The sequence below is a fragment of the Beta vulgaris genome, chromosome 7 (assembly GCF_026745355.1).
Source record: "Beta vulgaris subsp. vulgaris cultivar EL10 chromosome 7, EL10.2, whole genome shotgun sequence".
NCBI lineage: Eukaryota > Viridiplantae > Streptophyta > Magnoliopsida > Caryophyllales > Amaranthaceae > Beta > Beta vulgaris.
In genome coordinates, this window is record NC_079208.1 from 52,000,439 (window position 1) to 52,072,527 (window position 72,089).

At 33.3% G+C, this 72,089-nt stretch overlaps 4 protein-coding genes and 1 pseudogene across 4 annotated transcripts; all 5 read left to right on the top strand.

Moving 5' to 3' along the window:
• Nucleotides 1-910, top strand: part of LOC104900396 (probable sesquiterpene synthase) — a 26,765-nt pseudogene extending 25,855 nt beyond the window's left edge.
• A 9,094-nt stretch (nt 911-10,004) lies between these two features.
• LOC104900397 (GDSL esterase/lipase 1-like) lies at nt 10,005-19,750 on the top strand. Its single transcript, XM_010687813.2, has 5 exons — nt 10,005-10,233; nt 10,350-10,471; nt 10,727-10,960; nt 15,035-15,287; nt 19,518-19,750. The coding sequence occupies exons 1-5, from the start codon at nt 10,005-10,007 to the stop codon at nt 19,748-19,750; spliced, it is 1,071 nt and encodes a 356-aa protein (XP_010686115.2).
• A 6,558-nt stretch (nt 19,751-26,308) lies between these two features.
• LOC104899698 (GDSL lipase) lies at nt 26,309-31,635 on the top strand. The gene is made up of 5 exons (XM_048648298.1): nt 26,309-26,600; nt 26,716-26,837; nt 27,413-27,646; nt 28,398-28,650; nt 31,136-31,635. Exons 1-5 carry the CDS (start codon nt 26,330-26,332, stop codon nt 31,369-31,371), a joined length of 1,116 nt encoding a protein of 371 aa, XP_048504255.1. The 5' UTR covers nt 26,309-26,329; the 3' UTR covers nt 31,372-31,635.
• A 23,951-nt stretch (nt 31,636-55,586) lies between these two features.
• Nucleotides 55,587-59,259, top strand: LOC125491683 (uncharacterized). The gene is made up of 3 exons (XM_048633771.1): nt 55,587-57,199; nt 57,318-57,387; nt 58,825-59,259. The coding sequence occupies exons 1-3, from the start codon at nt 55,587-55,589 to the stop codon at nt 59,257-59,259; spliced, it is 2,118 nt and encodes a 705-aa protein (XP_048489728.1).
• A 2,517-nt stretch (nt 59,260-61,776) lies between these two features.
• LOC104899699 (GDSL lipase) lies at nt 61,777-67,187 on the top strand. The gene is made up of 5 exons (XM_010686937.4): nt 61,777-62,180; nt 62,347-62,468; nt 63,470-63,703; nt 64,868-65,120; nt 66,736-67,187. The coding sequence occupies exons 1-5, from the start codon at nt 61,919-61,921 to the stop codon at nt 66,966-66,968; spliced, it is 1,104 nt and encodes a 367-aa protein (XP_010685239.2). The 5' UTR covers nt 61,777-61,918; the 3' UTR covers nt 66,969-67,187.
• Nucleotides 67,188-72,089: the final 4,902 nt, after the last annotated feature.

Genomic DNA, 72,089 nt, shown 5'->3' on the forward strand with positions numbered 1-72,089 from the left:
AAAGCTCTTGATACCATGATAGTTTTTAGAGTAGAGAGAGATTAAATAATATATGGAGAAGTTTTGCATTAAACTTGCTCAATTAATCTCAATACAATAAGTTCTTTTATGGCTTACAATAAAAAGTAACTAACCTAAAAGTTAGCCACACTACTAAGTAGTGGAAAACATGTCCTACACCATATCCTCCATAACTATTTTTTACTAATCACATTTTAATTATAAAATAAATTACCCACTAACTTACTACTAGCCACTAATCCAAATTGTTAGGAAAATCATTTGACTACTTTTGGAGCATAATCCAACAATAATGTTGTTGTTTTACGGAACAGTTTCAGAAAAATAGAGATCATGTGGCCTCGACTGTGGATTGTTATATGTCAAGCTTTGATGTTTCGGAAGACGAGACTTATAAGGAGCTCGAGAAGGAAATGGAGGAACAATGGAAGGATATAAGATCTGAGATGTTTCGCCCAACTGTTGTCCCAATGCCTTTGCTTACACGAATTCTCAATGCATCTAGGGGAATGTACGACTTGTATGAGATTGGCGAGGATGGCTTTACGACTAGTGAATATATACAATCAAAAGTTGCAGCACTTCTTCTGGAACCTGCTATATAAAAGCATCTATTTTCATTGGAGAAAAGGTCTAGCTTGATTTATAGCTTTATCAAACTACAGCCTACAGGATGGTGTGTTTTTTTTATCAATATATAAAAGTTGATTGAAATATGAAATTTAAATAAGGTGATGCAAGATCGAACCATCTTTACTTGCTTTTTTAGGGTTGTTACATGGTTTTACTTTACTGTTAAAGTGAAGGTTTTACATGTAACTAAAAATGTCTTTTATTGTTATTGTTATTGTTATTGTTAGTCAAGTTAGTTATTTGGAGTAGCTTAATTAAATAAATAGTCCGAAAATCAACTTGTGATCCGTTTACTAAGCTCCAAATAGATAAGTTGTCATGAGTTGTAAAAAGGAAAGTAAACAGGGGAATAGCCCTAGCTTAGTCGTGTGCTTTTGTAAGGATTTATCGAAAGTGTTGTAAAGCTTTCTTAAATCAAATATCATTTTCTTAAGTTGTGCTAGATTCTAGGCTAGTTTCAAAGGGAAACTTTTCTATTAATTTGTCTTGTAATTTCAGCTATGATGATGCTTGGGGAGCAATGTTTTTATTATTATCCTGTATAGATAATACACGTCTAGCCTCATCAAAAGGTTAGAGTTGATTTTGATAATTGTGAGTGTAGCTTATTTCGGTTGCTAACCAAAACCAACACTTGCGACTTGAATTCATCTACTAATTGCAATTAGGAAGAGACCCTCTAATTCTCGTGAAAATCAAGAGCACTATCCTTTATTTTAGTTTTCATTCACAAAAATGATACAAAAATATGATCACTTAAATTCTAGAGTAAACTTTGTGAATTTTTCGGACTAAAATTCACATCATAAGGCGTATGCCTTAGCTTGTACTCCCTCCGTTTCATATTAATCTACACACTTTGACATTTTACACTATTCACAAATTGCACTTTGACCCTCGTTTGTGATTTATACGTGAATAAAAAGATAGTCATGTGGGATCTTGTTAGATTCATATTAGTATGTATTTTATTAATATGTACTTTTTATAATTTTTACAAATACAAAACTAAAGATATATGTCCTCAAAGTTTTACATTGGCATGCGTAAAAAGGGTAAGTGTGTAGATTAAAATGAAACGGAGGGAGTATGATATATGATTGTCAAATTAAATGTTGTAATCGAATTTTACATGTTTCTATGGGTTCAATAAGATTGCCTATATGTGATACTTTATTTGTACATATTCTCAGAATCTTATGCATATATTGATATAATCTTATTTTGGACTTGAAATTATTGTATCTTTGGCAAGTGAAAAGCAAAATGAAACAAATAGGAAAGGGTAAAAGCTCTCAGGGCCTGTTCTCCCCAACTTATTTTCAGTTCAGTTTAGTTCAGTTCAGTTCAATTCAGCTCCATTTTTTTATAACCATTTTGTTAAATATTATTATTATGTTGTTATAATTTATTTTACTAATTACTCTTATTATTATTATTATTATTATTATTATTATTATTATTATTATTATTATTATTATTATTATTGTTTCTATATATTATTATAGCTTTACTCATTATTATTACTATTATTATTAGGAGGAACATGGTTTAGGTCAAAACACAAATAAACCCACGTTTTTTAGCCCATAAATCAATCAAATCACGTCAAAATGGTTTATGATGCAATTTTCGCGGTCCGATCCAATCATTATTTTTATTACTAAATATGATTATATTATTAGATCTAATTATTAAAATAGTAATATTAATTTACTTCTTAGATATTATTGTTATTATATAATCATCATCAAGTATTAATATATTAATACAAATAATATAAAATAATTATCATTATTATCATTAATTATTATTATTATTAATTTATGATTATTAATATTATTTATTTATAACTATCATTTAAAAAAATATCCAAAATACTATTATTATTATTATTATTATTATTCATTATTATTACTTATCATTATAATTATTATTTAATATTCATATTATTATTGTTTAAATATTATTTATATATTTATTGCATTCAATTATATTTATTCAATTTAATTTAATTTAATTCAATTCAATTCAATTCAGTTCAGTTCAGTTCAGTTGTTTTATGCCGAAGAGAACAGGCCCTCAGTTGTATTTTCAGAGAATGTGGCATTCCCAAAGTTGCTCCTCTCATTACACCCCAGGTTGCTTATATAGGAAGCTCCTAGTACAATGACATTCACTACCACTACAAGACAAAATAGGAAATTAGTAGGAAATTGCATAGGTCTAATACCTTGACTGAAAGAAGACAAAAACAAATAGGACCACAACCTATTACCTCAGCAGGTGGATGAACTACTACATCATGTTTACTAGGAATAAAAGCCATACATTGTCATATATATTGCCATATTTCCAACACTCCTCCTCAATATGAGAGCGAAGAGTGAGGCTGAGCTCCCATCTTGGACAGTATATGTTGATGTTTAACAACTAGTAGGATCTTGGTTAGAATATCTGCCAATTGATCATGTGTGGAGACATACTCAGATTGGAAGACTTGTTGATTTACTTTGTCAAGTGACAGTCCACCTCCAAGTGATCGGTCTTCTCATGGCGTACAAGATTAATAGCAATAGACAAAGCTGCTTAGTTATCACACTTGAGAGTGATGGGATTGGTGAGCTTAATGCCAAGTTCCTTGAGCAATTGAGTGAGCCATAACTTCACATGTAGTTAGAGTCATATCTCTATATTCAGCCTCACTAGTGGATCTAGCCACCACATTTTGCTTCATAGTATTCTATGAGATAGGTGATTTTCCTAGCAAAACGCAGAAGCCAATAGTTGATTTTCTTGACAAAGGGCATCTTACCCAATCACTATCTGAATAGGCAGTGAGAACAACTGCAGATGATGAAGTTAGAAGCACTCCTTTCCCTAGACAACTTTTAAGGTACCTTAGCACACGTTTTGCAACTTGCATATGGATAGTAGATGGTTTATGCGTAATCTGGCTTAGGGTATGGACTGTAAATGGAATGTCAGGCCTGGTTATTGTTAGGTAGATTAGCTTCCCAATGAGGTGTTGGTAGGGAGTTAGATCAGGCAAGTACTCCCCTAAGTCAGCTAAGAGTTTCACATGTGGGCCCATAGGAAGTTTGATCCCTTTGGCCCTCAGCATGTGAAATTCTTTTAGTAGGTCCATGCCAAATTTTTTGAGATAAAGAACCTTGCATCACTTCTATCTACTTCTATACCTAAGAAGTATCTGATGTTATCCAAGTCCTTCATGTGAAATTGAGTGGATAGGAATTTTTTCACCTTGTTGATGTGAGCTTCATTGTCTTCTACTATAAGCAGATCATCCACATAAGCTAGCACACTCACAAAGTCATTTTCATTTTGCTTTGCAAACAATGAATAGTGAAATTTGGATTGTAGGAATCCATAGTATTTCATGGCAGTGGATAACCTGGTAAACCATTGTCTTGGTGCCTGCTTGAATCCTTACAAAGATTTCTGAACCTTGCATACTTGTTGATAAGAAGCATACTCCCACTGTTCCTTAGTGATAGGAATTCCATGACTTGTGTACCCAGGAGGTGTGTGCATGTACACATTCTTTTCTAGTGTGCCATGTAAAGAAAAAACATTTTTTACATCCATCTGGCAAACTTTCCACTCTTTCAAGGCTGCTATAGCAAATAAAGATCTCACAATTATGAGTTTGGCTACAGGAGCAAATGTTTGCTCATAACCAACACTTTTTTTCTGTCTATTTCCAAGCATAACCAATCTTGCTTTTTCTATATCTATTAAACCATCTGGATTGAACTTAGTTTTGTAAATCCATTTATAGTCTATGTCTTTCTTTCCCAGAGGTAAGTTGGTAAGGGTCCAGCTCTGATTGGTTTCTAGAGCTTTAAGGTCTTCATTCATTGCATTTACCCACTTATCTTCTTGATCGAACTGCACTTCTGAAGTTTGTGGGATCTGTGACTGATTTTACTTGGTTTGCAAATGCTGTGAATGCATTTGAAACTTCATAAACTCCCACATTATGTAGAGTAGAAGGTTCATCCACCCTAAATTATCTTCCCACCTTGGTCACATAGTCAGCTAGCTAGGTGGGTGGCTTGGACACTCTACTTGATTTTCTTGTAGGTAGAACATGTGGTATTACAACATCAAAGGTGTCAACTTCATAAGTAGGGCTTTATTTAGGTTCAGGTGGAGTGAAGTGATGTGGTTCAGGGGATGTAGGCTTATTTTGTTGTGTTTCATGTTCATTTTCAAGATCTATGTCTACTCAGAGATCACAGTCAGTGTAGGTATGAGTAGTGTTTGGGTTAGGCATGGATGTAGGTAGAGGGTTAAGGTATTGGGTGGTGTTGTGTTTGTTGTATGGGAACACACTCTCCACAAACTTTACATCTCTGGATATGAAAGTCCGATTGGTTGTGAGGTTCAATAGTTTATACCCCTTTCTATCATTTGGGTATCCTAGGAACAGGCATGAAACACCTCTAGGCGAAAGCTTGTCTTTTTCTCTAGTTGGATTGCTAGCAAAGGCTAGACATCCAAAGGTTTTGATGTGATGATAAGTAGGTTTTCTTTTGAAGAGTTTTTCATAAGGGGTTAGACTTTGTATGGCAACACTAGCACTAGTAGAAAAAGGACGATTTGCGTCTCCTTGATAAGTGACATTTTTTAGGGGTAATTTTTAGAGTATTTTTGTAGTTTATATTCATTTATTTTAACTTTTTAAACCTTCAATTCTTATTTTTCTATTTTATGGCTTCATTAGATTAATTAGTTTATTTTTACTAGTTTTTAGTTCTTATTTTATTATTTTTATATCTCGTATCTCCCCTCGTTGTTTTTGATGTTGCTTGTAGGTGAGCATTTTGAAGCTATGGTGTGAGATTTAAAATTACAATACAAGGCTTATCCTCCACCACACTATTTCATATCCTTCACCACATCTCTACCTATCCTACACCACACTAACCTTTTGCTACACCACAATACATCACCACCACCTTCCTAACCTATAACACCAACAACACCACTCAACAGCTAGCATCACTCCACCGCAGCACCGCCATCACCCACGCCAGACACCACCTCCGCAATCTGTCCAAGCCAAAGGGAGCGGGCGCTCCTCTGTTAAACGGAGCGGTCGCTCCGTTTGAATTTGTCACAAAACAGAATGGTAGGCAGAAAGTATGAGCGACCATGGAGCGATCTAGGAGCGGGCGCTCAGAAAAACGTGCTATGATATTCATTAAATAGACTAACGGTTGTGATTCATTGAAGAAAATCCTCCATTTTCAACCGAAAGAATTTAGGTGAAAAATCAAACAAAAATAAGAAAATCAGACGGTCATAATTTGTTGAATGTTGATGAATGATGTTGATGCGGTGAAGATCGACGGCCATGAAAGTTGATGGTGATGATGCGAAGAACAGCGAAGAAGAACAGGGGGAGGAGAAAAGATTGGGGTTTTATGTTTCTTTTGTTTTTCCTTTTTATAATTTATTTTCCTTTTTCTTTCTCCCTTTCTTTTCTCCACTTGTGCTGTACTTTTCGTTTTTGGGAGTTCTTTTACTTTTTCTATTTTTCTTTTCCTTTTTTCTTTCCCCCCTTTTTCTACTGTTTTGGTTTAGTTTTTAGGTTTTATTTTCTTTTTCCTTTTTCTTTTACCTCCATTTTACTTTCTATTTTTTTTCCTATTTTGTATTTTCTCTCTCTTATATTAGGGGTATAAATACCTTAAGTCATTTTTTTTAGGAGGAGAGTTTTTCTTATTAGCCTAGTTTTATTTTTTCACCACTCTTAGTTTTAGACTTTTTAGGGTTTTAAGGAGGTTTAGCCTCCATAGTTAGTTTAGGAAGAAAAGGGAGAAAACTCAAAGAAAGATGGAAGATTGTAGATTCAAGGGTGACATTTGTATCGAAACTTTCAACCATTAATCAATGAGCATTTCTTACTCTTCTCCTCTTTTATTGTTTTATTTCATTGTTTTTCTTAGATTAGTTGTTCTTGATTAGTTTAATTATTTATGATTTATTTTATTTAGTTTAATGTTAGATTAATGATTATTATCATGTTATTAAAGTTTAATTTCTCTAAAGTCCTCATTTTTGTATTTATGGAGTAGTTTGTTGGTTAGGGTTTGGGTGAAAACCCAACCATGATTGAATTGGGCATTTGAATTGGATTTAGAGATTTTGTGATTAAATTATTGCTTGTTTAGCTCTTCTAATCTATGTTGCATTCTCTTTGATCACTTGAATGTCGTATTAGATGGAGTTGATTGATTTAGGTTGGCATGAGAGTGTGACCTATTGATTTCTATTATTGACTTGGGTTACCTTGAACCTCGGGATATGTTAGTAATGGATGAGAGTCCTTATTTGATGTCTTTGAGGATTTCTCCGCCTATGAGAGTAGGATGGGAGTTGTGTGTTGGGTCAATAGCTAATTCAAGTAGTGTTCATGTATTATCTCTATGTTTGATATTCTTATGCCTATTTCATGATTAGTTGGTGTTTAATCCCATCTCCTAACTTTAGTTATCTTTGATATTTAGCTTTTTCGTAGTTCTTAGTTGGTTATTGACAATTTCCGACTTGATTCCGGCCTAGCTTATTGTTTTATCAATACATTTTGGTGTTCCTTAGTCCCTGTGGATTTCGACCCTTACTTATCACTTTACCTAGTTTAGTGATTTAGTTAGGTTTTGTTTGATTTTAGGAGGCTAGTGACGACCTAGTTTTTTCCTTTATCACTCCTCAATTGCGTCGCACAGAAACGGAAACGACGCACAGTTGAGATTTGCGTCGCATGTGGGAAGTTGTGCGACGCAAATCACAAAAGTCTCTCCAGCAGGTGCGCGGTATATGCGTCGCATCCTCCTCACATGCGACACAAATTAACAATGTGCGTCGCATGTTGCGAAGGTGCGACACATATAACGCGCACCAGCTATTTAGACTGCGATGCAGATGATTATTTAGGCCCAACAATGTGCGTCAAATGGTATTTAGAGTGCGACGCGGATGATTAGGCCCAATATAGATTATAGACACGCACGTTCCTTCTTTTCTATTTACAAACCCTACTGAATTCTCCTTCCTCTCTCAGCCGTCACTCTCTTCTTTTCCCTCTCTCTCCTCTTTATTCTTCCTCATTTCTTCTACTTCATTTTCAGTAACTTCTCTCCTTCCTTAAACTTCTCATTATATTTCTCAAACTACAGATCCGTTACATTTTTATTTTCATTTTATCATCCCACATTTTACTTCCTACGTTTTTCAAGTTGTTTTTCTTCGCCGGAAAATCTGCAAATTCTTCGTCGGATTCTTCATTTGTGTGATGGTTGTTTGTCATCAAATTCTTCTTTCGTGAACTTCAAATCTTCATCAGAAAAAAATGGCAAATCCTTCATGAACTGCAATTCGAATATGGCAAATCCTTCGTGAAATTCCTTCGTGAAATGCATTCGTTTATTTTTGGTTCTTAGCAGTACCAATTTCGAATAAGGTAACTTTCTTTTTTTTCGCCTATCTTAATTTTTCGTTATTTGTCATTTTTTCCAGATCTGTTTGAATACCTCCTCGTTTTTTGATTTTCGTCTTTGTTGATTTTCGTTTTCATTTTTTAAGATCTGTTCGAATTATAAGAACGAGAAGTTTTTTTTTTCGTCTGTCTTAATTTTTCGTTATTTTTCATTTTTTCCAGATCTAATTGAATACCTCCTCGTTTTTTGATTTTCGTCTATGTCGATTTTCGTTTTCATTTTTTCAGATCTGTTCGAATTATAAGAACGAGAAGGAAGGTCAAGATATGAAGGAAGCTCCAAAATTATAAGAATAAAGCAAGAATTAGTTATTGATAGATTTGTTTTTGTATTGTTGTATTATATATGTTCTGAAATTTGAAGTATTTCTACAAATTCTTACTTTATTCTTTATTAGTTTTATTTAATTTTCCATTTGGTTGTGGGTTGATTCGTGTAATTTGAACTGTTCATTTTGCGCTTTCTACGAATTCTTGCTTTATCTGAAATTTTGCCTATTTTTACAAGTTCATTTTTTTTTCAAGTTTCTGTTTAGTTGTGGTTGTGGGTTGATTCTATAATTTTTTTTAAAAAAAAAACCAAAATTTGCGTCGGATGATGGTTGACACGCGACGCAGATTCTATAAATTGTCATTCATAAAATTAATTTTTTTATTAAAAATAGCAATTTGCGTCGCACGTAGCTCAAGGTGCGACGCAAATCACTCATCCGCGTCGCACCCTAGGCTATGTGCGACGCACATTATCTTCTGAAACGTGTTGGGCATTCGACGCAGATCATTGATAGGTCATCTGCGTCGAGACCTGTGCCGTCGGACCCAAGTCCGACGCAAATAGGGGTCTCGGGTCCGACGCAAATCAACCTTTTTCCACTAGTGTAGGTAGTCTGTCAATCAAGTACACATATATCATCACACAATCACCCCAAAAGCTTAAGGGTAGACTTGCTTGCAATCTAAGGGCTCTAGCCATTTGAAGCTCATTTTTGTGCTTTCTTTCAACCCTCCCATTAGGTTGGGGTCTGTCAACACAGGTAGTTTGGAGCACAACTCCTTTTCAGCAAAGAATTCTCTACAAGCAAGGCCCATCATCAAATTCTACGACATTATCTGATATGATAAATTTAATTGTTTTTCCAAATTAATTTTCAGCAAAGTTACTGAAATGTTAAATCACAGGTTTATTGATGGGACTACTATTATAAAACTCCATTCAAAGTTGAAACTTAGCAATAAAAAACGATAGTTGAGACTGTTTTTGTTTGCACAATAATAATTGGGACTGATTAAATCAATTTTTCCTTCAAAAAGTAACTATGATTTATGGACCAAACAACTGATCCTTTAAGGTGGGAAAAGGAGAAGGCATAAGAAGGAAAGAAATTTACCAATGACGGAATAAATCAAAACAATTTGGATCATGGATAAATGTGAAAAGAGGAAAGCAATTTTGAGTAATGAATAGCACACATATAGTATACTTTGATTGTCTCAACTTATATTCCTATTTGTCTTTTAAGGAGTCGAAGTTGAAAATTTTCCACGGCAAAAACTATTATCGTATGAGATTTTGTTCAATATATTTCAATGTCTATTCAGAAAATATCAACTTTTAAAATTTCACTTCTACATAATTAAATTAAAACAAATTGTGTATGGGAGAACAAGAAAAAAGTAAAATGTGAAATTGTCTAATAAATAGACAGATCATATGGCAATACACTCAAATCGAAGGGAGTATTTACTAGCAACTCATCGCTCCAAAAGTTGTAAGGGAACTAAAAGAACTCAAAAGCTAGTTTCGGTTTACAAGGCAAATAGAATGAGAAACATGCTCGCTAAATTGGCACTCTACGCAACTCTTCTCTTTTGTTCTTCCGCGACCTCCAATGCACAAGACAAGACTCCATTGTTCATTTTCGGCGATTCACTCTACGACACCGGTATGTCCGCGTATGGCGGCGTTAAGGGAGTTGGAGCTAAGTATTGGCCTTATAGTCAGAAACCTGGTAAGAGATACTCTAACGGCCTCGTCATCCCTGATTTCATAGGTATTGTTTATGATATATGTCATTTGAATTTATCATCATCATAGAGCTGAACTTACGTATATTTTGATCATACTAATTTGTTCAATATTTCTTGTTTTAATGCCTTGTTTTGGCAGCTCAATTTTCGGGTTTGCCAATTTTGAAACCATATTTGTTACCAGGGAATAAGAACTACACCGAGGGCGTCAATTTTGCTTCCGCAACTGCCTGTGTTCTTCCTGAAACTTGTTCTAAGGCGGTAAAAAATATTGTTGTGCAACCATATTTTCTATGAAGTTAAAAGAAAACTTTTCAAATGGTTACATCAGATAGTCTCATTCTTATGTTGATTTTACTCATGGTTTAATTATTTGGACTCTTCATATATTGTTCATATTAAGTCAAAAATTGTGTAAGTATAATTAACTAACATCTTAACATTGGTCTTATAGCTGAATTCTGATTTGAATTGCATAATTTTGATTCTTTATTTTCTGGGTTGGGGTGTTGACAGATAAATTTGAAGATGCAATTGGACTATTTTGACCAAATGGTGCAAATATTAAAACAGCAAGTTGGAAAATCAGAGGCGAACAGGATTTTACATAAAGCAGTATACTTGTTCAACATTGGAGAAAATGATTATACTACCCTTCTCCAGGAGAACATCAGTAAACTGCCTCTCTCCCCTTCTGATAAGATCACCTACATAAAACAAGTACTTGGCAACCTTACCATCCACATCAAGGTATGAACCACTGAAAATCTGTAGCGTAATTATAGTAAATTAATTAATATCTTCGAAAGTTCACATTGAAACAAATCGACCAAGATATCCACATGATATAGTTTTTATAAGCATTAAATGCATGTCTTAAAATGAAAACAATTTATAAATTCATGACAAGATTTCACATCATTTGAGGTAATAAATGTTTGATTCAAATTCTTATTTCTATTTTAAGCTTCTTATACATAGCCCTAAAAGCTATGTATATCATTTTCCTAAATTTTATGTGATAGAAATAACATGATGGTTACTTAGGTACAATAGAAAAACCTCTTATAAGGCAGAGTTATTATGATTTGTCGTAACACCAGAATTCTTTTTTTCTATTTTATAGGGTGATTTTTTTTATTTTTTTGGAGACAATTTTAAACGTTTTATAATAAGTACGGCTATCCCAAACAATGTAGAGGTTTCATAGTCTCGATTAAAATGATATCCTTTTATCATATTATACTTCCTTTGCAACTCTAAATAATATATATAAGTGAATAAAATTATATCCTTCTATCTCAATTAAACAGTAAAATGAAAGAAACAAAAAAAAAAAAAATTATACTTCTGTTTCTTTATTTTTTTGAAATTAATACTTCTGTTTCTAAAGAAATACAATGTGTTATTCAACTTTCTTTGTATCTATACTAATATATTAAAAGGCGTGCGAAAATAAGAAAATGTGCCACGTGGTGCTCTCCATAGGGAGTTTTAGAGGGTGTTTGGTATGGAAAACGTAAACGGAATGGAAAGGATTTGGATAAGGAGGGGAAATGGAAATAATAACTGTTACCTTTAATTGTTGTTTGGTATCCTAGTGGAATGAAACAATTGAAAGGATTATGATTGAGGAAGGAAACGTGATTTGTTTCCACTAGTTTGATAAGGGTAACAAATGGGGGGATTATGTTTCCCCTTGGAAACGGTATTTGTTACTTAACACTCATACCAAACAATTAGAAATTGAAACACTTATTTGAATCCGTTTCCTACATCAAAATTTTCCATACCAAACACCCTGTTAGTTCATGTAATCCATGTACAATAAAAAAATTAAGAAATTGCATAGTATAGGATTTGATCCCAAAACCTCAAGTACATATACTAAAGTTCCACTAGGCTAAGTTGTATTTAGTGTTATTATCATAAAGTATTATATTAATAAATGAAATTTTTTCTTACCCGGAGCATAACCCGGACCTAATAACTAGTTTAAGTTCATAAAATGCATAGAGCGAAAAACAAATTGTAGTCATCCATATAAGCAGTATTACAAACAATAATTACGGTTTAAGTCGGAAAAATGAGAATCTTAAATAAAATTATGATAAAAACAAGAAACTTGATAAGATATTAGAGGAATGGAAAATGAAAGATTGCAAAAATTAGAGATGGAAATATCCAGCGGATGATCCGATCACCCGCTTCACCCGCACTATTAAACGGATGGAAAACCCGGTTTAAACGGATGAGAGGCGGGTGACGGGTTAACGGGTGACGGATTCGGGTCGGATTCGGGTGATGATTTTTCATCCATCACCCGGTCCATCACCCGGTTACCACCCGACCCATCACCCGTTTATATATATATATATATATATATATATATATATATATATACACACTACCTTCTCTCACCTAAAATGTCATTATTTCCTGGGATGCAAATTCATGTGCAGCATTTGAAGGGTAGAATGTCATTTAAGGTTTCTGACGAAAGATACACAAGAGGTAGTTGTGGGTTTTATATTGTTGGGCTACTGGATTTTTTTCTCCCTTCACCCGATAATCACCCGATCCATCCGTTTCACCCGCGGGTGATGGATGGATGGATTCGGGTGAACATTTATGCGGGTGATGGATGGATCGGGTGAAGCGGGTGGATGCGGGTGATGGATGCGGGTGACGATCCACCCGCCCCGAACCCGATCCATTTCCATCTCTAGCAAAAATTATTAAGGAAAGTTGAAGAAGGAGAGAGAGAATCAGAGAAAGAATTAAAGAGGGAAGTAATAAAGATTTGCAATCCTTAGAGAGGGAAAGAATTAAAGAGGGAAGTAATAAAGATTTGCAATCCTTAGAGAGGGAAAGAACTAAACCTTAATATTAGGCAAAACTTATGTTTTTGCCTTTTTGGTAGAGAAAAGGATAGTCAATTGATGAAAAAAAAAAAAACCTTGGCCTCAAAAATTGAGGCCCTGTGCTATACAGCTGCTTGCAGAGCCTTATATAAGTCAAGTGGGAAGCTACGATATCCCCCAATGAAATATCTTTTTTATCCTTAGCTAAATATATATACTTAATTGGATATTCAGATTTTCTATAATTATATCATTTCCTAATTTAAAGATGGGTCAAAATTTCCTATAATAAACTAAATAAGCATTAACAAAGTAACTTGACATAATGAGAAAAATAGTTACGCAATAAAAAAACTTACAATGTTAATTTGACTACAAAACTTTACATCTAAATGTTTATCTCAATTTTGAAAAATATTATAGATTACAGTAGTTTATATAACAATAATTATATATTTTGATGACATTTATTAAGAATAAACTCAAACAATTGACACACACATCACGTGCATAGAGGACTAGTAATAAGTTATTGTAAGGGTTTTTTTTTTTTTTTTGGTAAGCAAGTCAGCTCATATATTAAACGCACGGCACATTACAACCACAAAGTCAAGCAAGATCAAACCCCTAGGTTAGACCACTTGCAAGACCAACAACACTACTTACAAACATCCAAAGAAAGCTCTCTAATCCAAGTTCTATCTGCTTGAGCTCGCTTTTTAGCATAGCTACAATGAGCTCTTTCTATTACATTCAATTGCACTCTATGACTCATAACAGACGTTGCTATTACTTTCTGGTTCCAGTAAACTTCATTCCTCGTCCACCAGACATGGTATACCATAGCAGCCACACTAGTAGCATAAACTTGCTTCTTGAATCTAGAGACTCTACTACGAGCAATTTCCCTTAATAGACAAGGAACACTAGTACTTGTAGTCTCCCATTTCAGCCAGGTTTTAATTCTCTGCAAAATCTCAGCACCATAGCAGCATCTAAAGAACAGGTGCTCTTGGGTTTCTTCTTCATTATCACAAATGAGACATCTAGGGTGTTCACTGATTCCGTATGCATACAATCTTCCAGATGTTTGCATCCTATTCTGCATTACTAGCCATAGAAAAAACGATGCTTAGGTGTAACCATTCTGCACCATACCATCTTGTCCCAGTGGACTCTAGCATGTACTCCCACCATTTGCTTGTAAGTATCTTGCACTGAGTATCTGAGCATCCTAGTGAGCTGTGTTTCTTCCATAACCTCTTTGGCATAAAACAGCTGAACTGAACTGAATTGAATTGAATTATATTGAATGTAATAAATATATAAATAATATTTTAACAATAATAATATGAATATTAGATTTAATAATATAATAATATTTAGTAATAAAAATAATGATTGGGTCAGACCGCGCAAAATCGCATCATAAACCGTTTTGACGCGGTTTGATTGATTTACGGGTTAAAAACATGGGTTTATTTGTGCTTTTGATCGACCTAAATCATGTTCCTCCTATTAATAATAGTAATAATAGTAATAATAATGAGTAAAACTATAATAAACAAAACAATATATAGAAATAATAATAATAATAATAATATAAAAATAAAAAAATAATGATAATAATAATAATAATAATAATAATAATAATAATAATAATAGTAATAAGAGTAATTAGTAAAATAATTTAGACCAACATAATAATAATATTTAACAAAATGGTTATAAAAGAATGGAGGTGAACTGAATTGAAAATAAGTTGGGGAGAACATACCTAAGTCAGCCTCATATAAAACCTTTTGTTATACTATGATGACTCTTAAGTTTTGCTACTAGCTAGCTAGTCAGATACATATGATTCTCATTATCAAAGAGGATTTATTTCCAAATAAATATATATAGCTCAACTAATTACAAAATGAGTAATTTATGTGGTATATGTCTATGCTTGATTCAGTCCATCTATAATCAAGGGGGAAGAAAGTTTGCATTTCAAAATATTGGTCCTCTTGGGTGCATGCCATCGATGAAGTATATGCTAAGATATGAAGGAGCCTGTGCGCCGGAGCCACAAGAGCTAGCTATGATGCACAATGCTGAATTTGCTGCAGTAGCTAACAGGTTGCAAAGCAATTTAGCTGGGTTTAAGTACTCAATATATGACTTCTATGCCGCAGTACATAAGCGTGTCTTAGATGGCAATACATACGGTACGTTCAGATTTTAGTCATTTGGTTTAATCTGATTTTCTTCCTTTCAGAATTTCAACTCTTCTACCGAAGAAAATCGAGTTTCTGTTTCGAAAAAATTCAAGCACGCATCGCGTGCAAAAAATTCTAGTCGTGCTAGATCTCATGCACTATAGCTTGCATTTTTGTATCCCATTTAGACTGTGCACAGTAAGAAAGGTATTTAAAGTTTTATTTTAGGGAAAATTGAAAATGTGATTAAAAATAATATATCGTCCTAGCTAGGCTTATTTTTCCTCATCTTTTTAAATTTACCAATTGACGGATTTCGTCAAATAAATCATCCTCAAAAAGGTTTTAAGAACGATTATATCACCTCTCTTTTTTTCACTAGAAAGTCTACAAGGTTTAAACCCTTCTTTAAGAACAACTTGCTGGATGAAATTCATCTATTGATATGTATTTAAAGAGATTTAGGTCATATAAGGTGTTTATTTTTTTTAAAAAAATGAACTGATAAGGTGCTTATTTTGAAAATTGTGATTTTAAAGATGGTAAAAATTAAAAGATCCCAAAAATAACACATATATGATTAGCGTGTTTGGTCTAAATCACTACTATGTGCATATGGACATGGTCATTGGTAAAAGATGTCACTTGAAGATTGAAATAGCAATATAAGGCAATGTGCGTAAATGGGAATATGCACCAAGTACATATAGAGGATGGTGCAGTAGCCTCTCCTAAACAACGTAGTTTTAACATTTTAAGAGTCCATGATTTTGAGAAAAATGCTGTTATCTATCTCTATTATATAAGGGAAGGGGGGAGCAATGGTGTCCTCTTTTGAAATGCCTATTTTGCCCCCCTTCCCTTTCTAAATTATAAAAGGAATGTCAAAATCAAAATCGACACTCAAAGAAAACTACCGCCAATTAATTTACAACACTCACTCACAAATCACTTAAAAGCAAAAACTTTACAAGTCACTCATACAATTGAGAAAATCGCGTTATAAAAATCACGCAAATCACTCAAATAATCAAGAAACTTTATTAAAACTTAAAATTAACATTCAAACTAAAACTAACACTAGGGGAAAAAAAAGGAAGGGCTGCGCAGGAAGGGTTGCGCCTTTCTTAAAAGCGCAGCCCCACTAGTGAAGGGCTGCGCTTTTTTAAAAAAGCGCAGCCCTACAAAACAGAAGGGCTGCGCTTTTAAGAAAAGCGCAGCCCTTCTTACACTCAGAAGGGCTGCGCTTTTCTTAAAAGCGCAGCCCTTCACAGTGAAGGGCTGCGTTTTTTGGGGCACGCGCAGCCCTTCATGGGCTTTTTTTTTATTTTGAAAAAAACGCGTTGGGCTTAAAATAAGACAAAGTGACTAGGGTTTACTCCAACCCTCCCTCATTCTCTCAGTCTCTCGCGCGCTCATTCTCTCAACCCTCACAAAATCTCATTCTCTCTCTCCTCTCTCACAACGACGTCTCTCATTACTCTCTCTCTCTTTTCTTTGCTAAATTTATTCATCTTCTTCCACTTCTGGTTTTCTGGATTTTGATTTTTAGCTTACTTCTCATTCAAATGTTTTGCTTTGTTTCGTCTCCTCACAAAATGATTCAGATTCATCTGCTAATTTGTTTCGCAACCCAATTTGTTTGCGTTCCTTGCAATGTTTCAATCTGAATCATTTTCTTCCGTCTCTCTCGTCTCAATCTCTCTCGTCTCTCATTCCGGTGAGCATAACACAGTTCCTTTCACCCTCGTCTCTCAATCTCTGTTCACCAACATTTCAATTTGTGCTTTCCAACCCAACTGTAGCGACGAGTTTGGCGGTGATGTCTCTCGTCTCAATCTGCCGAAGTCGAAGGCGTGATGTCTCTCTCCGACGAGTTTGGCGGTGGTCTTGTTAGAGATTTCAACCTCAGATCTATTATTTTAGGTTTTTTTTCATTTTTTATCATTTTTTTGTTTATTTTCAGATTAATTTATTTTTTTAGGGTTATTTTTTTCATTTTTGTTAATTTATTTTTTTTTTTTACAATTTTTTTGTCATTTTTGGTTATTTTTTCATTTTTTGTTAATTTCTGTTCTTATTTTCGTTCCTTTTTTTTTCTATTGTTCGTTTTTTTTTCATTTCAACACTAAGATTTCTGGAGTAATTATTGTTTTGTTATATCTGTTATTTAATTTCAGTTGTATATTATTACATTATTTTGGTTATTTAATGATATTCATCACGCCTTTGGTTGCTGCTGCTTTATCAGATTATATATTATTTCAATTTTTTTTTTTTTTAGTCTAAAAGGGCTGCGCGTTTTACCTAAAAGCGCAGCCCTTCACTTGTCGAAGGGCTGCGTTTTTAGGTAAAAAGCGCAGCCCTTCACTTGTAGAAGGGCTGCGCTTTTTAGTAAAAAGCGCAGCCCTTCGTTGTGAAGGGCTGCGCTTTATGAAAAGTGAAGGGCTGCTATTGAAAGGGCTGCGCTCAAAAAGCGCAGCCCTACAGGCCATTTTCAGCGGAGCCCTTCTTCATTTTTCCACTAGTGTAATTAATAACCTAGAACGTGAATACATACAAAAACATTTACAAAAATTTACTTACAAATCACTATTCTCAAGAACCATTCACAATAAATGGTGGGGCCATGATAAAAAATAGAGGTGTATTTGTAGTGAAATAAGAATTTAGAAGTTAGACAAGAAAAAAATTTATTACTTTTCTATAGTGTTTCCTATATATAATAAAACTTTTAGCTATATTTGGACCTATCTTTTTCTATTATATAATAGCGATTAATTATCAAGGTAAAAAGGTTTATGTAAAATATCATTCAAGAATTAAAGTACAACATATATCTCTATGATATAAGGGAAGGGAGGGAGCTATGTTGTCCCCGAATGAAGAGACTATGTTACCCCCTTCCCATTCTAAATTACAAATTTACTTACAAATCAAAGGTGACTACTTACAAAATACCAAAAATATAATTATAACAATCACTCACAAACTACAACTTATGAAAAAATTGACTTGAAATCAAAGTGTCCACTTTTCTTTACACTTTATGAATTACTATACTTAATTCAAAAATCAACTAAAACATTATAATATTAGAAATCATAAATAAATTCAATAAAATGTCTATTTTGTTCATAGAATTTAACTTTGAAAAGTAAAAAAAAAAAAAAGAATGGTGAGAGACTTAAGTGACAGAAACTAAACCAATCAAATTTTACAATTAAAAACAATTATAATTCGTATGTCTAATGTTCAAATATTGACTCTTATGCTGAAGAAAATCGAGTTTCTGTTTCGAAAAAACATTCAAGCACGCATCGCGTGCAAAAATTTCTAGTACAAATATATTAAAAGGCGTGCGAAAACAAGAAACTGTGCCACGTGGCACTCTTATAGTGAGTTTTACTCCATGTAATCGACGTATAATAAAAAAATAAGAAATTGCATAGTAAGGGGTTTGATCTCGAGACCTCAAGTATATATACTTAAGTTCTAACCACTAGGCTAAGTTATATTTAGTGTTATTATCATAAAGTATTATATTAATAAATGAAATTTTTTCTTACTCGGGACATAGCCCGGGCCTAATAACTACTCCCTCCGTCCCAAAATATAGTTCTCATTTTATTTTGCACAGTCTCCAAGACATACCTTTGACCGACGATATCTTCTATTTCTTATTAGTAAAAAATATAAAAAGTTGATATTACGAATTTACACATTAAGACGAATCTAACAAGACCCCTCATGAATATGTTTTTTTGTATACATTAGTAAGGATATTTGGTCAAAGTTTTTAAAATTTGACTCCCAAAATAGAAATGGGAACTATATTTTGGGACGGAGGGAGTAGTTTCTTTCTTTAAATCTTGCAACTTGCTTAACCTTTTCAAATATGATTGATAGCAAGATTATTTTTTAAAAAAATTGAATTTTAAAAGGTAAATTCTTTTAGTTTACACTAGATATTCTTTTTATTATGACCTATTTTCTTTCGTAATTGAAGATTTACATGTTCTTAAATTTTAAATGATGTATTCTTTTACAAGAATAATATGTTGTTTTGGGTGTACAATGAGCAGATTGAGCACTATGCACTCGAATGCATAATCCACGCTTTGAATTACAATGGTCTTGTGAAATGAGATTTGCTTACAAATTTCTTCCACCAATAGCTTATATGGACACAAAAACTAGGATCTTTGATCTAATTACATGATATGAAATTGATGATAGGTTTTAAGGAAAGTGAAACAGCATGCTGTGGAAGTGGAGCCTTCAATGGTGATAACACTTGCCAGAATATGGGCCGGACCTTCTCGGTTTGCAGCCATCCCAAAGATTATTTGTGGTTTGATGCTTGGCATCCGACAGCAAGAGCTTGCCAGCAATTTGCAGAAGAATTCTGGAGTGGAAAATCCAACGTTGTAGCTCCTTGCAATTTGCGGAGTTTGTTTGCTATGGGTTGATTAAGTTCCGTCCAAGTTCTACCTGTAACTGATGGTATATGGAAGGTCCAAGGTCATAAAATTCAGATTAACGCCAATACGCCATGCAAAGGTCAATAATTGATAAATATTATCAAAGGTCCAAGGTCAATAATGCAGATAACTTCTTTTTTCATGTTGATTTTAATACCCAAGGTGATAATTCAGCCAATTAAACAAGTCAAGTTAAAAAAAAGGCACCCTATTGCCAGGGCCTATATCTATCAGATTGTTATCATATTTAATAGAGGTCAATTTGTCAAATCGGTTTAGAAAAAATAGTCACCTGAAGTTACTTTCTCCCTTTTTTTTTAATTTGTTATATTTCCATTTTAGGAAATCAAACTATCAAAATATATATATATTATATATATATATATATATATTTATATATATATATATTTATATATCGATGTATGGGACCACATGATCAGTGTAGGTTATGCATCACAACTTGTTATTTCAAGAACCTTATAAGATAATGTGTTGTGTTGAATTATTAAAATTAAGGAAAAATTAATAAGAACAATCTCAATTATGGCTCCCCTTGACAAAAACGTTCCTAACTTTAATTTAATATTGTTTAGTCTCAACTTTGAGGGGTCTTTTACAAAAGTGGTCCCAGCAAGTTGCTTACCTGCTAGAGTAGTTAATCGTGTTTTTTCTTCTTCTTCCTCTTCTTCTTTCCCTTATCCTTCATTCTTTCCATGCCCCTTTCTTTTCCACCCTCACAACCCTCCCCCCCGCCACCCCGAAACACCCTATCCCCCTCCGCTGCCACCTCGAAACACTCCTAACCCCCTCCTCTGCTACCGTCCAAATTTGTTCTCTTCTCAATTGCGTATGTCTTTTTATGACTGGAGTTAGTTATGGTGCTTACAGACAAAAAATTATTAAATTGAAGAAATGGCACAAAAATCAGAGCAAGAAAACAAATTTTAAACTCAAAGCAAGAAATCACTACTATGTATCTCAAACTCATTAACTCTTTGAAATCACTAGTGGAAAAAACCTTATCTCTCACTTGGCAACAGATTCAGTTTTTACAAAATCGTATCCGAAATCAATAAAAAATGGGAGGGAAAACTGGACGAAAAATCTGATTCTGTCCTTTAGTAAACTGGACTAGATTGTAGAAACTGCTGCGGTTTTCTAAAATCTCATCCGATTCACGTTTTAAAAAAACAAGTACAAGCAAGTGTCATTGTACATGCCCAAAATAACGCGCGTCTTTGTGCAGGCCCAACGCATTGATTAGCTCTCATTTGCCAAAAGATCCCCATACTTGATCTCTCTCCTCCCTCATTAAAAAATTAGACCATATCTCCCTCTCTCTTTCTCTCTCTCTCTCTCTCTCTCCTCTCTACTCCTCCCACACACCCGTAGATCGAACCCTAACCCGAATTCTCACTCAGCTCCCTCCTTTCTCCTCTCGCCTCTCATAAACGCACCCACCTCTTTCTCTCTCTTCTCTCTGTACTCCTCCCTCACAAAACGAAGAACGAAGAATGAAAATGAAGAGCGAAAATGAAGATCGAAAATGAAGAACGAAGAAATGAAATGAAGAACAAAGTGAAGAGCGAAACGAAGAACGAAGAATTGAAGATATGTACACAAGAAATTGGTTCGTTTGAGTTTTTATGGGATTTAGTTTTTGTATCTAGTTGTAGTTTTTTTTCATTTATTTTGGGATTTAGTTTTTAGATCTAGTTTTGGGTGTAGGTTTTTATTTCGTTTTTTTGGGCTCTCATTTTCGTTTCGTTTTTTTAGGCTTCCATTTTCGTTTGATTTTTTGTTCGAACTCTTAATTTTCGTTTTATCTGGGTAGTGTTTTTTAGTTTCTTCGTTTTATAATTTTCGTTTTTTTTGTATATGTTGGAATTTTCGTATACTTAGTGACTGGATGCTTCTCAATTTTGTTTGCATTAACCATTGCAATTTTTCATATTCATTAGTCTGGATTTACTTCTAAGATGTGGTTTGCAACATAAATGTTATATGTTGCTGGTGTTGACTGAGATGTGGATTTAGTCTCAATTTTTGTTTGCATAACCATTGCAATGTTGTATGTTAACTGGATGTGGTTTGCAATTTTCGTATACGTTGCTTCTGAGATGTGGTTTGCGACATATAATCTTTACAATCTAATTTTCGTTTTCTTTTTCGTATATATTGTATAAGTGGTAAATTTCATATATTGTAATTTTCTGTTTATATGTTAAATTGTTGTTTTTGTGTATTTGTGTAATTTTATCTATTTATATTAAAATATTGTTTCTATGTATTTATGTTTAGTTTCATATATATGTATTTTGTATAATTTTTGTTTTTATGTATAATGTATTATTTTTGTGTATATATATTTTGTTATATTTTTGGACTTTGAGTACTCTAATCCAAATACACGGTGAAACTATGAGAGTGAGATGTGAAATGTGCAGACTTGCAGCCTGCAGGTCTGCACTTTTTTTTATATGCATTTCAATAATCAGCTGCGATTTTGAGGTAAAAACTGCATCAGTTAATATGATTAACTGATCCGGTTTTCTTTCAAAACCGCATCAGTAAATAATTACTGATTCGGTTTTGGACCGGATCAGTAAATATGTTAGATCTATTGCGAGCCCATCCAATACGGACCAAAATCGATTCAGTAAGTCCAATTTTGACCGCATCAGATAGGCTTTTTTTCACTAGTGAATATTTCGGAAGTGGTACCACAAATTAACACGAAATTAAATATAGATCATCAAAATTGAAGAAAACCCAACAAAATTGAAGTAAGAAAAACAGATGGGTTGAGGTTTATACCGGGTTTGAAATGTTGAATATCTCTATTACATAAGGGAAGGGGGGAGCAACGGTGTCCTTTTTTGAACTGACTATTTTGGCCCCCTTTCCTTTCTAAATTACAAAATACTTGCTTGATTAGCTTCTACTTAATTAGCTTATATGAGGAAAATTAAAGTTTCCTCTTATTATAACTTTATAGAAATAAAATACCTGCTTGATTAGCTTCTACTTTCACTGATCAACAAATATGTTTCATGTTATTATTATTGACGACTACACATACATAGCTTTTTATGCACGCGATGCGTGCGATGACATTTTTAGGCCTAATTATTTCTAAGTAGTAAACAAAAAGAAAATGCAAGTTAGTATTTAAGTTCACCTCCATTTTGTAGAAATAAGATTCTTTGAACTACAATCAAATATTATTTAAAAACACTTTAATAAATAAGTATAAATAATGAACAAATAACGGTATTTTATTTCTATAAAATGCTTTGCAAAAATCATTTCATGCGAAATCAGATTGTGTATGAAAAATTTGAAATTTCATTTCACCTATAATTGAAAATCAAAGTGTTCAAATTTAGAAAAGGAGAAAAATTAAAAACGACCATTTCATGCAAAATCAGATTGTGTATGAAAAACTTAAATTTCCTTTCAAATATAATTGAAACTCAAAGTGTGAACATTTAGAAAAGGAGAAAAAATTAAAATGATGAAAATTCTTAAATATCCTGTGAAATCAGAATTTAGAAGTTAGACAAGGAAAAAAAAACTAAAATTGTATTATACTTTTCGGTTACAATTTTGGGATCATAGAGAAATTACTGAAATCCATATAAAAAACTATTATAAATTACAAAAATGAATAAAACCAAAAAAAAAACGTGACGATATATAGTAAAGAACATCATACTGATTATAAAAGAACATACGCATATAAGACTTGAGAAACAAAAAACTATTCAAAATCACAAAAATGAATGACAACAGAAAAAGAACATGGAAGAATCTTATTCACAAAATAGAGGTGAACTTACATACTAACTTGCATTTTCAGTTTGTTTACTACTTAGTATTAGGCCTAAAAATATCATCGCATGCATCGCGTGCACAAAAGGCTAGTATGGTTTAAACCAAGAAAAATCTCGAAATTTGAAGGAGAGAGAAAAAAAAAAGACATAGAAACAAACTTGATTTTCATGCGAGAAAGACAATCAGTAATAGAAGTATCAATCTGCATCTTATTTTCTTTAATGGAGTCAAAGAAGTAGCTAGCATAATAATGGGTATATCTTAACAATCGGGCATGAGTTCATCATTTTGTATCCCCTCCTTCAAGCTAGAGACAATATTATCTCCTTCCAACAATGGTGTTTTTTCTCTCACAATTTGCAGACAAAATTCAGAGGCAAATCATCGTCCTCCACATAACCTTATGAACATATACTTGTGGAGACCCTTTTTTGTGTTTCCTCTTTCTCAGTTTTGGTTGCCATAAAATTACTTCTTCCTCCTTTTGTTGTTCAATTTCACTAGTAGAATAATTGCTTATTATTACGGTTTTAGCTATATGCAGCAATAAATCACGTCAAAAGAAAAGAAAATTTGAAAATTAACCTATTGTTGCGGTTCTGGGTGGGAACCACAACAATAGATGTCGACGGGAAATTTTCAAAATTGTTTGACTAGTTTGACCAGATCTATTGCTGCTATTGCCATCAAAAACCGCAGTAATAGATTAAAATATTAATATTTTGATCAACACTAGATTATCATTTTAATCTATTGTTGTAGTTTTCTTTAAAAACCGCAGCAATAAAAGCCTCAATATTATATAATAATATTTGAGTCGCACACTCGGACAAACCTAGATCACTAAACCCCTCACTTCTCAGTTCTCCCTCTCTCTCATGGCAGATCTATTTCTCCCTCTCAATCCTCTCACCCTCTCTCATTCCCATCTCTCATGGCGCCTCCCTCGCTAACTTTCGCTCCTTTCTTTGTCTCTTACTTTCGCTGCTCCTCCTTTCTTCGTCTCTCACTTTCGCTGCTCCTTCGTGCTCACCACCGGCGTCGCATATAGAAAATAGGGGGAAGTGAAGGTTCGAAGGTTCGCCGCCAACGAAACAGTTGTTGCGGTTTGAAGTGAAGCAACGGTTCGAAGTGAAGCAATGATTTGAAGTGAAGGAGGATATTTTCAATTCTCACAACGCCGTCTGCAAGTTCGATTGTTTTCTGAATTTTGGTCGATTTTGAATTATTTTTTTTCAATTTTTGTATGTTTATTTTGTTGGGTTGGATTAGATCTAGTCTGTGTAACGGTGGCTCCAATAATATTTTTTGGATCCTATGTTTTTTTTACCGCCGCTGTTGCCGTGCCTACGATAATATTTGTTTAATTATTTTTATTTTTGTTGTTATTTTTTGGATTTCGTGATTATTTATTTTAGATATCATCTGTATATATTTTTTAGATCTTATTTGTATTTTCTGATTTCAATATAAAACTTATAATGTCAAGTGTAAATGTTGTAGTTATGGGCTTTGTTAATTCATTTGATGTTTGAATGAATTCCGAAAATTCTGGTTGTGTGGTATTCTTTGTGAAAATGTTGCACGGGTGAAGTATATGACATTAGAAATGTATGATTTTTTTTTATATATAAAAAAAAGCAACCTATTGCTATTGTTGTTGGTAAAATCAACAGCAATAGACTCACCTATTGTTGCTCTTATTACCAAACAACAACAGCAATAGGTTGATTTTAATTTTTTTATATTATTGACACTATTTATTTCAACGGTTTTGGGTAGGAATCTTGTTGCGCCCTTAATTGTTGCGTTTTCGTCATAGTAGGTCCATTTAATGACCGTCGCAATTAGCTTTTATTCTACTAGTGTTTGCTGTTGTTGTTCAATTTGTTGTTGGCGTTCGATGAGAATCTCTCGAGAATATTGTTATTGTTTTTTCTTTCTTTTCTCATTCTCTCTCTTTCTATTTTGCTGGGTTTCTGGGATGTGGGTGAGTTAAAATGGGGTGGCAGGTGGAGGGTGTGGCAGGGGATAGGCAGGGGACGGGAGAGGAATGAGAGGTGAGAGACAAAGAAAGAGATGATAAATGTAAAAATTCCTAAAGGAAAAGGAAAATGAGGTGTTTTTTTAACAGGCTTAGCTGGTAACTTGTGATCCTGGACCACGCGTGTAAAAGACCCCCAAAAATTAATAGTGAACAATATTAAATTAAAATCGGGACTGTTTTTGTTAGGAGCTCATAATTGATCGAGATTGTTCTTTTCAATTTTTCCTAAAATTAAAGGTTTACATGAATGGTCATCCAGGTTTGGTGAGCATTTTTACAAAGTATATGTACTATAACTTAGACTATTGAAACTGATATTAGTTTAATTAGCAAGTAAACAAGTTGTTATATCGGGATGATATTAAAAATTCCTTACTAATATAATACTAACTATATAGGCAAATTGAAAACCTTAACCCAAATACGCAAATTCTAAGTCGTATTTCGCATCGAATTGTATGTTGGATCAGTTTTTGCTCACTAGGCAATATTAAAGGATGTATACGCATAATGAATACAAAATCCCACGCGATATGCGTCCCACGTCCTTATAGAACATTGCATAAACGTGGCTCCCTTGTATCATCCAATGTTTTTCCGATATACAAATACTTCGGCCCACCAATAATCGCCAAGGAATATAAAACAAGAGGATAACCTGGTTCTCATACGAATATTTACTAATGACGTTGACTTTCTTCATGGCAAGAAGAACGAGAACCATATTGGCAACATTTGCGCTATATGCAACTCTACTCTTGCTCTCTCCTACGATCGGCAATGCCCAAGAGAAAACTCCCCTTTTCGTGTTCGGCGATTCGCTGTTCGACACTGGTATGACGTTGTACAACGAGGTCGAGGGAGCTGGAGCTGAGTTTTGGCCTTATGGTGAGACTTACTTCAGGAAGCCTTCTGGGAGGTACTCTGATGGTCGCAACATCCCAGATTTCATAGGTATTATACATTCTGACGTTACTTAAGATTAGATTTGTTTATTAATTTGTTCCATGTATTCTTTTGGTGTGACTTGTGACTTTATATGTTATGTCCGTATTTTGATTTTTGGCAGCTCTATTGGCGGGTTTGCCATTTTTGCGCCCGTATTTGTTACCGGGGCTAAACGATTTTACTCTGGGAATTAATTTTGCTTCTGCAAGTGCTTGTGTGCTCGTTGAAACTCGTCCTGGCACGGTAATTCTTCGACTTTTGTGTGGTTGGGATTGTTCGGTTGCCAGAATGCCTGTACCAAGAAAGCTGATGATCATGTTCTAACATTTATATTTAGGACAAAAGTACAATTTTTATATGTTATTGTTAATGCTGATTTCTGATCAAAATGTTAAAAGTTCTAATAAAACTTCATGTCAGAAAAACTCGTGCTAGGTGAGATAGAAGTAATGATTTTTAATATTTGGGGCTTCTGCTTGTGAGTTCTGAGTTAGGCATTGTACATATGATCACTTTTAAAATACCTTATTAGACGATTGTGATAGTCAAACTAATTTGGGCTCGTTCATGGTCAACTTTAATGTGTTGTTTCTAGATTGAACATCATGTCGTCCTCAATTTGCCCAAAAATACATGATTAATTTACATATTATATGATATGGCTTTCTTTTTCTTTGTTTATAGAGGGAGGTGAATTAGGCCAAGTTTCATTGGGCTTTTGTTGTTTTCTTTTTGTGTGTTTTAATTTTTTAATCATACTCCTATATGACTTTTAACTATTTTGCTTCTCCTAATATCTTCATTTGCTTGGTGTTCAGATAAATTTGGCAACGCAAATATACTATTTCGAACACATGGTAGAAAGATTGAAACAGCAAGTTGGAGAATCAGAAGCCAATAAGCTGTTATCCAAAGCAGTCTACTTGTTTAACATCGGAGGAAATGACTATTTTAGCCTTTTTGAGGGGAATGTCGACGAACTTCCTCTTTCCACTTATAAGAAGAGAGCCTACATGGATCTGATACTTGGTAACCTCACCACCCACTTATACGTAAGAATTACTGAACCATACTTTAATTTCTCCATCTTCTCTTATTTATTAACCCTTCAAATGTGAAAAGTGGTTGGTGTTTTTGTGGGTTTTGTTTCACGTTTCTAACTGATCTTTTCTTGGGCCGAACTGATAGATATGAATGCTAAAACTATGTACCAACAACAAGAGTCTAGTTATTGCGTTTCTAGATGAATTCCTAAAATATATATAAAAAAAAAAAAACTTTACATCAAGGGTCTGTTCGGCAAAAATAGTTGTTGCGGTAGCTGTTAGCTATTTTACTAGCTGTTAGTCGTGAGATATTAATTGTTAGAATTTGACTGTGGAAATAGCTTATATGATAATGAGTGTTTAGTAAAACTAGCTGTTAATTTAAATAAATAACAAAAATAAACTATATTCAATCTTCAAAAGCTATCTGTACCCCAAAAGCTAATATTTATATTTTTCCGAAACCATTAGTTCAAAGACCAAAAGTTATCTCAAACACTACTTCAGCAAACACAACTTTTTACCATTATTAGTGTTTTGGCTTACTTCAAACACTAAAAGCTAACTCAAAAGCTATTGACGAACACACCCTACCTAAGTGTTTGGTTGTCAAACTTTCCATTGAATTTGTCTGCTTGTTTGCCGTTGAATGTTTTAATTAATGAAAGTTAGTGTCCTTTGGGACTTCTTATTTCTAATTGAATAAAAATATAATCTAACTAACTACTTTAGCTGTGCATATGTTTGATTTATCCAGTCTATCTATAACCAAGGAGGAAGGAAGTTTGCATTTCTAAACATTGGGCCTTTTGGGTGCCTGCCATCCATGAAATTCATGCTAGGAATCCAAGAAAGTTGTGCAGAGGAGCCACAAGAGCTAATTAGGATGCATAACGCTGCATTTGTTGCCCTAGCTAACAGATTGCAGACCCAATTAAAAGGGTTCAAGTACACAATATATGACTTCTACACCTCGTTACATCTCCGTGTCTTGTATGGTCACACATATGGTAAGTTTTTTTTTTTTTTTTTGAGGTGTAAAGTTAAACACATTTTGATTATGATGAACTTGCATGAGGGTTATATTGGTGGGTTTTAGCTTATAACGTTTTGTTTTTAAAACCGCAACGGAAATTAGAAATTAAGGGCCCGTTCGTTTTTGTTTTTTGTGTTTCATTTTTTTGTTATTTTGAAAACTAAAAACTGAAAACTGAAAACCAGAAAAAATCAGTTGTCAGTTTTCAAAATCATCATATTCCCAATAAATTTGACTAATTTTTTATTCATTATAGGACATATATCGTATGACTATGAAAATAAAAAAAAAACTAAAAAACAAAAAACCACAATAATAACGAACGGGCCCTAACGTAACAGTTTTACTGCCCAAAAGAAATAGGAGGGATGATAAACATATAACAGGTAGATGTGTTAGATACAAGTTTTCGTGTAACAAATATTGTTGGTGTATATAACAAATATTTTTTGTATAAATAAATATATTGTTTAAATTGTTTTCCTCTTATTTGTTATATGAAACGCAAACAATATTCTTACATACACAAACGATATTTGTTATATACACAAACAATATTTGTTACACAAAAACTTGTGTTAGAAATTTATCAAACCTAAAACAAATAGAGTTTTAAGGTGGTGGTTTGGATTTTAAAAAATTACCAAAATTGTGTGTTTGTCTTGTAAAAGAAGACAAGTGGAACCGTTTGATTGTAATATGAGGATGTTTGGGTCGACACACATAAGCTACCCTCTGAGAGTGTTCGAGGAAACCCCCTCCTATGCCTAAGTTAGTATATTAGCAAAAAAGAATAATTTTTATAACGGAATGTGTAAGTGAGCAAGGATCAATGTAGCAGAGGCGGTTATTAGTCCATGCAATTAGCGCGAAGAAATTGGGCCTCTAAAATATTTGTTTTAATTGTTTGAAGAAAAGACAAAAGAAATTTTTTTGAATCAATAGTAAAACTGTAAGGTAAAGAACAATGAGAACATGAGTTCAATTCTTGTTATTCGCAAAATTCATTACAATTTTGCTGTTTAAACTTTTAAAAATAGTCTCCATTAATCAGGTGTAAATACAAATCTTGTATTTTTTTTTAACTACAAATAATTAGACCAATTTAAAAAAAAAAATGTACAAGATCCCGTTATTTTTTTCCGTCCCTGGATATACCTTAGTTCTCCTATATGTTGATTATCTGCATGGTCCGTTAATGGGCCGCATGCGTGAAATGTGAGTGTGCTGGTGCCATTATTGGGCCCAATAAAGCCTTGAGGTTTTGAAGTAAGAGTTTGTATTGTGTCGGACTCGTCCGACACAATATTCTCGTCGGACCACTTTACTTGAGTTTCAAATAGTCTTCATTTTTTTCAGGTAGTCTTCATTTTTTTTCAGTTAGTCTTAATTTTTTTTCAGTTAGTCCATTATTTCTTTCAGTTGGCCCATTATTTCTTTCAGTTGGTCCATTTTTTGTTTCAGTTGGTCCATTATTTGTTTCAGTTGGTATACATATTACGAAACAAAGTCCAACTGAAACAAAACAAAGTCCAACTGAAAATGGAAAATAGGAAAAGAATGAAGACTGAAATTAAGAATTTCATCAAGAAAACCCTCATACCCAATTTCACCATTAAACAATCCGACGCTTCAAACTGCAAACTCAACAGCCGGAATCTTCGCTGGAAGTTGGAAATTTCGTCGTAAGTGTCGAAATCTTTGACATGATAGTGTTGATCTTGTTCGTCGGGAAATTCGGTGAACGTGACGATGAAAGTCTCGCCATGAAGTAAGAGTTGAACATTGTACCATGCGTTGTCTTCGCCGTTCTAGAACTCAACAAATGGGCCCACCAGTGGCGAGTCTCCGGCGTCGGTGAGGGTGGGTTTTTTGCTGCGTTTTTTGAGTCCCATTTTTTTGGGTTGTTATGGAGGAGAGAGAATGTGGGAAAGTTAGGGGTTTTGAGCTTTGTGAAGGGCCAAAGGAGAGGGTGTTTTGAGGTCACTGGGTCAGCCCGTCTGACAGTAAGTATTTGGTCAGACGGTCTGACCCAATACTTTCACTTGAAGTAATTAAGTAGTTCTTGTCCCGGACGATACGCCCCGAATTATTTACCAACGTGCATTTGTAGTCTCCCAAAATAGAAATAGTATCTTGTCTTTAAATGATTTTTTCCCTCACAAAGATCGACATGAGTATTCTAGCGTAGTTTTTAGTGCATTAGCATATCAAATAAGAGGTTATGGATTCGAGTCTTGAAACAAAAATTTTATTGCTTAACGTCTCATTTGATTGTGTGAGGGAGGGGAGAGTATATGTGGCAGAATTGCATTTATTTGTCTTGGGTTATATATATATATATATATATATATATATATATATATATATATATATATATATATATATATATATATATATATATATATAGATAGATTACATTGATCTTGACATGAATTATGCATGATATTGATATATAGGTTTCAAGGAAAGTGAAACAGCATGTTGTGGAAGTGGACCCTATAATGGTGGATTTACTTGCCAGAAATACGATTACACCTTCTCAGTTTGTAGCACTCCAAGCGATCATCTGTGGTTTGATGCCGGACATCCTACCGAAAAAGCTAACTATCAATTCGCTAAAGAATTATGGACGGGAGGTCCCAACATTGTAGCTCCTTATAACTTGCAGGATTTTATGGCCTTGCCAGGATAGAATAATTGATAGATTAAGCTCAGGATATTTTTGTAGATTGAGCATAATGTAATGGCTACAAGAGCTTATATTATGTGTTAATTGTTGTATAGTTATACATGACGATGAATTCATGCAACCCGGAATTATCCGGCGAATTTAGCAATGGCTGAACATAAGTTCCATCTAATTTAATTTGAGACTTCTCTATATGTAGTACTTTCGCTGGTGGTGCTCTGGTTGTAAAATGTTGTACTTTTAAAGGAATTGCACAAATTGTGGTTTATCAACTTAGGAACTGATAACAACTCGCTACATTAAAGTAATTTTAATGCCTTTACTTTTCATAATCCTTCAAGTATGTTCAAAGGTATTATTCAAAAGAAACAAAATTAAAATTTTCGACATATTCGAAGATAAGTGACGAGATTCTATAAAAAAGGAGCATGGAGACCAATGTATTCAGCCAATTTCGAAGCCACAATGACAGGAATTAAACATTGCTCGTGAAGAGATTGATCTTAAACATTTGTGTTTGTGCAGTAATATTGGGCCTCTTAGTCCCTCTACTATCCCTCTAACTGATTTCTATTACACATTAGTATTTAATATATTGCCCCCTTTAACTAGTAGTATAAAAGATAAGTGACGAGCAAATAGTGCAATGAGGATAGGAAAGCAGATAATAAGCCCACATGGAGTCCATGACTCGTGAGGCTGCACAGTATTTGTAAAAGCAACATAAATTGGGCTAGAGTGTGTTACTACTAGTCAGTAGATCCAACGTCAAGTATTAATTGTTGTAGCACAGCCCAATAACATCATTGATGGTGCCCAAACTACCTTCAAGCAGTATAAACTTCGAGTCAGTAGTTTATGGCCGCTTCTCTACCGTGCCAGTTGTTGATTCATCAAATTTTCTTCATTAATAGGTTCGCGATTCGATTTTATTCGATCTTTGATCGTTATGGACTGGTACCAAAGCGAGCTCTAAACAAGTCCAAACTCCTCAAGTACCCTCCTGAATAAGTAGGTAGACCATAGGCCATATGGGTGTATGGCCCGATATGACAGCATGCTGTACTTTTGTAGGTTATTGATAAAGGTTGTGTCATGTTGTTAAGATTTTATTTTAATGCCGCAAGTATACGGTGTCGTAGCAGGTAGCACATATGGGTCGAACTCAAGGAGGTGCAAGATTAACCACTACTTGATTTTAGATTACAAAATAATTACACAATCTAGAAATGAGGAATAATCTATAAACTAGAGGCTAACTAATGACAAACTATATGAATATGATAGTTAAAGCACTAAGATTAAGCATCACCACTAATATGAATTGATCAAACCATAACTCGCTTCCCAATTATTCAATTATAACTTAGGTGAGAATGACATTCCCTTATGACTTAGCAATTAAAGCATAGTTGCAAATCAAAACTAAATTCAAAATCATTCATCAATACCTAAAGCTCACTTTCATGGTAGCAAAAGGCTTAATCAACATGTATGTCTCCTATTTTCATGGCTTACATACACAACTAGAAGTATTAAGAGCCAATGTCAATTAAAACTCAATTCCAATTCTCGCCTATTTTCATGGAAGAATTTAAATCAATAACAAGATGATCCGAATTAAGACTCAACTTTCATTGATGAACTCAATTGATAAAATAACAATTTAGCAAACAAACATATAATCCTAATCTCTACTCTAACTTTCCTTGATAATACAAATTAGGGCTAAAATAAGATGCGAAATTGACTACAATAACAACCTTGTCAAACCCAAAAGTATATATATAATTCAATAACATGGGAATTGGAGCAACAATTTGCATCATCAATCCATAAGGGCTTAACTTAATCTTAGATAGAAATACTACACACTAATCATGGCAATAAGAACAATAAGCATAATTGAAGACATGATTAAGAAGATCATAGAGAGAGGAAAGAGTGAAACTTATTGATAGCGCTTGAATCGTAGAAGAATCCCAAATACTTGATTAAATTAATCTTCGTACTCCAAGTTTTTTTGCATAGAAAACTGAAACTAGGGCTAGAACTATTATAATAACGTGCATGCCTGAATAGAAAATAACATTCCCTATTTATATTTTTCGGAAAATCACTAAAAAAATAAAAACGAGAAAATAACACAAAGGAAAATTGTTGTCCGCGTCCATTGCGAACTGGGCTCATCACCCCGCGTCGCGGCCTTCGCCGCACGGTGATGAGCCCGTGAGTCACGGTAAGCTCTCGGCATTCCACCGTGAGTTGTTGCCAACACTGCGACTCATGGTAGAATTGATGCCTTTTCCTTCCTTTGGACTCTTCAAATACAGCTTCCAACCCAATTGGACCTTGTAAGAAGCCCAAAAATGTCCCTCTTGGACTTAACATCATATCCATGGTGCTATTAAACTTCCAAATGAGCCATAAATGTATGCTTCTCTCATAATTTGGCATTTCTCCTCAAATCCTATCACTTGGGCACAAATCTACTAAAATCAATCCAAATCATAACATAATCTCCCTCAAAATGCGCCAAAATAAGAGTAAAAATGCGGACTCAACACATGTCGAATTTGTATTTGTGTCAAAAAAAAGTTCACATATAAAGCTAATTTGACCATTTAGTTAACTAGTCAAATTTCTCGATACTAAACTTGTTCAAGTTGAAATATCAAGATAATTCATTGTGTGTCAGACTGTCAGTCATCCTGACAAAGTTAACTTGATTAATTTAGTAGAAATGTCAAAATATTTGACAAATTTAACGTGTTTAATTTAGTTGAAATGTCAAAATATTCTATAAATTGAGCGGGCGAGTTGCAATATTTCATTTAACTTGTTATAAGATTACATGATAAAGAAGCAGGTCTATTCACATTATGTTTGTATCTAAAAGAATTGGGAACCCTTTGGTAAGAACTAGTACTTCACTGCACCAACACGGCAACACCTCTCGCAAGTCAGTCAACCCAAATACATAGGTCAACGTTTGAGAGTAGGGACATATAAAAGAATCCCTACTCCCAAGTAGGGGTGTGCACCGGTCCAGGACTGGACCGGATTGAACCAGCGGACCAGAATCTTGTATTTTTTTGGACCGGGACCGGATCGGAATTTTTTCGGTCCGGTCTGGTCTTGGACCTGTTGAACGGAAATTTATATTTTTTAAAAAAAATCTTTTTTATTTTACTTAAATATATATTTATTAACTAAAAACATTGAAAATTAATAATTTTATAAGAATAATCCTAAAGTAATAACTAATAAATAGTGACTTTTTGACTTTCTCACTTTCTACCTTTTAAAAAAAAAATTTACATATAAGTTCTTTTTACTAAAATAATAGTAACTCCAGTCCAACCGGTCCGGACCAGACCCAGAATCAGGTTTTTTGTGGACCGAGGCTTCGGTTCGGTCTAGATTCTGGTTCATTCTTCATCTTTGCACAGCTCTACTCATAAACACAAGTAAATAATGGTGTTCAAACTTGTGATCTCAAAGTCATAAGTTGAATTTCCTACCACTTCCACCAAGTAAGGCTATGTTCAATTCACCATATTTCTTCTTATTTCAGATCTAATCAGATCAAATCAAATCAGTTCAGATTAGATCATGCTTATATTAAAAAACTCATTATTACTATTAATACTATTATTTACTAGTACATTTGTTCAAAAGAATTATTATTGTTGCTGTTGTACTTATTAATTATTAATATTGGTAATTATTATTAATCTTGTTGTTATCATTATAAATGTCATTGTTATCATTACACTAGTAGAAAAAGGACGATTTGCGTCGCCCCATTTGCGTCGCATGTACGACAAAACGACGCAATAATGTAATTTGTGTTGCATGCAAAGAGGAGTACAACGCACAACTTGGGTACATAAGCACCAGATACGAGCTATATGCGTCGCACATGCCTTAGGTGCGTTGCAAAAGCCCAATTTGCATCGGATCCCCTGGCTTATCCGACGCAAATCGTCTAATCCTTAAAAAAAATCTTTCACACTATCTGCGTCGCACGTCTTTAAGATGTGTTGTAAAAGGTTGATTTGCGTCGCACCTTATTGAACATGCGACGCAGATACCATGTCCCCTTTTAATTTCAAAAACCCTAAGACATTTCAATTATCGGCCCACTTCCCAGATACACGCACGCCGTCACTCTCCCCCCCCCCCCTCTCTATGTCTCTCTCTCCCCCTCTCCCTCTCTCTCACTTAACCCTAAAACAGTTCAATTTCTCCCATGTTTCCCTAATAACTTCCCCATCTCTCTTTCCCTCTTTTGTCGTTTTTTTCACCTTTCATCTCTCCTTTTCTCACCTTCATCTCTCCTTTTCTCTCATCTCTCGTTGACGGTAAGTGGCGAATAATGGCGGTTTTCCGGTATCTTTTACATCTCTCGTTGGTGCTGTCCTGTGGCAATTAATGCGATAGTTTTCCGGCGGTAAATCATGGCCATTGATTCGACACAGGAGCAGAGAAGAAGAAATCACGGCTCAAAATGTACAAAACTCGCTGGTTTGGTATGTTAAACTTTTTAATCTACTTGGTTTTGTTTTCGCTACTTTTTGATGGAATTTTGTAGAATTTTTGGAACTCTTTTAAGTTTTGGAATTTTCTAATTTAATTTCTTATCAATTTTAGGGTTTAATTTTGACTTGAATTTTCAATTGATTTATCTCAGGTTATCAAAAGGATTGAAGATTGAAGATCTGAAGATCTGAGTCTTTTATCTTGTTTTGTTTTTAATTCTGTAATGTATTTTTTTATTTTCTGTAATTTATGTATTTGTTTTTCTGTAATATATTCAAGGAACTCTTTAAGTGTTTGCAATAAACTCTGATTCTATTTGATTCTAACCTTTCGTATACTCTGTAAATGGCAAACAATTTTCTTGTTAAAGATCTGGCCTCTGGAGTCTAGAATGAACTAGGTTTATTTTATATTAAAAAAAAAAGTCATCTGCGTCGGATGGTGTTCAAAGTCCGACGCAAATTGACTTTTTTTTAATATGAAATTGTTGATCTGCGTCGCATGTCGCACACAGTTTATCATGCGACGCAGATGGTGTTGTTGGACTTGGGACTAAAGGGCTATCTGTGTCGGACCACGTAATGCATACGACGCAAAAGATTCTACATGTGCATCGTGTCTTAATCCGACGCAGATTACCTCTATCGAACTTGCGTCGAGACCTGTGATGTCGGACCCATGTCTGACGCAAATGGTGGTCTCAGGTCCGACACAAATCGTATTTTCTATACTAGTGTTATTTTAAGTTATTTTGTTGTTATTAAATAATAGAAAATTAAAAGTCACGTGTTAAGAACATAAGATTAGCTCAAAAATAAGAAATATATAAAATATGATAGCTCAAATTCATGACAACGAAACTACTAAGTTCGGATTACATTTCAAAATAAGCTAAGTGCGAGATACAAATTATAAATTTAGATCCAGTAACCTCTTCCTACCGAATTCCAAATCTCTCTAGCTACTTGAAGTTGCACGTTATCCATTTTTTCTTGCGCAAGTCATAGTTGGTTGTATATCTTATTTTATTATATATATATAAAAAGAGTTGAATCTGCCGACTTCTCAAGTGTGAAACATTTTTTTAAGGGAAAGTGTGAAATATCTTATAAGTGCTCTTATAAATTAATGAATTGGGTTGTATAATTATTTTTAGTAATTATTATTATTATGATTATAATTATTGTTGTTGTTATTATAATAATGACAATAATAATAATAATTAATATTATTATTAAAAGTTGGGAAAATTTGCACAAAACCACCTTAAGTTTTCACTTATTTAGAAACTCCCACCTTTATGTTTTTTTTCCTAAATTTCCATCTAAACTTTACAAAACCTTTATAAACTCCCACCACTTAACGGATTTTGCCAAACTCCGTTAGTGGTGGGGCCCACATCAGTTATTTTTTTGTTTTTTCCTCCAAACAACTCACATTTTAACCCCATAAAGCTAGCACCCACTGCATCGTATATCACATTTCTACCATCACAACTGAGTCACCAAAAGCAATATGTAATAAAGATTGCACAATTTACTTAGAAAAAAAAATCAGAAACATCACCCACTCTCGCACATTTTGGCAAAATATCACTGTTGGTATGTTAACAACAAATCAATAATAACGAGCTCAAACTTTGCTCCTTCTAAAATGGTGGCAGAGAGATGGAAAAAATGAGGGGGGAAGATAACTGATGAGTTGGAGGGAAATTCGAAATTATAAGAAGGGGGAAGTGAGTTGTTTGGATGGAAAAACAAAAAAAAATAACTGATGTGGGCCCCAACACTAACGGAGTTTGGCAAAATCCGTTAAGTGGTGGGAGTTTATAAGGGTTTTGTAAAGTTTAGGTGGAAATTTAGGAAAAAAAAAACATAAAGGTGGGAGTTTCTAAATAAGTGAAAACTTAAGGTGGTTTTGTGCAAATTTTCCTAAAAGTTGTGTAAAAGTTCTGATAGAAATAAAATGATAATACACTAGGGGGAAAAAAAGGAAGGGATGCGCTGGAAGGGCTGCGCATTCTTCAAAACGCAGCCCTTCTTTATTGTAGGGCTGCATTTTTTTAAAAAGTGCAGCCCTACATAACAGAAGGGTTGCGTTTTTGAAGAAAAGTGTAGCCCTTTTCAAAAAGGGTTGTGCTTGTAAAAAAAGCGCAGCCGTTCTTACAGTCAGAAGGGCTGCGCTTTTTCTACAAGCGCAGCCCTAGCTACTAAGTGAAGGGCTGCGCTTGTAGAAACAATGCAACCCTTTATGGGCTTTTTTTAAAAACAATTTTGAAAAGAATTAAGCGCGGGCTTACCATATTAAGCAGACTCATTCTCCTCTCCCTCATTCTCTCTCCTCTCTCACGTCCTTCCTTCTCCCTTCTCTCTCACCCTCCTTTACTCCTCTGCTGGCCCATTTTTTTTTCTCTCTCTCTCCTCTTCTCTTCGAAAAAAAACCTCCGTCCTTTACTCCCTCACGGATCTTCACGGCTCAATCTTCAATTCGTCGTTCGTCGTTCGTTCCTTCTCCATTCGTCGTTCGTCGTTCTCAAAGCTTCACCCTCCGTTCGTCGTTCGTCGTTCGTCGTTGACCTGCGCTGCCTTGTCGCGTCGTTCCTTCTCTGTTGGTCGAACTCCGCCTTGTCTTTTGTTCGTTGGTCGAACTCCATCGTTCCCTCGTTGATAGCAACTTCAGATCTATAAGTTTAGGGTTTTTTTCATTTTTTGTTTATTTTCGTTTGTTTTCTCATTTTTTGTTCATTTTCGTTCATTTTTTTCATTTTTGTTCTATTTTCGTTCCTTTTTTTTCTCTATTTCCGTTCGTTCGTTGGCAGCAACTTCAAATCTATAATTTTAGGGTTTTTTTCATTTTCTTTTATTTTTCTCATTTTTTGTTCATTTTCGTTCATTTTTTTTCATTTTTGTTCTATTTTCGTTCCTTTTTTTTCTATTTTCGTTTGTCCGTTGGCAGGAACTTCAGATCTATAATTTTAGGGGGTTTTTTTCATTTTTTTTTATCTTTTTCATTTTTTGTGGAACTAATTTGATGTTCTTGTTAATTTATAATTTCGTTTTGTTGAAGTATTCATTTGATCCTTTCATCTATAATGTTGCGGTCACAAGTAATTTCGTTTGTAAATTTCACCTGTTCTTGGTATATTTAAGAGTAAATTAATAAAAATGTAAAAAAAAAAATATTATTTTTTTATGGGTCAAAAGGGCTATGTTTTTGTGCTAAAAACGCAGCCCTTTGTACCAAGAAGGGTTGCGTTTTAGACAAAAAACGCAGCCCTTCATTGTGAAGGGCTGCGTTTGAAAAGCGCAGCCCTACTTAAAAAGTGAAGGGCTGCTATGGAAAGGGCTGCTGTCAAAATACGCAACCCTACGGGCCTTTTTTAGCGCAACGCTTCCTTATTTTTCCACTAGTGATAATAGTAATACTATAAATAAGATCTTATAATGTATTGCATAATAATGAATTACAACGTAATAATATAATAGTAATAATATATTTTATTAAAGATAAAATCTTATAAATTAGATTAGAAGAAATAAGTTAAGATCAGATTAGAAAATTCAACTAAACATAGCCTAAGGCTATGTTCAGTTCACCTTATTTTTGCTTATTTCAGATCTAATCAGATCAGATCAGAAAAAATAAGTTCAGATCAGATCAGTTCAGATCATGCTTATATTTAAAAATCATTATATCTTTCATTACATATTAGTAAAAATTATAATAATTGAATATTAATAAAGTACTAATTGAGACGAATCAAACAAGACCCCACATGACTATATTTTTTCTTATATATTGAGAAAAATCTAAAAGATAAGATCTTGTAATCAGAGAAAATAAGTTCAGATCAGATCAGATCAGAAAAAATAAGTTCAGATCAGATAAGTTCAGATCAAAAAATTTCAGGTGAACTAAACATAGCCTAAGTCTAGTTACTTCAGCCGTTTAGCGGTACTAGTGGTTGGTATACTCGGACAAAATCATCATTGTGTATTTTTCTCTCTGGTGGGGTGCATGCAATAATACAGACACCAAATGGCATAAAATAACAACCCTCAGCCCTCAGCCCTCAGCCCTCAACCTACGTTTAATTTATTAATAACCCATTTTGTCTACGTAGTACGTCCTTTTCCATCCATTACTACTTCCACTTTGTAATAACGAAAATGACTTGTTTTAGATAGAAACAAAGGAAAAATAAAATCTTATGCATAGACTTGAGAATTTTGGCCTCATCTAGCTTGTAACTCTTAGCTAAGTCTTCCCCTCCCAAAAAGAAAGTTTAGCCAAGTCTTATCTTTCACCTTCAAGAAGTATACATACGTTTGTCCTCATTTGGGCTTTTAGATGCTGCAATTAAGCATCAAAATTCATTAATCTTGATAGACGATAGTACGGCGTGAGTTGTTTTCTGCTTAGTTACTAATGAAAAGTGTAATAATAATGTGATCTCTCTCCTTTGTTTCTATTCATATCGAATTACAAAAATAACTTATTGTCTATAGAATAATGGAAGAGTGCCTTCAATTTCTATGAATTTTACAAACATACATGCTAGTTATTTATTTTAGATGAGCAAATAATATAAGAAAGGGTATGCCCGACATCATATTTACACTTTTGCATCATTAAAATTCATATCACTATAAAAAATGTGCAAGAGAGATCAACTGGAGAAAAACGTCTAATCCTTTATAAGAAGTGAAAATCTTTACTCCAAGCCATTTGAATCTCAATTCCTTGTGCAATAGTTACTAAGTATTAAACTATATATTGCTCCTCACTAGTATCACGAGAGACTTCGACTCTAAATTATAGAATCATAAACTTCATGAAGAATTTATTTTCTACATTACAATATCCTTTCACATTTATAATACAAATGCCTGTATGTCAATTTTCAATAACTATAAACAGTATTACTATGATATGATTCTACATATAATATGATGTTTGCTTATTTGTCTTGATTCTGATCTCAAACAAAAGTTATTATTCATAATATAAATGTGCGCCTTAAACTATTACGTATTAATTACGAAAAATGATAAATATTTGTAACGATTCAAGATTTAGTTAAATAATATAAAGCTTTTTTGGATATTAAAGAACGACTATTTACAGTAATCGAAACGAGATTTAAATCTAGCTTGACTAACACCTCCACAATATTGTATCAATTTAGTTAAATGATATCCACAAGATAGATAATAAATATATGACAATTATTTTCATTCAAAGGGCATATCAACTAAGATAAAATCTCTTTCACACTCAAACATTACCCTATTGGCTTTTTCTTCCTTGAACACTACTCATATCATCATATGTAACTATTAAAACTTAAATTATGACAATTACTTAAGTTTTTTTTTTTTTTTTCTTATCAAAAAAAAAAACTTAAATTATTCTTCAAAACAAAAATAGTAGACTTTTTAAAGAGAGAAACTTTATAAATTCCCAAAGGACCAATTAGGATGTCTTGCCAAGTTGCTTTTCGAACTAAAGGGAGGCTTGTACAAAGCGGATTCTTTTCCAGAATTCATGAAACAATTATTAGACAGTGAAGTACCATATAGATGAACTCATCCTGTTTTACAGAAAAGGAAAATTAATTAAATAAAAAAGTTGAACAAGAAAGAGGAAAAATAGGTGGAAAAATTGTCAGTATAATAGTCGGTGGTCCAATAATATGAATGTTTCATAAGGGGTCACTGAGAAGGCTCGTATGGAATTTAATCAAGTGGGGGCCCAGTCCATTTGTTGAGTGGACCCATTCATGCTTGCAGCCAGCAGGAAATCAATAAGCTTTACGCAACTAAACTTCATTTACAAGCCATAAGTCATACTTCTTTCATTTTGTTCAATTACTTGCTTAATTATTGAAAAATTATTGTTGAACATACATTAAATATACTTTATCTATTCTAAAATATGTGAAAATTTTTTAAAAATCTTTCACATACATAAAAGAGAGCAGTGTTTCAATTATTTCAGCACGGATGAAGTATTGAACAACCACGTAAATTCTAAAGTTATCTAGGTTAACTATTACTCTTCTTGCTTGTGTCCTAGTTTTATGTGCTCTATGCCATTAATTTGTGCTTTCATTTGTTCGTATGGCCTTATGGCTGAGTAAATTGAAAGAATATCAATTGGCCGGTCCACACTACTGTTCTTTTTCCTTTCTTTTTTTTCGTTTTGAGGGAATACTATTCTTATCCCTTCTTTTCTTGATTCATTGATCCTTTACTATTGATGATGATCAATTGATAAGATGAATCTTAAAGTTGCCAACTAATTAGTACTATATTGCATTATCATTGAACAACTTTATTGAGACATACATTAAACTAAATCATATGTTTCATGACTTAAACCCCCTTAGCTCTTCCTAACACATGTGCAGACTAGAAAAGTAGAAGTAGCTTCACAAGGTTGACTGCTTTTTCCACCACGTAAATCTAATACAAGCAAATTAGATTGTAGTATTTTAAATACAATACTGAAATTAGTGGGTTACTATGTTAGTATTAATGTATAACAGTATAATAAGTAGCACAAGGCAACTCAATCACAAGAGAAGCACTAATCATTAATGTCTTAGTTAAATAGGTTATTAGCATATGTTTGTCATTGAAAACATATAATTTTGGAGATAATCATTAAGGACCTCATTTATCTTTTAAAGCTAATTGTTAAGAAACTTATTTTACATGATTGCATCTTGGGTGTAACATGTTAATTACTAAATAACTTATTGTGTAACAAAACCTCATACGTACACAATGATATATAATGACATAGACTCTAAAAATATCATGAATTATGCAAATAATGACATGAATTTGATATCATTTTCTCAATTATTTCATGTCATTTTGAGTTTCTTATAAAAGAAGTTGTGATTTTTGAATTATTACACCATAAGTTATGGTGTAAAGGTCAGTAGGTCACACCAAGAATTTGTAATTTTACATCGAAATTGATTGTGAAGGAGTAATGACCTTTCATCTCACTTCGATTAATCTAGTGTTTGTCTGGCCGGTATCATTGTCGATTTCTATTATTTTGTGTTAATAGATAGCATATGAAATTAAAATTCCTTATTACAATTAAACTAATTGTGTTTATTTCAAAATTGACTATGAAAACTTAAAATTCTTTTTTCTGGCCTCTATAATTACATATTTATATTTTTAAATAAGTAACTTACAAAAATGAGTAATGATAACAAGTTAACAACCGGATCCAATCCGTAACTAATAAACAAAGTCACTTTTTAAAGTTTATTCCCTCTATTTTTTTATTGTTCTCATTTAGAATCTTGACACTATTCATACTTAGAGAGAATATATCTTCCCATTTTTTTTCAATTTATAAGAAAAAAAATAATCATTATGGGTCTTGTTTGATTCGTCTCAATTAGCTAGTACATTATTAATATTCAATCGTTATAATTTTTACTAATATATAATGAAAGATATTTAAATTTAAAAAAGTGCATTGAAAGAGGCACACAGAAAAGTAAGAAAGATAAAAATAACATAGGGAATATTAAGGATAATGATGAATCTACAAACCTTGACAAATAGTACTTCAACCTAGCTTCTTAGGTAATTAGTGAAGTGATCATTACTATTTTAGTTGATTTTGAGTTTCAAATCTAGAGTACGTGATTGTAATATTTAGGCTATTTTTGTATATCAAACTTCTTCTTTTTTTTTCATTTGAAGGAAGTCCCAAATTAATAACACTATATATATTCAAATGTCTTATTAATTACTTAACAAGACTTAAATCCCAACCCCATAAAAAAGTCATAGTTTCTGAAAAGTCCAAAAGTACGATAAAATTTGAGTTGTTAAGAAATGAAAGTCAAGTTAGGATATTTTACTAAAAATGTATCCCGTAAAAAGAATCTAAAGAAACCACCTCAATTATTTGACATAATGATTGACCCGGAACCCATTCTTCCTCCTCACTGCCAGCAAAATGTTTTCATTCATATTATGCATGCATGCATATATGCATGGATTACTAGAGGGACAACAATATCATAAGCACATGATATTACCAAGGCGGCCATATATATAGCTATTCAGTATCTAGTTATATAGTATAATATACTATATACAACATAACTTCTGCAATATATCAAATACAATAGTTGTGTAAGAGATGGCTTTGATTAATCAATTAATTCATAGCATATCTAAACTCACCAGTTTTTCAAAAGAATTAGGTGTAACAAACAAAAATCCAATTCGAACTTGTTTTACTTTGCACATGGATGATGGCTAGAAATTAGTCAATTACTGTAGAGTGGTTGTATAGTACTTAATTCTTCTTTCATTATTTTGTGGAGGAGGTACTATTATCTTGTAGGTTCTAATAAATCATAGGTTGAAACAGACAATTGCCGTTGGCCGACACTCTCCAAGACTCACTAATACAAATTAATGGATCATTAATAAACATCCCCTCCCTAAAAGAAAAAAGTTTTCAGTATATATATTTTATAGACATGAACAGAAGGTGTGTCAATTCATCTACCTAATTATTGTGTTACGTATACTAATATATTCGATAATAACATCAAGCGAATAAGGCAACACTAATCAGCATACGCAAGCGAATTCCCGTGTCTTAATTTTGTTGCTTGTGCTTAAACTTTGACCACTTACTAAAGTGTAAGTGCAAACTATGAAATCATGTAGTCTTAAGCTCTTAAGATACTATAGAGAACATTGATTTGAATAATACCAATTTTCACAATATTCTCAAAATAATCTAAATATTAAAGCATTCACCGATAATCTCAATTTTGTAAAGACCTTTTCACGTATTGTTTGCTTGCCATTCTTAATCTTTTAGATTTTTGGCCAATTAACAGAACTAGCATGGCATGACCTTAAAGTTAAGGGTGATATTCAAACGAAAAAAGCTTACCATGAATACCTAGTCACCCAAAGACGAGAAAGGTTATATTAATCGTAATCGACAAAATACTTAGGGGAATTAAAAATAAGTAGAGATTCGGAGTTTCCCGATGGTATACTTTCTCTATTTGCTTATTATTGCAACTTTTGACTTTTACGCTCGACAACATATGAAGTTTGTCATTCATGTCTTTAATATTTTTGAAAATATACATTATTGATAATTATCCAAAAGCATGTGTACATGATCAGATTTATTTTATGGATATTAGCAAAAAATATATAATTAAAGTTAGGATTTTTTTTTTTTGATTCGGTAATTTACTGCTCTGGTCCAAGTAGGCTCACCCCTCATGAGCTAGGGGGGTAAGAAGGGGATCTCAACTCATAAGGAAACTTTCAGAAACTGGAAACTGGGGATTTATTCCCAGAAGCAAATATCCACACACAAACACCCCAAATATAAGGTTGATGAAAGTCGAACTCCCAACCATGAGGTTCGGAGGTGGGAGCTCCAACCATTGGAACTCCCATATGATTCTGAATCAAAGTTAGGATATGAATAAAGTAAAAGTCAAAAGGTTGGAAATATACTGCGCATTTTAATGTGATTCAACACACTTGTTTGCTAGCGAGCTTCGTGTTGGGATGCGGAAGTACACTCCAAACAGCATGAACAGCTGATGATGATGGGTTCATGGTGATGGAGTTCCTCCCAACAAGCTAGAATTGAGTTTGGCATAGTATACCGCAACGGACATAGTGTGAGATTCTCCCACTTAGTAATGGAAGAAAATAGTTGTTGAATGTGTGGTCCGTTGACGATAGCATGCAGGATTTGAGAGTATCCCATGATTTTTGGGCGTCTCGGTATTGGAAGATGGAACTTTCAACTTCGGGAATAATGGTGTTCACTAGCCAAGACACCAACATAGCGTAAATTGTGGACCAATTCTATGTTGTATATAGAGGCCTAGGTTGAGTAATGGTTCCATCAAGAAACCCGAACTTGCAGCGCCTCCAACACCATTTGAACACCATTAGCCCAATCATCATAGTTATTTTCATGATGGCAGGTCGAGGTGATGAGGTTACCAGACCGATCTTTTGGGTGAAGATAAAAAGGGGATGTAAAATCAATTTTTGGTTGTGGCGGTGATAGAGAGGGATGGTAATGGATCCTACACCCTGTCCAGATCCCTTTTTCAAATCTGGATCCACAAATATTGGGCCCGATAAATCCAAGTCGGATCTAGATCCTAATGTCGTAATGTGGATCCGTATCTAATCCCAATCTTGAAGCCAATTAGATCCCATAACCCAAATACGGATTCGTAGATTTGTTTTTTATTTTAAATACACTAATTTTCACTTTTAATATTTAGAATTAAATAAACAATTCTCGTTTTTCCACCTCGTCACAACCTCACAAACTCATAGCAAAACCTAATTGTCAGCCTAATACCAACCCCTTTCTCTCTCGATCTTCCGGCTACATGACCACCAGTTTCTCTGGCTGCACAACCATCAGTGCTCTAGCCCCCGGCAGTCATCTTCTTCTCTTATTGCTCTAGCCTCCGAACATCAGTCTACCGTCTTCTTCTCTTTTCGCTCTCTCTCTCCTAGTTTTCCGCTTGCCTTAAACATTAACCACCAGCTCACTGCAACTTCTCTTTTGACAACCAAACACAAACCACGTCGATTTTCTCTCCTACCATGTTATACAACTGCAACCACAGACCATCAGCTCACCCACTAGTCCACCACAACGTTTCTTGTGAGATAAAGATATGAATTTTCCAAATCTGTTTTGGACCCGTCTCTGTTCCCAATCCGTGAAATCTTCAATATTTAGATTTGGGTCTTAGTGTTTTAGACCCGTCGAATCCGGGGAAAATCCGAGCCTAACCCTTAAAATGGATATGGATCTGAAAGGACTCGATCTAGATCCTGTCCGTTGTCATCTTTGGTGGCGCGTATCTTCGCCGGTCATAGTGACGGTTTAGGGTAAGAAGATGTTGAGAATGGCTAAATTGTATACCATGTTAAATATGGATCTAGGTTGCACCCATTATAAAGAGAGAAAGTCTATTGCACAAAACTAAGGAGGTTCTACCTTAGAATCATATGGCAATGAGGGGAGTAGTCTCTTTGTCTTATAAAGTGAACTCATCTCTCTTCTTTTATCAATGTGGGACTATCACATGTATTGTGCGTTATACATCATAACTTCGACAATCCCCCTCACACGTGAAATCCTTTTTTCAATTAGTATATATAGAGTAAAATAACATAACTAATCGTGGGTCTGACTCTGATACCATGTCAAATAATTAGGATTATGTATTTTCTTACCTTTGTCATTCATGATAATATAGTACATGTAAATACAAGAGATATGGTTTTAAGAAACTATCTTAACAATATATATATATATATATATATATATATATATATATATATATATATAGGATCGAAAATCAGAGAATGGGTCCTTATATAAGAACATATATCTTATGTGAGAACATATTTATGTTTAGAACATACACAACACTATTTAGAACATATGCAATACTTTTTAGAACATACTTAATTTTTTGTTTTTAGAACATATTCAACACTTTTTAGAGCATATGTAATATTTTTTCAGAATAATAATTTATAAAACATATATGCTATGATTTTTAGAACACGAACACGTATTTTTATGTAAGAACCTAATCGATCAACAAATATAAATATATTGATATATACATGTTTTTAAATTTTCAAGCTTATGTACTAAATTATTTCAAGTCTGTTCTAAAATTATTTTAAGTGTGTTCTAAGTTTTTTCAAGTGTGTTCTAAATTATTTTTAACATGCTCTAAATTATTTCAGATATGTTATACATGATTAGAAGTACATCCTAAATTAATTCCAATAAAATTTTAGAATATGTACACCATTTTGTATAACATATACACTATATCTCATATCATATATAGTAACTTTTAGAACATATGTAATACTCCCTCCGTCCCAAAATATAATTCCCATTTTCATATTTGGTGTCCCAAAATATAGTTCCCATTTCCATATTTAGTTCCACATTTTTCCGTAATTTCTCTAGAAAAACCGTGTGCCATCATTTATTTGCTTCTTGAATTTTGTTTTTTCCTTTGTTTATTCAACCAAAATATTACAATTAATGCTCTTTCACCAATTATATTCCATTCTCTCTCCTAAAATCATCTTTTCCCATACAAATTTTTTTTTAAATATACAAAAAATCTTTACTATCCCTACTTGCATAAATTACCGTGAAAAAAGGGAAATGGAAACTATATTTTAGGACGGAGGGAGTACTATATATGTTGTGAGGCAAAATCATCTTATCTCATCTCACCAAGCTTTATATTTCTACTTAGCGATAATTAATCATCATCATCTACCATATAAAATGATCAAAATCATGTATCGTCAACACAACTATAGCAATTATTTTAGAGCACGAACTTTCAAAGATTAGAACATGAAATATATATATATATATATATATATATATATATATATTAATGTAAATATTTGATCAGAAATTTTAAAATTTGACCCACCAAAAATGAAACAAGCACTATATTATGAACGGAGGAGTATATCTTAACATTTTCATTTTGTTATATGATCGAGGTTGCACAAATTTTTCTTTTATTACATCTCGTTGGATATTTCCTTTTAACTCATCGGGGTTGATGATGTGGTGTAATTAAGTACCTAACTTCTACAAAATTAACTCCTCCATTTAATCGCATATGTGGACACCATGAACCGGCCAAGTTGAGGTTTGAAGGTTCGAATACATGATTACCTAGATTCAACGACTTAGTTCTGAAAGAAAAAAGGACCAAAATTTATACTAATTGTTTGTCACAACTATATACTCCCTCCTTCCCAAAATATAGTATGATTCTATTTTTTCACGAGAATTAAGGTAAATAAAATTTAAAAGGGATTGTAAACAATTTTATGTTATTTAATAAATATTATATGGAAAAAAATGATTTTAGGAGAGAGAATGGAAAATAATTGGTGAAAAAACATTAATTGTAAGACTTGGATTAAATAAACAAAGCAAAAAAAAAAAATTTAAGAAGCAAATAAATGATAGGACACATTTTTTCTAGGCAAATTACGAAAAAATGTGGAACTAAATATAGAAACAAGAACTATATTTCGGGAGACCTATAATAAAAATAGGAACTACATTTAGAAAACTCATTTCATAGATAATTACGACTATGATTGCAAAACTAATATCTATATTTAAGAGATAAAATTCGTATTTCTCATAATATTTCAAAAAGATATATATTATCACATTATTAAGCTCATAAAATACAATTAGCCTAAATAAAAATTGCTTCAAATTCAAGTTATTACATTATATGAGGCATTGATTCAACTATTACAATTGTATAAATCTCTGCACTATTCGGTGAATTATTCATATTTTATTGATTCATTATCTTCCCATTCCAAAAAATTCATGTATCAACATTTCATGTTTTGTTGTTTTTTTCTCTTTACATTCTCATTCCATAAAGTAAGTAAAAAATTGAAGGGGATGAAAAACAACCTTTAGAATCTATGTTATCTTTTTTTTCTACAAGACTGATAAGTAACAAAAATCTTCAAACTACATTTTAAAAGATAAGTTAAACAGTAAAAAACTCAAAAATAATTATTTGTTAACTTAGGCAAATAAAAATGATAATATAGTGGCCTCAGGCGGTGAAAAGCGATGCTGCATGAGGGCAACAAGAGAGAGAGAGAGAGAGAGAGAGAGAAGGGGGGGAGGGGGAAGAGTAGGACTGTCGGAAGCGGGTGTATGGTTGAGTGCCGGTGGTGGTTTGAATTATGATTTTATCTAGGTCTTTCAGAAAAACCAGTAGGCGGAGTAAAGATTTAATCAATTTTTTCTTTTAAAAATAAAATCGTAAATCACATGATCCACCATGACATTAACTACGTCAACCATAGAACACATGGGTCATAAGCCAGTTTAAAAAATATTTCCAATACACGGTTATAAAACTTTAAATCACAAGTTAATATTCACAAAATAGTTTTAGGAAAGAAATTCTAAAATCTTAACTTTATAAAAATAATATTTTTTCTTGTAATTAGCACAGGCCTAAAATCTAAACTATTTATATTTTTTCTTTATCCTTACCATCCCATTTAAAGGATTTTAAATTTTAACATATTAGATATAATATAGTAGATGTCTTTGAATGATGAATCAAGAGACATTTGAAAGAACAGGGACAATAAAAAAGGAAAAAAAATATAAATAATAAGATATCGTACAACTTATAGTTACTTTAACCTTTTTTTATATGCTTGAGAAAAATGTGTGGCAAATTAAGAGCTATGTAGAAAAACTGAATGTAATGTACGGTCTTATGTTAATGTAAATTAGTGACCATAATTTTAATTAATTTATGTGCAACATATATTACCAAGCTTTTGTGATTAATTAGCTCGATATCCCTTATTCAAATTTCATAAGCAAAATTTGTCCACAAAAAATACTATCTACTTATATAAATCGATCAAACTGGGAACTTGCCACATGAAGCTTGTAATTTGTCGGGAGCTGAAAGTTAACAACATGACAAAGAAAACAAATGGAAAGGTGTATTGTATATTGTGTACGTATATTATTTTTTGAGAAGTTATATATATATATATATATATATATATATATATATATATATATATATATATATATATAGTATTTCATTCACTTTTACAAATTCACATAACATAATTTAAGGAGAAATATCATTAAATATATGATTCAATATCTTATACTCCCTCCGTCCCAAAATATAGTTTCCATTTTTCTTTTTTCACGATAATTTATGCATGTAGAATATAAGAGGGATAATAAAGATTTTTTTGTTTATTTAAATAAATATTGTATGGGAAAAGATGATTTAGGAGAGAGAGTGGAAAATAATTGGTGAAAGAGCATTAATTGTAACATTTTGGTTGAATAAATAAAGAAAAAAACAAAATTCAAGAAGCAAATAAATGATGGGACACGATTTTTCTAAACAAATTACGGAAAAATGTGGAACTAAATATGGAAATGGGAACTATATTTTGGGACACCCAAAATAGAAATGAGAACTATATTTTGGGACGGAGGGAGTAGTTTATAAAATTTTGACGCAATTATTGAATATATGCAATATATTCAGTTTTGTTGGAATGTTTTAGGTCTAAAAGTTAGAGATGAAGTAGCATACAATATATTTTTACACGGATCTAAACGCTAGAGACCTACTTATAACTTGGTTATGAATAATGATCAACTACTTAATAAACAAAACAATTCCCGCACATTATGCACGGTCAAAATCATATTTACTACTTCCTCCGTTCCGTTTTAAATGAAACGTTTGCTTTTTCACGCAACCAAACGCGCTTCTTTAGTCATTAATATCTTTAGTTGTGTAAACGTAAAAAATATAAAAAAGTTATAATTTGATAGTATACATCGAGACGAATCTAACAAGATCCCACTTGACTATGTTTTTCTTTATATAATAGCGATAAATTGGAGTTAAAATTGATTAGTGAATAGTGTCATTTCGTCCAATGTTTCATTTAAAACAGAACGGAGGAAGTATAAAACTTCCGGTGCATTTTTGCACGGCTAAAAAACTAGTAATGATAATAAAAAGCCACACCTCGAGGCTCCAACCACCGTATATCTTGTAGGGTGGATAAGTTTATTTGGCACATTCTTTGCGCATTTTAATTCGTCATCAATAATGAAGGCGCGGGTGTAAAGTTGCATAAGCAGGAGACTTGAGAAAAAAAAAAAAAGAGTTAGCTGCGTTACTTGTGCCAGGAATACAGAGATATACAAGCACTTGAACTGAATCGCAAGTACCAATTGTAGGAGCAAGAAAGTGACTTAGCTACATATTTTAAGGCAGAAATACTGAGAAACAAATACCAAAACTGAATCAAACATTGAACTACTCGGAGAATATGGGTTGACAGCGTTTTATATCCTCGTGATCTACTCTAATTACGAGTTAAGTACTTATTTCTAGTTTACCACGCTATCAAATCTTGGATCCAAATACCCTTTCATTCTTCCCTCCGTAGTCCCTGCCAAATTTTGCAACCATTACTTTTCTGTCTCCCATTAAAATTATGATAATCTTCTCATATATTGAGATGGTGTTGAAACATAATACGTGTTATAAGTAATTATTACGAGGATGTGAAATTAGGACCAAATCTTTGAGTAAAAAAAAAAGAATTTTTTTAACTGGAATAATACAAATTTTTGTCCGTTCTCTCGTAATAATACAAACTTTTGATTATTTTTTTAATAATACAAACTTTTGACCAAAATTTCTTCAGTAGGTCATGACCGATTAGTCACTTGTTGGTGCAGGTAAACTGGTGACGTGGCTTCTTCTTTTTTCGTTATTTCCCCTTCTTTGTTTGCTTTGGTTCTTTTTTAACCATTTTTTTCCTTTCATTCTTCTTTCTCTTTTCCGCCATTAAAGCTTTTCTTTTCTTGTGCAATCGGTCCACCATCACCTCCTCTCCTCTCCCTCTTCATTTCCTCCATAACCGCCATTAGCTAACACCGAATTTCAAAACCTCCGCAACCCATATCTTTTCGAGTTTGGTGCTCCGGTGGTGATTGTTTCGAATTTGGTGGTGCTGCTCTAGTGTTTCAATTTTGCAAAAGTCAGTTTCTATCTACTTATTTTCTCAACTTTTTTCTTCGATGATAACCTGTACAAAAAGGACGATTTGCGTCCTCCCAAGTGCGTCGCACTACAAGCAAAATGACGCAAGAACATAATATACGTTGCATGCTATGAAGAGTGTGACGGAAAACTTCATTGCATAAGCACCAGATATGAGATATATGCGTCGTACCCTATTGATGTGCGACGCATATAGCTCAAATACAAGGATGTGCGTCGGACACAGAGGCCTATCCGATGCACATCGTTGCATCATGGATACAAAAATTGAGGTTCATATCTGCATCGCACTTAACTAAAGTGTGTTGGAAAAGGCTAATTTGTGTCGGACCCCTTGGCCCATCCGACGTAGATCAGCCCAAAAGCCCACTTATAATTTTTAACACGCCCAACTCACCCTCTCTAACCTAAAACTCCCTCTCACTTTTTCTTAACCCTAGATCTCGCTCTCTCATTTCTCTTCAGCCATTTTACTTCTCAACTTTCATCTCTCACCATTTCTCTTTCCTCTCTCCACGATGACTCTTTTCTCTCTCTTACGCAGCACCTCGCCCGATGATTTTCTGCTCGCCGGATCCCTAGGATTAGGCGTTGTTCTCCGCTGTTGGTCTTCGCGGTTTCACCGGCGCCGTTCTCAACTCAATTTCGAGTGGAAAGTAGAGGAAAAAGAAAGAGATTCACAACTCAATTAGTGAATCCCTTTACATCAGGAAATCGTTTGAGGTGAGTCTTAAAATACCCATGTTTTAATTATAGCGTAGATAAAGTTTTTATTTTATTCTCGACTTCCAGGTATTTTCAAATACTCATTTTATGTTGTTGATACAGATTTCGAAGCTTGTAGAACGAAGAAGATGAAGCCAAGAAGAAAATCGAGATTTGCATTTTTTTACATTTTTTTTGCGAAGAAGATGAAGATAGGAAGTTGTTCTTCTCGTAGACTTGCATTTATTTTTACATATATTCTTATAAATCGATGTAAGTTCATATATTTTTAGTTTCAATTTTAGATCTGGGAACTTAGGGTTATTTTTTCTGTTTTTTATCTCATTGTAAATTGTTGATGAACCGATTTCTAGTGTTCAGTTACACAATTTCTTTTAATTTTCATTTGTAACAAGTAATTTCATTATACATACTTTGTTTAATTTGATTTTTATTTTGTAATGATCTGATTGTACGAACTTCATTTATGGATGGCAGTTGACATATATAGTACGAATTTTTTTTTTTTAATAAGAACTCATGCGACACACATCTTTGTTTAATGGGTATTTTTTGAATTATTTAATGTATAAACTTGATTTGCGTCGGACAAGGTCTCCATCCGCCACAGACCAGTGACCCCAAAGGCATTCCCACTCAAGTCATTTGCGTTGCACTTTGTGGGTGGTGCGACGCAAATAGCTCCTCATATGCGTCGTGCTCTTATCCTACACAGGTCATGTTTTCATCATTTGCGCGAGACTTGTGCCGTCGGGCCAATGTCCAACGCAAATGATAGTCCCAAGTCTGAAGCAAATTGACAATTATGTACAAGTATTTTAGTTGTTAACAATTTGCGTATTTTAGTTGCTTAGCTTTCCAATTTTCTGGAATATTTTGCATGTTCTTTTACGGATTTCTGTTTATTTTTGGATGTTATAGTGAATTTTTGTCTATTTGATTGATTGTTGCATTGAACAAATGTGTAGAAATTTTTTTTTGATTGAAGTTTGTTGTTAATATTATTTTTCATCTGGCATCAAATTTCAATTGATAGTTTAATGAAATATATGATACGAGATGGCGATTATCTATCTCAATTTTTTTTGGTTATTTTGATGGTGGTGTGGTGATTCTGCCTAGCTATGGCAATGTGGAAGGAGGAGGTTTTGTGGCTGGGAGGGTGGTTTTATGGTGGGGCGGGGGTAGTTTTGAAGGGAGGGAGACGGTGGTTTCGTGGTGAGGGGTGGGGGTGAGGATGGGCTTGGGGTATGGGAGGGGAAGGAGCGAGAAAGGAATTTTGCTTTGTTGAAATTATTTTTTACCTGTTTTAAAGGTCACATGTCAACTTGACCTATTGTAGGAATTTTGGTCTAAAATTTGTATTATATAAAAATAATCAAAAGTTTGTATCATTGCGATAGAATAGGCAATAGTTTGTATTATTATAGTTAAAAAATCTTTTAAAAAAAGAATTATCATAATTCATAAACCATCTACTGACTTAATTAAATTACTTTTCGAGACTTTGTATAGTCCTTTTGGAACTCTGTCTTATTCTTCTATAACTTGTTTTCAACGAAAAGCCAAATGCAGCCTAAAGGTTGCATATAATAAACTAAAACTAGAAAAAAAATAAAAAATAAAAACAGTAGCTGACCATTTGTTACATAAATTACTGTAAACTTTTGTCATAAATTTACAACTAATTTCCACTTTAAGCAATGTATTTATATCTTATATTCAACCTAATGATTGCATATAGCATAACCCTTTTTTATAATAATTCTCCTATCACATTAAATAAAAAATGACATCTTTGAAAAGTTATCCTGTAGAGTTTATCAATTATCAGCCTATATGTATTGAGAAATGATATTTCAACTACTTAACATGATATATACAAATTATATAGTACTCCCTTCGTCTCAAGATATAATTCCTGTTACTATTTTGGGAGTCAAATTTTACAAACATTGACCAAATATTCTCGTTAATGTATAGACTAAAACATACTCAAGTGAAAGTAAGCCAATTCAGGCCTATAGCTTGCTGTAATGTTCTCTATAAGGTAATATCAAAGCTCTTATGTAGCAGATTGAAGTTGGTTCTCCCTAATCTAGTGAATCAAGTGCAGAGTGCCTTTGTTGCTAATAGACAAATAATGCATAATATTCTTATTTGTCAAGACATCCTTAATCATTATAAGAGGAAGAGCCAGCCTAGTAGATGTACAATGAAGATTGATCTGAGAAAGGCTTATGACTCAGTCAGCTGGAAATTTATTGAAGAGCTTTTGATGAAACTGAAATTTACTGATAAGTTTAGGAAATGGATTATTACCTGCATCACTACACCAACTTTTTCTCTCAGCATAAATGGTTGTTTAGTTGGTTTTTTAAAAGGAAGGAAAGGCTTGAGGCAGGGGGATCCGATTTCCCCCCTGCTATTTGTTCTTGTGATGGAATATTTTTCTAGGATATTGCAGAAGGTTGGGAAAAAAGAAAATTTTGGATTTCATCATAGATGTAAAGAGTTGAGGTTGAATCATCTCATTTTTGCAGATGACTTGATGTTGTTTTGTAAAGGAGATATACAATCTGTGACATTGATGGTTAGAGCTTTAAAAGCTTTTTCAGATGCTGCTGGGTTACAAGCAAATCAAATGAAGTCTGCAATCTACTTTGGCAATGTACAAGAAGAAATTAGAAGCAGGATCCTTCAAGTCACTGGATTTCAAAGTGGTTCATTCCCTTTCAGATACTTAGGAGTTCCAATTACTTCTAAGAGGATCTCTATTTCAGACTGTGATGTTCTCATTGATAGAATGCTGAAGAGAATTTTATGTTGGTCTTCCAGACATCTTTCATATGCAGGGAGAGCCACTCTAGTTAATGTTGTGCTATTGAGTATACATTGTTATTGGGCCCAAGTATTCCTTCTCCCTAAATATGTCATACAAAGAGTAACCCAAATTTGCAGAGCTTACTTATGGGATGGGAAAACTTTCATACATAAACCCTCATTAGTGGTCTGGGATTGGGTTTGTAGGCCTAAGAAGTGTGGTGGACTAGGAGTCAGGGATTGTATGGTTTGGAATACAGCAGGAGTAGGGAAATACATTTGGCAAATTGCCAAGAAGGAAGATACTCTTTGGATCAAATGGGTCCATAGTATCTACATTTGTGAAGCTAACTGGTGGGAATATAATCCACCAAGTACTGCTAGCTGGGCTTGGAAGATGATTTGTAGAGTAAAGGAGAAGCTTAAACCTGCATATCAGCTTAACTTGTGGCTGGGAGGTAGGAAAGCATATACCATTCAGGAAGGATATCAGTGGCTTAAAGGAGATATGGAGAAAGTGAGATGGCATCATTGGGTATGGAGCTCAATGAACATTCCTAAGCACTCATATATAGCTTGGCTTGCTGCGTGGGGTAGATTGAACACCAGGGAAAGATTAAACAAAGCTGGTATATGTAGAGATACTAGTTGTCTTTTGTGTGATACTGGTATTGATTCTTGCCAGCACCTATTCTTCAAATGTGAGTTCAGTAGAAGAATTTGCAAGGGGATTATGAATTGGCTGAAAATTTATTATTGTGGGAATGAAAATATGTATGTGCACTGGAGGAAATGGGGGAGGAAGTTTCAAAGAAGACATCAACAAAAAGTGGCTTATGCTAGCTTGGCTGCCACAATATATTACATATGGAAGGCAGGGAATCATGCTCTTTGGCATGAAGCTGTTTGGATCCCAGAAGCAACTATCAAGAAGATTCAGTGTGATATTATTAGTAGAGTCAAAGCAAAAATCTGTAGTAAATGGAGTGAGGCTGATTGCCAATGGTTTGAGAACCTTAAGTTTGAGATTAGCTGAAGGTTAACTATGCTCTGGTGTCTGTATTAGATGTCTGGTGCCTGTAGTTTTTTGTGTCTTTTACTGTTGTCTGTAAGTTGCCTGTAGTCTGTTAGATACAGTGCCTTTGCTGTTTGTTGTGGATTTTCTGATTGTAGTTGGTGCTTTCATGATTTTGGTAATAATACACTTACATTTTTACCAAAAAAAAAAACATACTCATGTGAGGTCTTGTTAGCTTCGTCTCAATTTGTACATTCGTAATATCAACTTTTTATAGTTTTTACTAATTTGAAATAAAAGATATCGTAGGTCAAAGGTACATCTTGGAAACTGTGCAAAAAGAAACAAGAACTATATTTTAGGACAAAGGGAGTAATAAACTTCATTGCTTTTCGATTAAGTGAAATACTTTATTTTGCCTTTTCAGTTGTATGATATTAATTTGTTAGACATTCGTAACTATTTGTCTGAAATAGACACTTATAGATTTATGTATATGAGTGATATATTAAGATGGAAATTAAAGCTATCTTTTAGTACAGGTAACCTTTTGTTCTAAATGGAATCACTTTTACTTATATTCAAGCGACTCATTTAAGGTAAGCAGCTATTTTTTTTTTTTTAGTATATATATGACTCATTTTGATTTAAAAGAGTGACCATTTTGTGAAAACTGAATAATATCAAAATAAATTTATTATGCACCCAATACTCCATACTAATTGAAAGTTACGAAGCATTGAAGGTAGTTACGTGTCACATCCAAATACATATGATGATATTGAGGCATAGATTTCCATTCATTTCATTAAAAAATAATAAATGAATTATACAAATGACCCGAGGCATCGGCCGGGAGCAACAAGTAGTTATAATAATGAAGAACCAACCCTGATCAATTTGGATGTTATAATCTCATCTCTACTTTTCTTTTCTAAATATTATTTTACACTCTAATCAAATCTACTACTTCCTCCATTATTCTTTTTGTTGTTCCTATTTGCAATGAATGAAAATACCACTACAATTCAAAAAATGGGCAAGATATAATTATTTTTAATAATATCAAATTGACTAACAATGAGTTTTCTAGCTCTTGAGTTATATTTGCGTTAGGCAACCAATGACACAAAAATTTAAAGATGTGCTCTCAACTGAACTTCCTCACCATTCGAGGGATGATTTTATGGTTTGGGCGCATCATTTTTCTGGACAATTCACAACTAAAACGGCTTATGCTTGTTTGTTGCGACAACAAAATCCCCCTCATCAGTCTTCTACCCGTCTAAGGGACATAAATCTAAAGATATATAAAATTCTCTAGCATCTCCTTGTCCTCCCAAAATGGAAATATTTTCTATGGCGCATCCTACTTGATAAACTATCTACAAAGGAGCAGCTGGTTAAACGAAAGATTCCTATTGATCTTTGTTGTGACATTTGCCATCAAGAAACTGAAACACTACAACACCTCTTTCAAGAATGTCTAATAGCTCAACGGACCTGGCAACAACATTCTCTTCCTTTTCAAACTTAACATGGTACCCCAATTCATTGCTCTGATTGGGTTGCTACTCATATCCTGGTTTTTAATAGCAAGGATGATACGCAGGGTTTAAATCTTAAAAGGTTTATTTGGACCCTTTGGAGTTTATGGCTGCATCGCAATGAACGCCTTTTTCGAAGTGTTGCCCGTGATGTAGCCTGCGTTTTAGGGAAGCTTCAGGATATCACGCAAGTAGACTCCCAATTACTTGCATCGTTACCGTGTTTTAACAACCTCAGATTTCTTCATTCCCCGGAACAAAACTTGCATGCTCCGTCTGGATTTCTTGGAGTTCATCTGGGGACAGCTCAGTCTAGCAGTCCACAATATGTAATTACTTTTGATGCAGCGTGGAAGAAAGAAACAAAGGTAATGGGGGGTGATTGGAATATTCACTCCCCCTCTTCTTCCATGCAGTTTATTGCAAAAGGGGGTGGAACATATGGTTTAGCTAGTTCATCACTGCATGCTGAAAGCCACACTTTTCTGCAAGCATTATAGTGGGCACACGGGCAAGGTTTGCAGCATGTAACTTTTCTTACGGACTGCATAAACCTTATTTCTGCGCTACAATCCTCTTTAGCAATGTCGACTTCTCTTTTCTGGACTATTAACAAGATCGAGCAAGTTGCATTATTATTTTCATGGTGTTTTCTCTTAAAGGTGAATCGACAACAAGTTCAAGGAGCACATGATGTAGCCCAGCAATGTGCTAGAACTTGTTCGCAATTCACCACTACTAGGTTTTAATTTCAGGTTATTCTCTCTTTGTCAAAAAAAAAAATTAAAAGTTGAAGGGTAAAAAGAGTAAAAAAATAACTAAAGATTAGTGCTCCCTTTGAGTATAAACTAGTAATACATTTATTGGCCTTTGAGTTACTCTATGTTAGAAAACCAATGAGAAAAGTTTGAGGGGTAAAAAAGTAAAAAATATGACTTATTCAATAGTGTAAACACATTTATTTCAACTTAAAACTTATGAGAAATATAATTCATAAATTACACTATGTATAGAAAGATTCAAAATAGAAACAACATATTGAAATTTCTCAATGAAAATAGAGGAACAACAAAATAAAACAAAACGAGTAACATTTCAACATAAATATTTTAAATGCCCCACCTTATATCCCTCCTTAATTTCAATTAATGAATTTTAAGGGGTGAGGTACTAACGAATTAAGAATACTCATTTAGTTTTGGTACTCTTTTTTTCTTTGCAAAATTTTCATTCAAACCTTAATCATTAATATTCTTCATTTCGCCCATTCTTTTTTTTATAAAAAAAATAGTTATAAATTAGGCATTTTTTCAATTTATTTTTGCTCATTTGATCTTATTAGACCTTATTTGTTCTTATTAGACCTATCTAAACTCATTAACTAACCTTATTTTCTGAGTGTGTCAACCCTTATTTTTATCGAACTTAACTTTTATCTTACTTATTAGACCTTATTAATTATCGTAAGATCCTATTGAACTTATCTAAATATATAAGGAATGAATGATTTGAATAGAATAGAGGCCTTACTCTCGAAGCTACTCCTTTCGTTTCTTTTTAATTTACTCATTTTACTTTGAGGGAGAACCCATTAAGAAATACGAAAATTTGAGAGAGAAACTGAAAAATAGGAGAGAGAAACTAAAATGTAGGTTAAAAATTTTAAAAGTGGATAATATTGATAGAAAAAGAGAAAAAAAGTAAATAAGACATGTTACCAAGAATAGAAAAAAATAATAGTGCATAGATTAAAAAAAAAGCTAAAAAAGAGAATTAATTGTGTAGACGAAAAAGAAATGAATGAAGTATTTTATTAGAAGTAGACGGTGTTACCTTAGTATGCCACCGATATGAAAAACAAAAAAAAATGATAATTAGTACTCCATCCGTTTTTCTTTTTAATCTACATATATACATTCCTCTTTGGTTTTTTTCATCTACACAATGTTGTTTTTTAATTTTTAGGTAATGTGTCTCATCTAGTTTCTCCTCTTTTTCTACCGATGTCAATCCCTTTCTACTCCCTCATCCCATAATATATGTCTTGTTTGTAGGGATGAAAATGAATGATGGATCATCCATCATCTGATTAATCGGGTTTATTAAGCGGGTGAAAACACGAAATTAACGGATGAAAATCGGGTGGTGGAGGGGTGAAGCGGATGACGGATGCGGATGAGATTTTTCATCCGTCACCCGGCCCATAGTCTGCTTAACACCCACACATCATCCATATTATCAATCAAACATGTTCAATTACTTACTTTATCGATTTTTTTAGTTGAGAGTTATTAAATATGTATCTTATGGCATATTGTTTCATAAAAATTGTTATATATCCCCCGACCCGATAACCACCCGATCCACCCGTTCACATGGCGGGTGAAGCTCCACCTGGCCCGAACCCGATCAATTTTCATCCCTACATGTTTACTTGTAAAGTATGCAAAATATAAATACTATTTCTATTTTCAAAAAATAATTATGTCCAAAGTAGGTAATAAAAATAATTTAATTCCCAAAATATCTTCATAATTCAACTCTAAATGCACCATTATTTGTGACAACATAGGATCTTCTACCCTTTTGAACTTGTCAATCCATTAAAACATGCAACATACATTTTTAATTTATCTCACACTTTTCAATTTATCTCTATATCTTTTTAATTTATTTCACCAAATGAAGTAAGTAAATTTAAAAAAATGGGAGCTACCGAGCTAGTCCAACACTCCAACCTCAACACCCAGCTTTTAATGCTGTTACCTTGATAATTCCAGAGGCTCCTCTAGAAAGCCAAATCGAATCTCCTTTTATGAGCTACATTTGTTTTTATCAAAATAAATTAAATAAAAAACATACTATAGCAGACTAGCAGTATAGGCTGTGTAGCTCATAAAAGATTGTGTCAAAAATGCCACGCGGTACGCAACTTCTCTCCTCATAAAAAAAAAAAAAAACAATAACAGCCTCTCCTTTAAATACCATTAAAATCTGCCCCCTCTTCTCTTCCTCTCTCTCACTCCCCAACAGTTCCCCAAAACCAACTAATTAAATAAAAAAAACAAAAAAAAAAAAAAAAAAAAAAAAACTGGTCTGCTTCTATCTTTTGCTGTACATCAAAAATAACATAAACTTTCAGTGTTAGCTTGTTTTCACATGGCAAACAGAAGCAGAACCACAAAAATGTTCCCTACTACATTTGCACTATTTGCAACTCTTCTCTTTCTCTCTCCTTCATTCTCCAATGCTCAATACAAACCTCCACTCTTCGTCTTCGGCGATTCACTTTACGACGATGGTATGACTTTGTACAACGGCGTTAAAGGCGCTGGTGCCGAGTATTGGCCTTATGGTGAAACTTACTTTAAAAAGCCGTCTGGTAGATACTCTGACGGCCGCCTTATCCCTGATTTTATAGGTAAAAGCTTAAGCTGATGGTTGGAGTCCCAAGCAGGATTTGCGAAGTTGTCGTAACTTTGTAAATCCTGCATTAGGATTTACGAAGTCTATAAATTAGACTTCGTAAATCCTACTAGTACTATAGTGGTTGTTTTGTTATAATAATTGTTTTTGGTCTATTTCAGCTCAATTTGCGGGGTTGCCGTTTTTGCAACCGTATTTGTTACCTGGGATTAAGGATTTTAGTAAGGGGATCAATTTTGCTTCTGCTGGTGCTTGTGTTCTTGTTGAAACTCGTCCTCAAACGGTATGATATTTCTTTTCTTTTTTTTGACCTTTTCAATCATGAATTATTCTTTGTCGGTAGAATGTTATTTATAATAATGTTTTGGATTATAATTAAGCTGACTTACTAGCTAATTAAGCTAAATTAAATAAAATAAATGGGATGGAATTTGAAGTAGTATTGAAGCAATAGAACTGTAGAACTTGGTGTAGTAGTTGCCAGATTTCTGTTAAATCTGGTGGTAGTGGTTAAAACTGCTTTTTAAGGACCATTTTTTTTTTACTGTAATTATAAGGATTTAATTCATGAGCTTTTTTTTATATAAAAAAGATAAATTAGCTTTTGTGTAGGTGAAAATGGAGATCCATTTATTATTTTCTGACGAAATATCACAAGGTAATAGTGAGAATCGGTGTAGTAAATGCCGACTTTAGCATCTCTTTTTATAAAAATCACTACTTTAGGCATCTTTGATTTACTAATGCATGTCATGAGCGTATCTTAGCTGGCCATAGTGGAAATTAAATTTGCGAGGACATATTTGATGTGACAACTTAATATATAGTCTAAATAACTAATATTGGGTGCATGAATTATGGCGGAAATTTTTGTAATTTTGGAAAAATTGAAGGTGTTTTCAGTGTAGCCGAAGAAAATAGGGTGTGGAGGGAGAGGTGATAACTTAGTGGAATACCTCTCGAATTTTAGGATATTGTACAAAGTTTGAGTCGTCATCTAACAATGTTGGTGCATTTACTTTTGGATTATTTAACCTTATGTTCAGCCTCTGAGCTGAAGTGTCCGGCAGACTGATCAATTATCTTTCTTAGTTAAAAAAATAAAAATTGGAAGAGTTTTAAAAAATATATTTTAATTTTACAACAGTTAGAAAAAAAAAAGTAAAAATACGCAAATAGTGCATATACTTTATTGAAAATAAATTATAGTCTCTTGTATTTCCAATTATTACTTCAATCTTCAATTGGATTTATATAAAATTATATTTTGGGGTGATATTACAGATAAATCTGAAGAGACAAGTGGATTATTATGTCCAAATGGTACAAAAATTGAAGCAGCAAGTTGGAGAAGGTCCGGCTAATCAATTATTATCGGAAGCAGTATACTTGTTTAACATAGCTGGAAATGACTATGTTACCCTTCTTCAGAAGAATGTGAAAAAGCTCCCTCTCTCCAATTTCAAAAAGAAACGCCAATTGAATATGATTATTGGCAACCTCACGATCCATATTAAAGTAAGAGTTCTAGCTTTATTTACTCCGTCATTTTCGTTACTCTTTATGGTACATATTTTCTTTTGTGGCTTTTTTTCTTACACTTTGAATTTACGTTCAAATGTGATCTTATGTTACACAGAATTTTATAACGTATGTACCACACGTCCATAATATTGAATACGATTAATACAAAAGTCTATGGACATCTCATATCCCATACTAAAGCTGGGATTAGTATAGTTGTCGAATCATAGCACATATCTTAAGAAAGAAGGCAAAGACCATGTCAATGGTAACTAACCAATCCGCAACCTTATTTGCTAATCTGTACGTATAACGCGGCTTTGTTGAACTATAAGTAACTAAATGTGAATACTTTCTGTTATATATTTTTTTTGGGGACCCAACTGGGAACATTTTGGTAAGAAGTAGGACCCTATTGACCAGAATCTATCGTAGGTTAATTAGCGTAGCTACACAAGTCAACGCTTGTGAGTTCTCCACAACCTCTACCAAGCAAGCTTCGTTATACTCTCTGTTATATGAATTATTAAGTTTGTGTTGATGTATATGTTAGCTAACTTAGTAGGGAAAGCTTGTAAATATGATATCAAGACTTTGATCGAGTCTCGTGTGAATCATAGCTCTTTAGCGGCTCTGAATACATTACAAAAGGAAGTAAATAATACGTCAAGGTTATATCTATTTGTTGGGAACTTGGGATGAATTTTTGTTGTACGTGTATTATATATGAAAAAAGATAATGTCCAAACCATTTGGTAACTCCATTATTGGAAACCATTTTGTCACTTGATGCTAAATAATTTATGGGTGATTTGTGCACCTTATTTTATTAGGCAAAGTCACGTATGGGACCATCTCACCATTTTATTGTGTGATCAGGGTAATCAGATAAAGATGAATATTATAGAAGTAACCTTCTACTTTATGGGAGAGTTAATTTTAATAGTTCTTCCGTTTTAAAATAAATGGAACGTTTTTTTCAAAAAACTCTCATATAAAAGAGAGAAACTTTTCATTCATTTCAGAATAGAGGATGTATCTTACAATAATAAGTTAATATCAAACATGCATACAACCTATGTATTGAAAATGTTTGATTTTATTTGAAGAACTCTAACAAATTAAACTCATTTATTTTTGTGTTTTTGATTGATATAGACAATTTATAACCAAGGAGGAAGGAAGTTTGCATTCCAAAACCTAGGTCCTCTGGGGTGCATGCCATCAATGAAGTACATGCTTGGATATAAAGGAACTTGCGCGCCGGAGCCACAAGAGCTAGCCAAGATGCACAACAATGCATTTGGTGCACTACTCAAGAGATTGCAAAGCCAATTACCAGGGTTCAAGTACTCAGTTTACGATTTCTACACAGCCCTATACCTTCGTGTCTTATATGGAAGTAGATATGGTACGTAAATTTGATTTGATTCCCTTCCTTCAATTATTTTATGCATCTGGCACTCAAGTTGGTTAAGTTGTGGCTTTCAAGTAATGTGTCCTTTTCCCTTCCTTGTTACACCTTATTCATGCCATGTTAAAGCTTGAGTTGTCACTTCTTTATAATAATGAATAAAATTGAGTACATGGGATTTTAACCATTTTCTTGAAAAAAAAAAACGGAACAAGGTTCTTTTGTTTGTTCATAAATCTACACTATGAACCTATGTTGCTCAGATACGAATTGAGTGTCTACTCGAATACGGGTGTCCAAGTGTCCGACTCGGCTATTTTGTAGAAAAAAGACAAGTATTTAGTTTAAAATGAAGTATTCAAGTGAAGTGTCGTGTCGGACACTGCACGACACGATACCCGATTTTTGAGGTAAAATGAAGGTGGTGGAGTAACATAGCTTTGAGCAACTCCTAATTTAAACCTCTTCTTTTTATGGGTAATGCTAAATGCAGCACTTAGGGCTGCATATAAGCATTAAATACCTTTCCTAAACTAGTATAAAGTTGGTTATTTATGACAAAAAACATGCATTTATCAAGGTCATTAATGCTTGTTTTACAAAATAATTTCCATTTATAGGTTCTTATATGCAGCCCTAAGGGCTGCATTTAGCTTTTCCCTCTTTTTATTTATTTTTCAAAATTTCCTCCATGTTTTCCAGAGTTTTCTTGAGGTATAGGAAATAAAAATATTTTAAAGCTCTACAGTGGCCCTTGGGAGAAGCAGCATAACTTGTGTGCACTTGATAGTTTTTTATCAGGAAGTAATTATAAAATTGTCAACTTGTTTTGAAAATATTCTTATAATAATGGCTGTATAATTAATTCAATCAAATCACACTTAGATTTCTCTTTTGAAACTTTTAAACTGCTTCCTACTAACTACAATGACTTCGTCGGTTCATTTGTTTGTATTAACGATCTTGAAAATTCACTCAAGAGGGTAAAACTGTGGTATGTATAGACACCAGCGCATAAAGGCCTTAGGATTCGGCTTTGATTTAGAAAATCCAATTCAGAAAAGTCTAGCTCATGTGACGTGGGTCCACATCTACTAGCAAAACTACATGCATTAAGGTCAAGTTTCTCAATGGAACGTGACATTATATTGTTGTAAATAGTAGGTTGTCTTAGATAATGACTTTTGATTGTCACAAATGTTTCCACATGATATGTATGTAGAAATGACTCCTAGGCGGCCCGCGGGTGTGACCTTCGTGGATCCTGGTTTTCGACTAGACTCGTCGTGACCTACTCCAACCGACTTGGTTAATGGATACCTAAGAATATTATTTTATATCGTATAATTTATATGTTAATATAAATAGAGTGTCAGCGCTACTCATGAGAGTAAGCCGTTATCTTATTTACACAACCACTTTTTTTGACCTACCTAGAGTAACCCATGACTCAACCCATCTGTATAGCTCAGTATACGGTCATGTGTCCGGTTTTGTCGAACCCGGGGCCGGCTAACTCAGTGGTTACCACTTTATGAGTGTTTATCGGCATATTAGGCAGGTGGAGTATTTTGAAACTAATGAGGAAAATTTGTCAAATTTGTAATTACAGGTTTCAGGGAAAGCCAAACAGCATGTTGTGGAAGTGGATCCTACAACGGTGATTTCACATGCCAAAAGAAAAGCACTAGTTTCTCTGTTTGTAGTAATCCAAATGATTATTTGTGGTTCGATGCAGCTCATCCAACGGACAAGGCTAACCAAGTATTCTCCAAAGAATTCTGGAGCGGAGGATCTAACCTTGTTGCTCCTTACAATTTGCAAAATTTGTTTGCTGCCAAATAATAAGGATTTTGGGAATATGTATACTCTCACACTCAAGTGTGATCAAAAGTTAAAAGGAGTGTTTGGGTTTATTTATTTCATTAATTATTATCATTATTATTACTACGTATTTGTGGTAAGGTACATCTTGTATGTTAAGCATAAATACCAATAGTTTGTAGTTTTTACTTTTTTTATTTTCACTTTGGAAAATATATTGGGAGGAAAGGTTGATATTTAGCTTTGTAATAAATGAGGGGTAATGTGCTACGACCAAAAACTGTAATAAGCAATAAGTAAAAATATAATGCAAGTGAAAAGAGAATTTACAGAAAATTACTTTGTATATCAAACTAAAATTTCTTATTTTTCTATTTTTTGCTATCTAGATATATATATAGTCAAATCCAAGAGCATTTTTAGTATACAAATAAGGAAAAAGCTATATGCAGCCCTAAGGGCTGCACATAAGAGGCTTAAAAGGGAAAGTTTTTGAAAAATAAAGCATTGATTACATCGATTTATGTATGATTTTATCATAAATATCAAAATTTATACCATTTCATGAAATGTATTTAATGCTTATATGCAACCCTAAGGGCTGCATATAGCATTACCCTACAAATAATCAAGAGAATGGTATTTTTAGTAGTGAATCAGATGATGAATGAAGTCTATCATGATACATTTCCGTCCAAAATATTATTAATGACTAAAGGTTAAAAGCTATATATAGGATGTCGGAGAACGTAATTAATGTGAAGAATAAAGTAATGCTTTTACCTCTAGTCAAAATTTCATTTTAGAGAAGTGTAATGCATTCAAAAGAGTGTTAGGACCGAGGAGTCGTACACAATGAATTTATATTTTCACTTATATGTATTTATTAATTCTAATTAGGTTTATATTATTTAAACTTAATAATTTGGAGATTATATTACATAAACTCCCTGAACTTAGTTTTTCTAAAACAACAAGATAATATGAAGAAATAGGTCTTTAATTACAAAATGTAATAACAATTGGTCGAATGTGTTCCCTTGAGCTCGTAGTAATATACAATTAAGTACATCATCCATTTCTTGAAAATATATTCACATTTCTTTTTGGTCCATTTTCAGAGACCTATTCACAATGCTTTATATATCCTCTTTTGACAAAAGATATACAATATCTTAATCATCTTTACCCCATATTATCTTTCTTCTATGCTCCCCCAACTATTTCCTTCAAAATATCGGAAGTACACATTTTCTTTCGTCATTAAATAACATAAAAAATATCAAGTAGCTGCATAGATCTTCAAATAATGGAGGGAGTAAATTGCCAAAATATAAATAAATAAAAGACAAAGTATTGTTCGATCAAAGGCAAGTGAACCCTAAAGGAAGAATAATTACCCCATAATTTTTACATTACTCTTATGAAAAAAAATTATTGATAGTTTTAGAAATATTATTAATATATTTTTTTGAACAACAAGTGATAGTCTAATGGCATTGACATTATTAATATAAAATTTATCTTATTGGATATTATTTCACAAATTTATAGTAGACAATATAGTTGGCAAAAAAGAAAAAATTGAGATGACTCTTTGGTTTTGACTTTTTCATATAATCGGTCAAACTTCGTACAAATATGTTGGTACGTAGTAGATAGTTGAAAGCTTGGCCTAAGCCAAAATGAAACAAATTTGTAATCACTAGCGTTTCAGGATGATTTTACTTTTCCAAAACTAAGTGATTTTTTCTTGTCATGTTAAGAAAAAAAATTATGATAATAAATTAGAAAACGATCACACTATTTAATTTCTATCAGAATTCAGACTTCTCTACGCAAACACGCAATGATGTACAAATGAAGTACTAGTTTGTAACCTTAACAGTTAACAGCAAGATAGCAGTCCAAATATTTTAGGTTTATCATCTTAAATAATACATCTATCCTTGTGATGACTGACATCTTGGTGACCGAGGAAGAGAGTATACTTTAAAGACAACGGTCTACTAAGAAGCGAAGACATTGAAGACATGGAATAAGTTGCTAGCAAGTCGCATAATTAAATAAACAAGGCACGTACCAATTTTTCAGGTAAATGATGTATTATCCCAATAGATATTGTATCTGACCAGTAAACACAGCGGACATACTTGTAATTACGAATAGTAAATATAAAATGATAGTCAAACATAGGCAATATCTAAAATTCACATGCATAGCCAACACTGGTGTTCCCTCTTCGCAATAATGTGAAATGCAATGTTGGAGAGTAAACACATGCACAGCTGAATAAGTCACATGCTTGCGACGTATTGCATAATAATAATAATAATAATAATAATAATAATAATAATAATAATAATAATAATAATAATAATAATAATAATAATAATAATAATAATAATAATAAAAATAATAATAATAATATAGGAGTAGTAAATGTATGTCACGCATTCTAAGTTTTGAAAAGTCAAATTGTGCTCAAAATCTGCCATACATATATAAAAGAGACTATCAAGCAAGACTTAGCTTAGTGGTAAAGATTTGATTGATGAGTTCAAGGTCATGGGATCAAATATCACTAGAGGTTCTTTAGAGGTGAGATTTCCCTTACTATCCTCATCCCTCCAAGGAATCTGACCTGCATACCATACTTAACTGGTTGTACCTGTGCGAGGTGCCAGTTCAGTAATCAATAGGATCCTTTCATCTTACCAACTTAAAGAAAAAATATATATAAAAGTAGACTTTTGAAGACAATGAAAATTGTAACATACTATTAAGTATTAACATAATATGACTATAGTTTTTTTTATAGAAAATAAATACAGCTTATATATAGTTATATTTAAAATATTTTAGCTGTAACGCTTTTTATGTAGGATATTTCAATTCATTGTTATATACGAGTACTAACCATCATCTCTTTTAGATTTTCTGTTCTTTCTTTTTATCTCTCTCCTTTTCACATAAAGACTCTTTATACATTTATCTATTTCTCTCTTCAGCTTAATTAATGTATCTTTTCCTATATTACAACTAAAATAAAACAATGGAAGTAACTATTAAGGTGTTTTTTTTTGACAGGAAGAAAAATAATTTCATTGATAAGGGATAGCCAAACGGCACTTACAATCAATTCCTGGAAAATTCCAACATAGGTATATAACACCTTAGAACTAGATACATCGCAAATTTGATAAAAAATAGCCTTAATAAAAAACTTCATCTGAAGCAATGCAATCTGTGAGTTCGCCCTGATTCGGCTTAACTTCTGTTGATACATAGTCGTTTGGGTAAAAATACTTCCGTGGTCTTCTAGATTCTTACAGAGAATAGTGATTGTTAGATCTTCCTTCTTCATTAGTCGAACAAAAAAAGAAATGGAACATCCTACAATAAATACCATCTTAATGATGGGATATACTTATTGGAAGCAATTAAAAAAGTTTTTGGGCTTACAACCGGTATGAACACCAGTGGAAGCCCCTACAAAGATTCACAATTGAGACCAAGAAGAAAAGTGATGAAAAAACAAAGAATGAAGGAAGAACCTTCAAAAAAAGAAGAAAAAACCTAGCGACGGAGATTAGGAAAAAAACCCTCTCAAAGGGAAACCCTCGAGAGAAAAAATCCTCCCAAGAAAAAACCCTAGAGGGAACCATCTAATGGGATGAAGAGTGACTTAATAACCCTATAAAAATGATTATTAAAGCTCTTATCCTTCTCAACAAATCAGCCTGTTATTAAGGTTATTTGAATTATTATTCAGAAATATCTTTATTACTTTTCCTTTAATAAAATCCTAATTAATTTAGAAAAGTCATGAATATTGTGCTGAAATAATTGTTAAAGTTAAGTTGGGCAAATGTTGCTATCAAGAGAATAGAACAAAGAAGAAAAGTTTTATAAAGAAAAACAGGATTTAATGATGGAAACCACTTGGAAGGATGAGGAGCTAACTCATGTGGTAGAGCACTCCCCTCTGATCTTTGAGGTTAGGGGTTCGATCCTTACCCCCAGCATTATGTTGGGGTATTTCCTTAGCATGCTTTGCATGCTTTACCAGCCAATGTGCTGGTAGTTCCTACAAGGCTAGTAGCCTTGGTAGGAGTTAGCCCTTGGGCTGACTTAATTTCCCAATAAAAAAAAAAAAAAATGATGGAAACCACTTGGGGGCTGACAACTCATCGACCGTAATCCAGCTCTATTTTCCGTGTCAAAATTTAAGCCGTCGTGAGAATCCGCTCCTTTGGCTTTCGTTTGTTGATTGTATTTGTTCATTTAAAAGAAGCAGTGTTTCGCTCTTTTGCATCTGTTTTTCTAAAGTCCAGCTATTTAATATACATGTCAAATTAGGGGAGAAAGTGTGAAAATTTCCAGGAATGTGTAATGGAAGCTAAGATGGAGGTACATATTAAGTCATATCTTTATACATACAAATTCTGAATGTACAAGACCAACTACTTCCTCCGTTTCTTTTTACTCACTATACTTTCCATTATGGGAAGTTTCACATTACTTGCTACACTTCTTTTTTAGGCAATAAACTCTTTCTATCTTCTCTCCTCCCACATGGGTCCCTTTTCTTTTTACTCTCTACCTCTCTCTTTTCCAAAAATTGCCGAGGAGTCCGTGAAATGAGAAGTGTAGCGAGTAAAAAGAAACAGAGGAAGTATAATAATTTAATGGATACATTTTAAGTTCTAATAACCAACGTAGAAGTATATGGTACGTAAATACAATGCACAACTACAGGAGTTACGTCTGATGTATGGGTGGTCATTGTTTTTTTTTGTCACATTATTATTTCTTTGTAATTCATGCATGTAATTAGTAAACTTAATTATTTTGGCTTGATGAGTTTTAGATAAATTTAACTTTAGTATTTTATACGGTTAATATTAGCCTCCTTTGCATGATCTCCCTAATTAAATACCAAAATTTGTAATCTTTAGTCAAACATGATATGATACTATGGTGTATTATCTTGAATGTTGTAATTAATGTCAACTTGAGTAAAAGAAAACAAATTTTCTAAAAGGAAGGTGTTAAAAATAAAACTAGGGCACAAATGGACTTATATATGAGCACACTGCTTGGTTATAATTTTCTGATCATAGTTTGCTTTGTTCGTCC

Coding starts and splice junctions, on each gene's coding strand:
- LOC104899699 (XM_010686937.4), top strand. CDS start 61,919: ATGGCAAACAGAAGCAGAACCACAAAAATGTTCCCTACTACATTTGCA. Junction 62,181..62,346: donor CCTTATCCCTGATTTTATAG/GTAAAAGCTTAA, acceptor GGTCTATTTCAG/CTCAATTTGCGGGGTTGCCG. Junction 65,121..66,735: donor CTTATATGGAAGTAGATATG/GTACGTAAATTT, acceptor TTGTAATTACAG/GTTTCAGGGAAAGCCAAACA.
- LOC104900397 (XM_010687813.2), top strand. CDS start 10,005: ATGAGAAACATGCTCGCTAAATTGGCACTCTACGCAACTCTTCTCTTT. Junction 10,234..10,349: donor CGTCATCCCTGATTTCATAG/GTATTGTTTATG, acceptor TTGTTTTGGCAG/CTCAATTTTCGGGTTTGCCA. Junction 10,961..15,034: donor ACCTTACCATCCACATCAAG/GTATGAACCACT, acceptor TGCTTGATTCAG/TCCATCTATAATCAAGGGGG.
- LOC125491683 (XM_048633771.1), top strand. CDS start 55,587: ATGAAGATTGATCTGAGAAAGGCTTATGACTCAGTCAGCTGGAAATTT. Junction 57,200..57,317: donor AGTGAGGCTGATTGCCAATG/GTTTGAGAACCT, acceptor AGTTGCCTGTAG/TCTGTTAGATACAGTGCCTT. Junction 57,388..58,824: donor TTGGTGCTTTCATGATTTTG/GTAATAATACAC, acceptor GATGATACGCAG/GGTTTAAATCTTAAAAGGTT.
- LOC104899698 (XM_048648298.1), top strand. CDS start 26,330: ATGACGTTGACTTTCTTCATGGCAAGAAGAACGAGAACCATATTGGCA. Junction 27,647..28,397: donor ACCTCACCACCCACTTATAC/GTAAGAATTACT, acceptor TGATTTATCCAG/TCTATCTATAACCAAGGAGG. Junction 28,651..31,135: donor CTTGTATGGTCACACATATG/GTAAGTTTTTTT, acceptor ATTGATATATAG/GTTTCAAGGAAAGTGAAACA.